Raw genomic sequence first — 71,053 nt, 5'->3', positions numbered from 1 at the left:
GAAAGACTGGATATAAAAAGGCGTCCTGCATGTCGAGGGCGGTGCGACCAGTCTCCGGGATCAAATCCAGCAACTAACCAATCGCAATAATCTCTTATTTCACCCCAGCAACACACACCCATTTAGCTCCAGCCCGATAGCGGGGATGTGTCTTTTTCAACACCCACACCCATGGGTTTCGGTCCTCGAGCAAGGCCCCCCCCAATGGGGCAGTAAACTAAAGTCCGCAGCCGGATGGGACTGGTGAAGTCCAAAAATGCGAATGCACGATCACCGAGGCCTGTTTAACGTTGAAATTTCGCCCCGCGAACGTACGAATTCGCGGGGGCCTTCTGGAAACAGTTTCGTGACTGACGATACGGGCGCGCGTCGACTGGGTTAAGACGCCTTAAAAGGCCCTGGCCCCACAGACCTACTCATCCCAGCGCTGTGTTTGGGTTAAGCATGCTCCAAAATGGCCCTAACCTTTTTGCCCGTTTGTGCGGGCCGCGCCGGGTCAAAAGAGCCCACAACCACCCCCGAGCCTAGGAGAAACCCCCTGTTGGCTGAATTGGGAGCACCAAAGAATATTGGACGAAGGGCGTGTTAAGTCACTTTTAAAATCTGAAAGAAAAGAATGTTGCAGGTTTTAAAAACCCGCCCCAATTAACTCCCTGTGCTTTTCCCTGGCTAAGAATACCCATTTTTTGGAGATAGCTGCCAACATCCCGGCGACCCAACCGACACCTGCACCCGGGGATTTTTTACACCCCAATTCAACTGGCCCTCTTAACAACACATGATTGTATAATAGGGAACCCTCCGGATACCGAACAGCAAAATGCCATTTTCGGGGCCCGAGAAAGGTGAATTGGAAGATGCAGGAACGCCAGCCCTGTCCGGAAAGGCCATGACTTGCCACCACCGAACACCCAGCCTGAAAACAGCTTTTTCCGGCCACACAACAAAAATTCAGAATGCTCCAACCGTGGACCGCCTAGGTAAGGCTTGGGATTCACCTACTTGGAATGGATATGAGCAAGCACTCGAAGAAGAAAAGACGGTTACTCACCTTGTAACTGTTGTTCTTCGAGATGTGTTGCTCATATCCATTCCACACCCTCCCTCCTTCCCCACTGTCGGAGTAGCCGGCAAGAAGGAACTGAGGAGCGGACGGGTCGGCAGGGGTATATAAGTGGTGCCGCAAAGGCGCCACGCCAGGGGGCGCCTGCCGACCCGCCGGGTGTTGCTAGGGGAAAATTCTTCCGACGAACGTGCACGCGGCACACGCACACCTACTTGGAATGGATATGAGCAACACATCTCGAAGAACAACAGTTACAAGGTGAGTAACCGTCTTTTCCTTCCAAAAGTTCACGCTTCATTTCACATCAATGAACCAATACATCTACCAACTTCCTTTCCGAAACCACGTGCAAACTCCGTCAAAGCCACAGTGCACACACTTGATGTGCGCAGGGCCTTATCCTTCTATTTGGACAGAACCAAACCCTTCAGAAACTCTCCTAGACTGTTTGTCTCCATCACGGAGCGCTCCAAAGGCATAGCTATCTCTGTCCAGAGACTTTCAAACTGGATCTCCGATTGCATACAACTCTGCTATCAGATAAAAAACGTTACACCTCCAGCATTGATCAGAACACATTCCACTAGATCTGTATCTACCTCTGTAGCCTTCTTACGTAAAGTACCATTGTCTGACATTTGTAGAGCAGCCACTTGGTCCTCCAAGCACACATTTGTCAAACACTATGCCCTTACTCAGGGCCGTCTCTCTGACACTCAATTAGGCAGGGCAGTATTATCTACAGCATTCCTGCCAGACCCGAAGTCCCTACTTCCTTGAGATACAGTGCTTCGAAGTCACGTAGAGTGGAGCACCCACAGGGACATCTCTCGAAGAAGAAGAGGAGGTTACTCACCTTGTGCAGTAACTGACGTTCTTCGAGATGAGTGTCCTTGTGGGTGCTCCACTACCCACCCTCTTCCCCTCTACTTCAGAGTTGGGGTAGCCTCCATTGTAGAGAAGGAACTGAGGAACTGGACGCGCATGCTCACTAGAGGTATACTCAGAGCAGGGGCCAGGCTCTGAGCATGTGTGGCCACTACGAGGACTGCTGCAGAAATCTCCGATCAAAGGTGCAGGGGCGCACCGACACCTAGAGTGGAGCACCCACAGGGACACTCATCTCAAAGAACGTCAGTTACTGCACAAGGTGAGTAACCTCCTCTTCTTAACCGTGTAAATTGTGTGGCGGGGGAGGGGGCCTATTTAAATTTCAACAAAATCCAACTACAAAGGAGTGCCGCTAATTTTTTTCATAAAGTATTATGCAATAAAAATGCGAGAAGCATGATTTGTATTCAAGTATGGCTCTGTGATTGATACAAAATATCACTTTATGGTATAATCCAGTCCAAATAACCCAGTCATTCTCTGATATAACTCAATCACTGGCAAGTAATTTGACTCAGGTTAATGAAGACTTTCCTTAGCTTGTAAGATGCTTGAGGCAAGGTTCTGTGTTTGTATGGCACCTACCATTATGGGGCCTCGGTCCTGATTGGGGCTCCTATGTGCTACCACAGTGCATATGATGATTTCCCCTTTACAGCTCTGTGCTCCTGGAAATCAGCTCCCCAAACGAACCCAAGGGCTCTGCTGTTCCCCATGCCCTTTGCAAACCAGCTTCCATCTCACATTCTGTAAATGTTGCATTGATACTTTGCCATTGGGATGTTGGAACCTTTAATCTGTGTCTCCCTAAAGCTAGAAATCTTATTTATTTCTCATTCAATGAAAGCCTTGTGTGAGATTTCACTCTTATTTTGCATTGTATGTGTTGAGGACAAAGACTTTGGAAAGCAAGCCCTGCGAAAAGAACATGTCAACCCTCCCGCAGAGGTGAGCACCAGTCTGAAAACCTACCAACACTTTACCTTGGAGAAAGCCTACCTGAGAGAGGACTTCTTCTGGGCATTCACCCCCATGGCAGGAGACTTCATCCGATTCAGATTCTTTAAACCACTCCGCATCGAAAGGTCAGTGTGTTGGGGTGTGCTCAGCGGTGGGGGAGATATACAAAACTAGGGGCTGAGATGTGCTTCCCTTTTTCTGTCCCCATATTACCTTGATTTTTATCCCAAGTGGTGCAGGCTGCTTCTCTGACTCCATTTTACTTTCCTTTACATTTAACTAGTTGCTGCCCCGCCCCTCCTTGCAAAGGCAAGCCTTTGTCATTTCACTCCTTATATTAGATGTCTTGATTTTCCTCTCTGGAGTGTTGTCCCTTGTGCCCAGACAGGTGTCTCATCCTGCTGGCTGCAGAGCAGAAACTTGCACACCCTGATTCTAGACTTGGCTTTGCATACGTCTGACCACTGCCAGGGAAGAGCAGCAGGATAATAAAAACAGCTGTAATAAATACCCTGTTCTGTGTTGCTGGCAGATGACACAGCTCTGTGAATGCATTGTGTCTAAAGGGCGGGGTCTCCTGACTCAGTGCAGTTCCCTTGGGAAGCATGGGGGCCTTTATAGGAAAATAAAATTGGAACTGAACTGGGGAGAGTAGTTTATGGGTCAGATTTCTTGCTGCCTTGATAGTCGGTAGGAGGGGCCTGACCTTTCTGGGAAACAGTCCTGCCTGGGTTTTTCATCTCTAAGCATGCCCCAGAGTAAGGCCTTGCTCATCCCTCCCCTCAACCCCTCGCGACCACCGCAAGTAACCCTTTCAATCTTCCAGTACCCTGGTAGCAGGTGTTGCAGAAACCCTTTCTCTTTTTGAGGACAAGTAGTGGTATCAATGCTGCTCCTTGGCTTTGCCTACAATGTATTTTATACTTCCAAAATGGTATGCAAACGTCCATCCCAGAGCCTCCCCTCCCCCGTGAGGCAGGTGTGCACTGTTGTCGCTCTCCCACCTTTACAGATGAGGGGAAACTGTGCCAGATGGCAGGGGTCTAGAGGGACCTGTTTTTCCAGAGAAAGGAACAACGCCTCATCTTCACCTAGCTCTTGTTCAGGCCCAGGATGTGATGGTGTGTGCAGAGGTCACTTCACCAAGCCTGGCAGTTTTGTCATGATCGGGGATTGAGGCATCTCATCTCTGAGACTCCTTCTTCCGCATGTGTCTGTTAGTTATAATCCCAATACACCTGCAGCAATGGTGACATGCAAAACCCCTCATCCAGAAAGTCCATTTTATGAAGCCTGCCCAGAACTCCTGCAGCCCTCCTTCACCCAGAGCACACTCTGTTACCTCTCAAGGTCATAGACTCATAGACTTTAAGGTCAGAAGGGACCGTTATGATTATCTAGTCTGACCTCCTGCACAATGCAGGCCACAGAACCTCACCCACCCACTCCTGTAACAAACCCCTAACCTATGTCTGAGTTATTGAAGTCCTCAAATCATGGTTTAAAGACCTCCAAGGTGCAGAGAATCCTCCAGCAAGTGACCCACGCCCCACGCTGCAGAGGAAGCTGAGCCTGACCCCAAATATAGCGATTAGTTAAACCCTGAGCATGTGGGCAAGACTTACCAGCCAGCACCCAGGAAAGAATTCTCTGTAGTAACTTAGATCCCATCCCATCAAAGACCATTGGGCATATTTACCTGCTAATAATCAAAAATCAATTAATTGCCAAAATTAGGCTATCCCATCATATCATCCCCTCCATAAACTTATCAAGCTTAGTCTTAAAGCCAGATATGTCTTTTGCCCCCACTACTCCCCTTGGAAGGCTGTTCCAGAACTTCACTCCTCGAATGGTTATAAACCTTCTTCTAATTTCAAGTCTAAACTTCCCAATGTTCAGTTTTATATCCCTTTGTTCTTGTGTCCATGTTGGTACTAAGCTTAAATAATTCCTCTCCCTCCCTGATATTTATCCCTCTGATATATTTAAAAAGAGCAATCGTATCTCCCTTCGGCCTTCTTTTGGTTAGGCTAAACACACCAAGCTCTTTGAGTCTCCTTTCATAAGACAGGTTTTCCATTCCTTGGATCATCCTAGTAGCCCTTCTCTGTACCTGGTCCAGTTTGAATTCATCCTTCTTAAACATGGGAGACCAGAACTGCACACACTATTCCAGATGAGGTCTTACCAATGCCTTGTATAACGGTACTAACACCTCCTTATCTTTACTGGAAATACCTCTCATTGGAATGACAACTGCTCCCATACACGCTGGAACCTCTTCACTTGTAAATGCAATGAAACAATAATCCATAATTCGCTGTTTTTGCATAAAGAGCCATCTCAGTGTCCTCATTGCAATGAAAACGGCTCTCCATGAGCGTAAAGCTGCCTATTTGGTTCAGACATTCGATAAATCACTCCTGGAAGGAGACATGATGGTCCCCGCAAACCTCTAAATCCAGTCAGATTCTTACAGTTTTGGTCTCTGTTATACAGATTCTTCTTCCGCAGTGGCAACATTGAACACCCTGAAGACAAACTCTTCAATACGACTGTGGAGGTTTTGCCCTTCGATGTAAGTTTTTGTGGTATTGGGCTGGAGGTTGGGAGTAGAGAGAAATGGAAGTTTTGCAGGGGGGGATTTAAAATTCTAAGGGAAATGTTTAGTAAATGCATGTGATCTATTGGCTGTGACGTGTTTGCTGGTCCTGCTAGTATCAGACTACTCTGACTCTGTTATTAATAATCGTGCCTTTGGTGCCTACAGTTTGTGTCAGGCATGCCACAAACACAGAGCAGCAGACAGTTTCTGCAGAGCTTACAGTCTAAACAGACGAGACGGACACCGATGGGGGAAATGGTCTAGCATGCAAGCAGAGTGATTGCAGCAAATGTCATGTTTGTCCCGTGACTTTTGCTGGGCATTTGGTTTAGTTCAGAGGGGATCAGCTAAACAGACAGAAAGATGAAGAGAAAGGAGATGCTGAAGGGAAGTGGGGTGAGGGGGACAGGGCAGGGGACAAGAGGGTAAGAAGAGCAGGTTTAGAATGAAGCTGAAGGAGGGGCAGAGAGAAAGTTGGAGTATACAGCCAATCAGCACAGGGTAGAGAAAGCCCCGTCAAAACTGTAGAAAGTTTTCTGAGTGTCCAGTGGTCCCTGCTGTGGCTACTTCTGCAGCTGCTCCTACTCCTGGAGTCTCTGGCTGGCTCTGTTCTGCAGTTTTCCCCCACAAACACATGGGGAGGAGAGGCACTGAGTTCTAGTGCCGGCAGAGAAGGGCAGAGGTCTCCCTTGCATGCTTCTGAGCTGGGGCAAGAGGTGGCCCACTTTATGTTCCTCAGTCTCTGCTTTGGTTGTATCTGCAGCTGCTCCTACCAGCTGAAGACTCTGGCTGGTTTCTTGCTGCAGTGGTCCTCAAAGTCATGTGGCTGCCTGGTGTTGGATATGTAACTTCTGTATAGGTTAAAATTAGATCAGGACCTGCAATCCAAAACCAGTCAAATTACAAGGTGGGTGGGAGGGCAGGTAAATTCAGATTCCCAGTCTGAACCATCCCCCTATGATTTTTGTTCCAATTCAGATCAGAAACCATTGGGTGCATACTTTTCAGTCCAGATGCCAATGGAATCTTGCAGAAGAACACCTGTTCTCTTGTGATTCTAATCCAAGATCTCATTAGGCCCAGAACAGATGATCTTGTCAGATTTCCACCACTTTGGGATAAAATCTTTCAAGAAGAGCATGTAAAACTACTGTGCTGTCTAATCGGAACCCAAAACCTAGTCCTGGCTCATACCCGAAGTCATGGGGTAAACCAGATGCTGCTGCTGCCTGTGTGTAGTTAAGACACAAGCACATGGCAGTAGAGAGACCTCATGGTTTAATACCTCCCCTGTATGTTTTAATATACTATACTTGTGCTTGAAAGGAAAGACCTTACAACAAGTCTGCATGTTGCTACAGTGATTTCCTTTGAAAGTTGCAATGCTGTTAATGCTGTACCCACAGCAGGCTTCCTAAATTCTTGCCACTGGCTTTCTGCAATGACTGTCTGTTTCCTGCACAGAGTCTCCAGTCAGATAAGGAAGCCCTGCAGGAGGGAAGAGGGACAGCGTTCAAGTACCACAGGACATCAGATGGCTACATACAGATAGGTAAATTACTGGTTCGAGGCGAAAGCTGGCCTGCTGTTTGCTGATAATGCACCACATTTGTTAGATCTTCAAATGACCACTAACAACCTTGCTTGGAATTGATTTGCCTGGAAATGAGATCGAAAGTCAGTCATGTAGAGCAAGTTAGGCTTTTTTTCTCTCCATGAGCCAAAACTTGGATGGGTTTTAATCACAATTCTCCTTTCTGCAGGACGCGCTCTCTCTTTCTCTCATGTAACAATATAGCAGGATTAAAGCTGATTCGTAGGGCAGGGAAAGAGGAATTGAACAGACCTGAAGGGAATGAACAAAGTTGGCTTTCAGTTAAGCAAAATACTGTCATGGTGCATTCTTTAGTAACTTCCAGTAAGTTTCCTCTCAGCACCAACAGGAGTAGTGTTCAGAGGCCTTGTGCTAGGATCCTTGCTGCTGCTATGTGGCTTTGTGGATTCCCAAGTGGGGCATTGTTGGAGAGAGCAAAGATTTCACCATGAGGTGAAAATTATAGATATGATTTTTTTTTAAGTCAATTGCACCTTCTTTTTTCTGGTTCTGCCCTGCAGAGCAGACAGTACTGTGGGCTCATGCATACATTGGTGTGGACACATGGATCAAATACAGCCCCTAGGGAGATCCTAGGGCTGGAAAGGTCCCTACAAGAACGATTTCTTCATCACACCTTAAAAAGCAGAAGAAAATCTCTAGAGATGGAGCTCCTTTCTCACAAAGTACAGGCTCCAACTTGTGGTTCAGGGTAGCCAGTGCTGTGTGGGGAATTCCTGTGTTGCTGTTCACATTCTCATGGCTTTTGCCACCATACGGACATGCTCAGGAAAATAAAGGGGCTAAATATTCTCCTTACAGTGTCTTTTTCTTCACGACCCTGTTCAACTTCACAAGGTTTAGGTAGATGAATTAAGTCTGGGGTCAGCAACCTATGGCACACGAGCCGATTTTTAATGGCACGTTGCTGCCTGCTGGAATTCCAGCAGGCAGCAGCATGTCATTAAAAATCCTGTCCAGCCCGGCCTGGGCCACTCTTCTCCCCCCTCCGCTACCCCCCCACATGGGTGCAAGGGGCAGAAGCTTGGTCCTGCCGGCTCCCCTGCCTCTTCCTGTAGCGTGCTGGGTTCCTGCCCTCTTCTGCCTCCCTGTCCCTGCCGATCAGCTGATGGCCCTTGCGAGAGAGGGCGTCAGGAAGGAGCAGAGTCAGTGTGCAGAGGCAGAGAAGAAGCAGGGACAGGGCCTTGGGGAAGGGGGTGTGTTGAATAGGGGCATATCCCCTCCAGCCCCTTACCCTGAACCCCTTCCCAGCCCTGCACACACCCCAGGCCCCTGCCCTGACCCCTGTACCGCCTCATACACACCCAGCCCTCTGCTTGACTCCTTCACACACACCCCATGACCTCAGCCCTGACTCTGGCAACCCCACACATACCCAGCACCCCCCACATCCCTACTCCCACCCTGAGCACCAAATGGGAGCTCCTGCACACACACCCCACATTCCCACCTGCACCCCTCACACCAAGTAGGTGCCCAGGTAAGTGCCCCACACGCAAACCTCCTGCCCCAACCCTGAGCCCCCTCCCTCATTCTAGCTCCTGGCCAGACCCTTCACCCCCAGCCCTGTGCTCGGTCCACTCCCACCCTCAGCTCAGTGCAGGGAGAGGAAGAGAATGGGCCAGAACCAGGGAGAAGGTAGGTACCCATTGTCTGTGGGTAGGGCCGGGATCCCAGCTGCCAGGAGCCAGCGGATAGAACCCTGAGCGGCTCAGCCCACTGCTGATCTGGGGTCCCGGCCGCCGGCCCCACACAGCCTGCTACCAGTCTGGGGTTCTGGCTGCTGGACCTTTGCCGGCCGTGGTCCTGCTCAGCCCGCTGCCAGCCTAGGTGAACAGAACCCCAGACCAGCAGCAGGCTGAGCGGGCTGGTTGAGCACAAAGCTTCTTAAACATTTTGAAAACCTTGTTTATTTTACAATACAACAATAGTTTAATTATATAATATACAGACTTGTAGAGAGAGACCTTCTAAAAACGTTAAAATGTACGACCGGCACGCGAAACCTTAAATTAAAGTGAATCAGTGAAGATTGGGCACAGCACTGCTGAAAGGCTGCCGACCCCTGCGTTAAATGTTAACTTATGAAACATTGCCACCCACTGGCCATGTAGGGCTCTGCATTTCTAGACTTCTGAATCCAGTTTCTTTGGTTGTGAGATACATCACTTTTTTTTAAAAGGTATTGCTATTCTGGGAAGGGCTTATATTTGACCTCACAATGCCCTGAGTCCCATTCATTTGAGAGTGTGCAGTGGATCAGTCAGGTAGTTTGGTGCTCTGTGCAAACTAAAAGCAATGAGCACGTGCAGTTACCCTCTCACAGGTTCAGTGGTAAGCAACACTTAAATGATGCAGCTGCTTAAAGAGTAAGTGTGGTTTGTTTGTACATGGCCATAATCTGTCAAAGGCTCCCAGCCAAGGCTTGGGTTCGTGCTCTGTAACAGCTACTGGAAAACAAGACTGAAAATGAGACTGCTTGATGCTGAGCGAGCCCTCAGGGACTGTGCGCTTAGCAGTCTGTCTAAGTTCAGTTCAGCTGCTCTTGGGAGGATATTCTACCCCAGACCTGTCTGCTTTTCTCCATCAGGCTCCTTTTCTAAGGGTGTTGCAGAAGGAGAAGTGGACCCTTCATTTGGGCCTCTAGAAGCCATCCGTCTGGTCATCCAGACTGATTCTCCAGTGTGGATCATCTTGAGTGAGGTAACCTGTTTTTCCGGCTTAAAAAAAGCAACTTAGATCTGGACAGTGCCTTCCAGCCTGGAACAGACAGAACCCCTCCCCGCCCCCTGAATTCTTCCCACGCAAGCGGAATAGAGATCAGGGTAAAAGGGGTGGGAGAGATTTTGAGTTCTCCTTGAAGGGAGAGGGGAGAAGAATGAAAAGGCCACTCACCCTGTTGAATCCAGAGTCTCTGGTCTTAGAAGCACGATCCTGCTCCCATGAAAGCTAATGGAAAAGCTCACCTGGATGTCCATGGGAAGCAGGATAGGCCCCTAAGTGGCAATGCATTTTGTATAGAACTTTTAATATAAAGCTGAACCTTGGGGTTCTAGTGAGTTGCACAGAGGGACTGTTACTCTAGTTGGGGCGAGTGCTTTCCTGGCAATGTGACTGTTAAAACCAGTCCTTTGGAGAAAGGAATAGGTGCTTACCCCTTACTACTGGCCAGACAGCTGAGAAGGGAGAAAATGGGCTTGTACAACACAAGTATTCTTTTAAACACTAATTAAATTCTTGATAGTGTTCTTTCAAACCCACCACAGTTCTAATAGCCCAGGGATCAACAACCACCGATTTTTTTAATGGCACACTGCTGCCTGCCGGGGTCCTGGCCGCCAGCCCTGCCCAGCCCGCTGCTGAACCCAGGCCAGGAGTGGGCTGGCCAGGGCCGGTGGCCAGGACCCTGACAGGCAGCAGTGTGCCATTAAAAATCTTCCCTGGCCCAGACTGCTCTTCTCCGTCTCCCACCCACCGCTCTCTCCTGCAGGGGCAGGAGGCAGAAGCTTGGTCCTGCCGGCTGCTGCTGCAGGGCAGCCTCCACCAGCTGCCAAGCTCCCTCTTCCCCCACCTCGTCCCCCAGCTTGCTGGGTTCCTGTCCCTCCTTCTCTCCTTCTCTGCGGCAGAACAGCTGATGGCCCTGGAGAGGGAGGGGGAGAAGCGGAGTCGGAGCTGCAGCCGCAGCGTGCTCGCTGCTCCAGAGAAGAGGCGGGGACGGGGCCTTGGGGAAGGAGGGTAGAATCAGGGCATATCCCCTCCAGCTCCCTGCTGTGACCCGCTCAGGGCAGGGGGTTGGGAGCATCCCCATGACTCCATCCCACCCCCTGAACCCCCTACCGTGACCCCTGCCCCCCCACAGCCCTCTGCCCTGACCCCTGCATCCCCCCACACCCCAGCCACTGATTCTGGCACCCACCACAGTCCATTCCCTGACTCCTGCACCCCCCTCACATGCCCCAGCCCTCTGCCCTGACTCTTGCACCTCCACATTCCCCCCCCCCCCCGAGCACCAAACGGAAGCTCCTGCACCCCCCACACCAAATGGGAGCTGCCCAGGTAAGTGCTCCACACTCAAACCTCCTGCCCCAACCCTGAGCCCCATCCCTCATTCTAGCTCCTGGCCAGACCCTACACCCCAACCCCCAGCCCTGTGCTCGGCACTCCCACCCTCTGCTCAGTGCAGAAAGAGAGGAAGGGAATGGGCTAAAACCAGGGCGAAGGTAGGTACCCACTGTATGTGGCCAGGGCTGGGACCCCAGACCAGCAGCAGGCTGAGCGGGGCCAGGACCCTGACTGGCAGGAGCCGGTGGATGGAACCCCCATACCGGCAGCAGGCTGAGCCCCCCACTGCCTCTCAGCCCACTGTCTGGGTTTCTGGCTGTTGGACCCTTGCCAGCCAGGGTACCCGCCACAGGCCTCGCTCAGCCCACTGCCAGCCTAGGTGAATGGAACCCCAGGCTGGCAGCGGACTGAGCCCTCCATTTCCGGTCTGGGGTCCCAGCTGCCAGTCCCTCTCAGCCCACTGCCAGTCTGAGGTTCTGGCTGCCGGACCCTTGCCAGTCGGGATCCCGGCCGCAGGCTCAACTCAGCCCACTGCCAGTCTAGGTGAATGGAACCCCAGGCCAGCAGTGGGCTGAGCGGGCCGGTGGCATAAGCCCAGCATTTTAATTTAATTTTAAATGAAGCTTCTTAAACATCTTTAAAACCTTGTTTACTTTACATGTGACAATAGTTTAGTTATATATTATAGACTTAGAGAGAGAGAGACCTTCCAAAAAACATTAAAATGTATGACTGGCACACGAAAGCTTAAATTAAAGTGAATAAATGAAGACTTGGCACAGCACTGCTGAAAGTTTGCCGACCCCTGTAATAGCCCGAGGGTCAGGGGATTTGGCTTTTTCTGCCCTCTAACATCATTTGTGTCCTGCAAATGGGACTGTCCCCTTGCTTGCTGGTGCCCACACTAGCATCGTTAACTAAGGGGTGTGTGCACTGCCGTTTGAAGACTAGTCGCAGGCTGCAGTCACGTGATCTTCTGGTATCACCTCAAGATGGTGTCTTGTCAGCAACAAGTTAGCAGAAGAAACCCACCCTCATTCTAATGCCTTTCATAGGTGTCTTCACCCTCGTGTCCTCTCTCCCTGCTAGCGTGGGGACTGCCTGGAAGTTTTGTACTTGAGAAGGTGCCCTACCTTGAGGCTTTTTGCTTCCTGTCTCTCTTATTCTCCCCCATTCTATCTTTTCAGATTTTTCTGAAAAAAGCAGAATGAAATTCCCAGGACGAAGGGTGGATGCACAAAGGAGTTGCTCAGTCCCTTTTCCCAATCTTCTGCTCCCTTTTATTCCCTTCCCTCAGTCTGCAAACAGTGTGAGTGTGTTGCATGCAGAGCACTACCACCTGCTGCAAGCCAGGAAGGAAAAAAAATCTGTGGTCAAAATACACAGATCCTGGCAAGCTCTGCAACAAACTCCATGGAGGGGAAACCTTTCCATAGGTGGGTGCTGGCTGGAATTAAACAAGATAACACCAGTGCCCACACTGGCACGTGTTGGCTGCAGCTGACTTTGTGGGGGGGTGGTCATACTGTCCGCTCTTGCTGTATGGAGACCAAGGGGAAATAATCCTAGTTTAAAGGTTTGGTTTGTTCCCCTGGGGAAGGAGCACACTCTCACTCATCCTCTCAGGGATATGGGTCCCTGAATGTAGCAGTTGGGTCACGCTACATCATAGTTTGGCAGGCTTACAGAACAAAGGATCTAACGAGCAGGAAGGCCAGACGTATCTTCAGCCCAGGAAAGGGCAGACCCTAGCTATGGTGGGTGAGTGGGGGGCATGGTAGCCCTATTGCCAGAGCAGTGGAGAGGGACAGTTTTTTGGCTCTGAGCGACTGAATTCCCCTTACCAACTGCAGAGCAGGGTTGAAATGTATTGGGGAAAACAATCACAGCTTGAATCACTTCATTTCGCCTTGCCCCAGCAAAAGGCAGTTCCTCCAGGACTCCAGCTGAGGATTAAGTGAGCAGGAAGATGGAGCTCTCCTCTTGGTCCAGGAAGGGTCATGGTTCTGCCAGAGGGGATTACGTATACCGGAATGGCAGGGAAATACTAAACCACACTGTGCCTGCCAGGGTTGAACACGGCCCCTGAATAAAACTTATGTTGAAGGCCCCAGTGTCTTCACGCCTTGAGATTTTGAGTGCAAAATCCATCTTTTTAATAAATATTTCAGTTACTGGTTGATGTGAATTTTGAAAATAGGTAGCCCAGTTCTAAAATGGTCAGGAGTCATGTAATTTCTCAGAAGTTTTTTCTGAAATCCCAATGTCTCTTCAGCTATACACTGGAATGCATAATACTACTTTAATGTGCTGTATTTTTTATTATTGGATACATTTGATTTTTCAAGTACATCTCTATATAAATATATATTAAAAATAATGTGCACTGTAATAAAGTTTAATTAAATTTAAAATCCTTGCCCTTGTCTTCACTCAGGTTTAACTTTCTAGCAAGAGGCTCTTCATATTTGACTTGCAGATTGTAAAATTGCTTCCCCTTTCCATGGCTACGCAGTGTAACTGTTGAATAGGGTTATAAATTAGCCAAGGTAGTGCTCCTCGTGGCACTGGTGCCAGGTCCAGGGGCCCTGCTTTTACAGGCAGGTTGCTGTAGTTGCATAACTGAACAGACTGTACTGCAACTCTGCATATACTAAGAAAAGGAACCATTGCTAAACACTCACTCATTGTAATATATTACATGTAAAATGTGCCTTTTTTTTTTCCTTACTAGTCTACTATTGACAAGGGCCACCTGATGCTGAAAACATCCTCAGTGGCTCTGTATCCAGGCAGAGGGGTGTAATTCCTCCCTCCTCAGTTCACTTATTAAAACCAATGCAGGTTTCTGTTGGATTAGGAGAGAGCCTGTCTTTGAGTGGCCTTTGCTTTTAACGTGTGGTTATAAAAGAAGAAAATTGCTGAAGTATTGTGTGTTCCTCCCCTTCAAACCAGTGTATCTAAAGCTATACGTTTGGGAAACTATCTCTTCACCTTTTCTGGCTATTTTGTGTCTCCACTCACCAACTGTGTATGCAGTGCACCCCTGGACTGTCCTATGACAAATGCATTGACTCTTATAGCAGAAAACCTGTGTATGTTTCCCATTGCACAGGTAAGTGCAGCAACAAGTAACTACAACAGAGTAAAAATGTTAAATTTTTGAGGCAGCTTATAGTTCAGCAAGGGTCAGCAACATTAAGTGGATGAAAAATTTGACAAGGCCATGCCTGCAGGTGTAAGTTCTGAGCAGTATTAACTGATGCTTGCTTAATCCAACTCACTAGCATAATTAGTCTATCTTCAGAGGACCCAAAAGGAGGGAAGAACTGTCACAGGCTCTTTCCTGAGATATGGTGAGTACTGCTAATTTAGCAGCTTTCTCACTCCATAGGTTGTGCAGAAGGATCCACTATTCTGTCAGACAGTTTAGGTTCTTGCGAACATCAGATCTACCTCAGTTCAGGGCTATCCAATATTAGCAAGATAGACTCTCTAGGTCAGTGCTCACCAGCCCGTCGATTGCGATCGACTGGTCAGTCCTGCAGCCTCTCCCAGTCAGTTGTGATCTTCGGAAGCTGCCAAATGTGGCCCTGGGGTAGGGGTAGCAGGGGTCTCCATGCACTGCCCCTGCCTGCAAGCAGTGCCCCCACAGCTCCTATTGGCCAGGAACAGGGAACTGTGCACGGTGCCTGCAGAGAGGGGTAGCCTGGGGAGCCATGTTGGTCCCTTCCAGGAGTGGCATGGGGTCACGGCTGCCCGAAGTAAGTGCCACTCCCTTCAATGGGCAGGTTCTGAATGCTCTGCAGAATTAAGACCAGGCGTAGTATGAGTACAGCAGGCCCAGCTATGCTGGACCAGCATTTCTCTTCCCCACCCAACCTGCAGCCTCCCAGAGCCAGCCCCAAATACTCCTCCTGCACCCCCAGCCCTGAGCCCCCTCCCAAAGCCAGCATCCCATACCCCCTCCTGCACCCCCAGCCCTGAGTCCCCTACCAGAGCCAGCACCCCATACCCCCTCCCAGAGCCTGTACCCCCTGCACCCCAACATGCTGCCCCAGCCCAGAGCCTCTTCCTACACCCAAACTCCCTCCCAGAGCTTGCACCCCTCACTCCCTCCTGCACCCCAACTCTCCCTGCCGCAGGCTCAGCCCAGAGCCCCCTCCCACACTGTGAACACCCCAGTCCAGAGAAAGTGAGTGGGGGCGGGGGGCGACCGAGGGGATGAAGGGAGTGGGGCAGGGCTTTGGGGAAGGAGCAGGGCAGATCCTGGATTGCCCTTAAATTCAAAAAGTGATCTTGGGCCTGTAAATGCTGGAGACCACTGCTCTAGGCTAAAGACTGTGAAGCTCTTGGTTTGGCCATGGAAATTAAGGCTCATCTTCTTGTTCTTGTTGCGCTTTGAGTGCTCAGTTTGATTGCTCGGCTCTCCTTTGTTGAAGTTCAGGGTGCTCCTAGCAGCTTAGGTGCCCAATGCCACAAGCCATTAGAAAAACATGGGCCTAACAGCGTTTAAAGTATTATATGAACAAATGTCCTAGAAACAGGTGGTCTAGACATTGCCTCCCATGATATTTACTAATACTCTGTTTGAAGTACTGCTACCTGCTGTACAGAAGAAACAGTTGAGAATTACACCATCCTCTCTATATTAGCTTAAGCAACATACAACAGAAGCTGATTCTAGTGGCAAAATCCTTAGTTTCAGCTGGGTGCATGGGATGGGAAGGAAGAAAAGCATGTGCTAATAATCACATCTGTCTTCAGCTTCTCGAGCAAGCCTGTGCTTTTCTTCAGGCATATGCACAACTTTTAGTGGGGGAAGAGAAGGTGTTTTAAAAGCCGAATGAGGGAAATTTATGTACAGTTGCTCTAATCTCCACTTGCGATTAAAGCTGTTTCCTGATAAGTGGCACTTGCTGCATATAACTTGGGGTGAGGAGAGGGAGAGAACCACTTTCTCCCTCTTCCCCTCATTAAAGGAAGAGAATTGATGCAGGGGACAAGTGGCTGAACATAAGTTTGGGAGTATTTTAGGTCTCTTCAGCCACAGAATGCTTGTGCTTTTTAGCTCTATTTTGAACTGCTTAAGTGTGGAGAAAGTGAAGGTTAAATTCTCATCAGCCTGGAGGAGTTATGGGAGATGCTGAGCTAAACCCACAACTCAGCAGTCACAGGGGCTATTTACCACTGGAAGAGCAGTTGCAGTTTGCTTGGAATTTCCATTCTCCCCACAAAAGAATTCAGAGACAGGAAGTGACCCAAGAGCCCAGCTATGGACAAACCAATCAAAATCCACAGAACTTTGGCACTGAAGTACATGGGCCCCAATCTGTGTGAGGAGAGAAAACAGTTAACTTGTGGATGGTCAACCCTGGGCTATTGCTACTGCAGCGTTAATACATTCATTAAAAGAGAACAATGACCCCTTCTGACAGGAATGATTTTTTTATGTAACAGGCTTTGCAAACAGCCACCTTCTGCCCTCAAAAATCCAGAGTGTTTTTAAGCTATTTATTTTCAGTTCTGTGCAGCCTAGCAAGGCGTCTTCGCTGCTGACAAATAGTAAGACCCCCGCTCTTGCATAGCTGGTTGTGACACTGAAGACGCTGCACACTAGAACAGCCAGCTTCACAAGTGCTTGTGGGTGACAGGGTGGGACGCACAACCTCAGTAAGCCATTGAGAGGCTTGGCCAGGCAGTTATTTAACAGGAAACTTTTGTGTTGGCTTTAGCATGCATAAATCCCTTCAGCCAGTACAGAATCCATTTACTTTGTTATAACTTTTTTGTCTCAAACTAGTAACCTTCAGCAGCGGTATGTTTTAACGCCATAAAGCCAGCTGGCGAGAGTTAGTGTTAAGCACCATGGAGTCAGCCTCGAGTGCAGATTGAGTGTTATGGACTGCGAGCATGCCCCAGGAAAGATGTACTCTTCATTTAGAGGAGCTGCACTGCCCGTTGTTACACTCCAGTGCAGAGAACTCCTGCGGTTTGGTTTAGACCCACTTGATGAACTGGTAACACACTCATGGTGCTGTTGCCAGGGGCGGCAGGGAGAAATTAATAGCAGCAGTGGGTTTCTAACAGCAAAGGGGGTAAGGAGACGGGCCCAGAGCCGCTGCCTCAGGTATTTTGGCACCTGACTCCCACTGATTTTAATGTGTAGAAGGCAGGCTCCTTGGGCACTTTCACCCACTCTCTTTCATGCCTGGCTACTTACTCACCTTCCATGGGCAGACAGCCTGTATCCCTGGAAGTACTGGTACCGAGCATACAGGTAGAGTAGCCCACAGACTGCAGCCACACCTAGACATGAAGCCAAGAACCAAAATTATTATCGGGCAGTGCCCCAAATGCTTCACTGCCAGGGTCTGAAGGCAGGGATACAAAGGCCGACAAGTAACTGGCAGAGAACAATTCAGCAAAATCAAAATTACAAATTGACAGTGAGACACCTGCCCACTGCATCCTGTGCTGCCTGGGAGGCAGGGGCCCATTGCCCTCCCACTATTTACTGGCCATAAGGACAAGTGAAAGGGGGCAGGGCCTGTGGGGAGAGGCAGCGTGGGAGTGGGGCCTCAGGGGAAGGGGCAGCTTAGGGCCTGGGGCTTGGAGGGGAAGGAAGGGATGAGGCCGTGGGGGGGAAGGAAACCTGCCACCCCTGCTGGGAGGAGTAATCGTGGCTTTTTCCCCAGGCCACAAGCTGTATTCCCACACCCCTCCCTCTTTAGGAGAAATAAATGAATAGTAGTACAGTGCCTGAGACTTTTAGGAACTACTGCGTGTCAGGGCCAAATATGAGCAAAGTTAGAAGCTTGAGTAGGAGGAAGACTGGACTAGTTCATCTCCAAAAGCTTGAAGCACTAACTATCCAAAGGACAATGCAACTATGTAAATGTCTCCCTTGGGAAAGGCACAAAGATCTCCCTATATTATCAAGCGGTTGGCATGTCACATTTTCAGTATTAAAATGTAGCTGCCCAAACAAATGGAGGTTTATTTAAGTCTGGCCTATTTCTCCCCTTTCCCCTCCCACTTCTCCATGTTGAAACAGCTCATCCTTGAGCTCCAGGATGCTGCTTGCTTCCAGCAATTAGCTAGCCACAGTTTGATGTAAGTGCACCAATGTTATAAACCCAATCCAGTGTCTGGATTTTGGTGGGATTTTTAATTATTTTACCTTGTTGGAAGAAGATTCCAGCCACCCACAGGACAGACACAAAGATTGGAAAGTATTCGGAGCAGTTCGCCCTAAGGAGAACCAGAGAAGATAGTTAAAACTGCATCACTACAAAAAGCAAACTCCCATATAAACCCCCTCCCAGTGCATTTAGCAATTCAGTTTCAAAAATATATTTTGTCGCAAGTGGGCAGGATGAGTTTTTGGCATTGTAGGGCAAATATGCAGCACCGGCTAGGGAAAAGCACCAGTAAACCAATATTTGCAGTGCTTTCAGTCTTCTGAACACTGCCAAAATTACCATTTCCCACCAAGCCTGAGTGGAAGTGGCAAAAGCTCCTCTTCAGAGACTTACACAGGGGTTATGTAATTTGCCCCAAACCACAGGCTTTCTCCATCAGAGCTGGAATTAAGCACGTGTAAGGTATTCCCCCCTTTAAATTATTAACAGGAAATTACCCAATTACCTAAAGCATAAAGTTGTAGGTGTTTAAGAATTGCTCTGTGGCATGCTACTGTGCTGAGTCAAACTTTTGCTCAACCTTAAAAGTCCCCAACATCCAGAAAGGAGCATTCTGGCATTCGTCGCTCAGCAATGGGGAATAAATCTCCAGCTTCATTTTTTTTTTAAATGGCAAAAGGCGCTAAATCTTCTGCAAGCAAGTACATAGAGCCTCTTCCAAATGTGAAAAGTTTTACAATTCCATGGACAACTCATCAAAAATTTGGCCAAAAGAAAGTGTCTCCTCTGGCCCTAGGGGCTATGCTACATTTGAGTCAGAAACAGGAGTGCTGCAAATTTTATAAAACACATGCATTTAAACCCTTAGCTAGAGAGAGAGGCTGCCGGTTTTCAACTATGAAGTAATAAATCTGTGTTTTTAAAAACATCAAAACAGCTCATCCATCAGAATCAATTTCCACAGAAATACCTTTCCCAAGTAATAATTATCACATCACCTCCCCCACACGGGCTGCAATACTGAGTCTCAGTCTCACATCTGCCATGCACAGAATTAAACAAAGAGATTTGTGGGCTGGAACTGGCTGTTGCATTTCACCCTTGGTGGGATTTCTGTGTGTCTTAAATGAACTCAAGGGAACATTTCGGACAGTCCAAACATTTGCTGTTTGAGGAAATACAGCCTATTAGCTGTTCAAAATTTACTGCTGTATTGAAAGTAGCATTCCAATTGTCATCAAAAATTGCAGCCTATTTCTTTTAACGCTCTGTTGAAATAAGAGGCAGAACAGGGCTAACATGAGCAAATTCTTCCTCTCCCCTTTTGACTGGAGAAACAACAGAGTCCCATGTTTGTTAGCAGTGTGACGGACCTGAGCAAGAGCCAAGGCCTTGTGTCTTTCCTCAGGAATCGCACTGATTCAGTGGTCAGGGTGGGTGCACCCACACTGACCGCGTCAAAGTGGAAAGATTGAAAAAGGCTGACAGATACAGTAGTCCCTTACCTTGCACCCCTTCGCTCAACAGAGCAAACGGGAACACAGACTGGGCAGAATTAACTTAATGAGCTGGCTGGCTGGAACAGCTCAAAATAAACGTTTCTGTTATACCTCAAAGGAAACCTGCATGACCCCTTCAAAGATGAGCCTGGGGGCTTCAAATCATAACTTTGCTAGGCAGCAGCGAGGATCTGTGGCTGGATCAGTCTTCCCAGGAGCTCAAGGGAGGTTGGACGTAGCGCCTGGCTCTAGCCTCGGTTTAGATGTAAACACAGCGAGTAAAGGAAAAATCTCTTACTGAGCTCTGAAGACTCTCTCAAATTCTGGTGGGCCTGCTGTATCCGGGGGGGAGACACTGTACTTCCGTCTGGCATAGATCACCTGCAGTGCAAAATAGGCTGGAAGAAACAAGGTAACACTGACAGCTGTACATTCTGTGTTACACTCATTACACTACCCCAGGGGTCAGCAACCCTTTCAGAAGTGGTGTGCCGAGTCTTCATTTATTCACGCTGATTTAAGGTTTTGCGTGCCAGGCATACATTTTAATGTTTTTAGAAGATTTGTCTAGCAGTGTATAATAGCTAACTAAATTATTGTTGTATGTAAAGTAAATAAGGGTTTTAAAATGTTTAAGAAACTTCATTTAAAATTAAAATGCAGAGCCCTGGGGACTGGTGGCCAGGACTCGGGCAGTGTGAGTGCCACTGAAAATCAGCTCGTGTGCCACCTTCGGTACGCATGCCATAGGTTGCCTACCCCTGCACTACCCCATGCATTATCTGGTTTGGAACTAAGGGATTTCTAAAAATAGGCACCATGCTTCTAAATTTTCATTACAAAGTCTATGAAAATCAGACACTATTAATGGCTGGCCTAAATAAATTACCCCACTTACGTCATGTATGTGCATTGTATTGAACAGACTGTATGGCACAGACAAGTTAGACTTTGCTTTGTGCTTTGCATCGCAATCTCACACACAGCCAGCAGCAGTACCGGACACTCTGGTGTATACTGTTTCATAACAAGCTAAAGTTAGCCACAGCTCCAGCTGCACACAGCCTACAACAATGCTGGACTCACAACCCCACAAGTTCAAAAAATCATGAGTCAGAAACCTAAAAAGTACAACAGTAAAAGAGCTCTCATTATTTTTGGGCCAAAATATTAATCATAGTTTTGGCCAGTCTTCTGGTTAACGCCTCTAATGATGCTCACCATGTGTGGGGTGATTATAGCATACAAATGATCATAATAATTACTATCCTAGCTCTTATATAACACTTTTAATCAGCAGCTCTCAAAACGCTTTACAGAGTGAAGTATTGTTGTGGCACCATTTTACAGATGAGGAAACTGAGGCAGAGCCAGAGTCGTTTGCCCAAGGTCAAGCATAGTCCAGTGACAGAGCCAGGAGCATAACTCAGAGCTATAGAGTTCCAGTCCAGTGCTTGTCCACTAGCCCACACGTCTTCTGGCCCCAGGTCTGCTGTGCTCCTGCTTCTCACAACTGGCTTCCCTGAAAGCTGGCCCATCTCCAAGGGCCAGGGCTGCCCTGGGAACGTACCGCCAATAAAACTGCCTGAGGTGAGGCTGCAGTGCAACAGCTGAGCTTTGGGAAAGGAGGGGCGGGGGCAGGAACATACCCATACAGCGCTGCTCCAGCTTTGACCCACTCAGCTTGTAAAGTGGCGCCTGGCTGCTGAAGAAGGAACTGCAGGCACCGCTGGCCAAATTCCTGAGCTGCCTGTGTTTTCTGGCACAACAACATAGTGCCACCCCAATGATAACAGTGGGAGGGTTGGTCACACGGGCAATGGCACTCTGCCCCTCAAGCCCTAAGAAAAAGGAGCTCTTTAGGGTGAAAGCAAAGAACAAAGGGACCTGCTCAAAACCCACTTCCTCCTTTTGTTAAACACAATCAGTGAGGAAGTAGCTGTAGCCAGGGCCAGTGCAAGGCTATTTTGTCCCCTAGACGAAACTTCCACCTTGCCCCCTCCCCCCCTACCCCCACTTTATAAACTTTCAAAAATGAATCCTGAATAATGTGGCCTTGTTCACTAGAATTAACACACATTTGGCTTGAAAATTTATTAATTTCATTATTTGCATATTTAATGAAAATAAATGAATAACCTGACAGGGTGCGGGGCTGGCTGGCTTCAGGCAGAGGGTGCAGTGGGGGCTGGCTGGAGACCAGGTGGGGCTGGCTTTGGGCATGGGGGTGGCCGTGGGGCAGAGCCAGAGCAGCAGGGATCAGCGACGCGCCCCTGGCGGCCAGAGGAGTAATGACATCACTTCCTGGTTTGCCAGTCGGAGCTGATCAAAGCAGCAGCACCCCCTCGCACAGCGGTGGGAAGAGGGTTACACATTTAGCTGGCGCCGGGTGAGCATCCCAGACGTTTTGGGCACCGCTTTTTGGTGCCCTCAAATCTTGGCGCCCTAGGCAGCTGCCTAGTTTAACTAGTGGTTCCACTGGCCCTGTCTGGAGCCTGGGGAATGGACAGCTGACGCATAAGAATGTATCTGAAAGTGTCAGGATCCAGGCACAAGGACTAGGAATACTGAGGCTGCCAGAGCTAGAGCCAAACGCTACCAGCTGGCATCTGTGTAAAGACCAGCAACACGCATCCCGGGAAGGATGATTGTTACAGCTTTCGCTATACGGGGTAGCAGCTTGAATCTTTTTAAACTGAACTTTGCCAAATGCCATTCTGTGTCTTCTAAGAATGGGTGCTGGCTGCTCCTTTGACGCCTGTTCCCGGTTGCTACACTCAGCAGCACATTCACCAGGGTCAGATTCAGCTGTTCTACCGAAATTCAGTGCCTAAAGCAGCAGTCAGGTGCAACGCACGCAGCAGATGCAAAAAAAAATAGTCATTTTGGAAAAGCACAACCTTGTGGGCTTTCAAGTCACTAAATGCCGTTGTTGTAGTGCACACACATGGAAAAGGGGTTAAGAACATACACACACACACACACACACTCTCTCTCTCTCTCTCCTGTCCTTCTTGCCCCAAGCTTGTTTACACAATACACATACTGAAACCTAATTGGGAACCTGGGTGATGTAATTCCCTGTTTTCATAGGACAATTCCAGTAAGCATGGGCTCCTCTCTCTCTCCAATGTCATATTCTGATGGGAATCAATGTGTCAGTAACGATATCTATTATCTTAGAGGTAACCTGCAAAACATTCACTCTTGTGTAGCCATACTGGGTTTTTAGCACCTCTAGGCTGCAGCCACTAAAGGAAGACATTTACTAGTCAACGTTTCTATGGCTTTGGAAAGCTACAACGCGCTTCACAGAACATACAAAGATACAGTCCCAATCCAGAGCCCTTACAAGCTAACACAAACAAGTGACAACCAGGACAATGGTTCAGATAAAGGAAAATACTGAGAGATCAGGACAGATGGGCATAAGGAACAGAAATCAGTTTTAAGGAGGCGAAAGCCATTACAGTCAAGCGGCGCTCATTTCCCGTATAGTAGCGGAGGCTGGTATAGACACACTTGGAGGAAAGAAGAATTATATTAGAGATTTAAATAATCTGATGTTGTAATGCAACTTCAATAAATATTACTTCATACTTAATTATTATTTTAAAAACACACACTTCCTTATCCAATTGTTGATCTGTTCTCCACATTTCTTCCTATTAATCAGCATTCAGCTGTAAATATAGTATTGGGGGGATCTTATAGAAGAGCTAGAACAAGAGCTACAGCAGCACTTTGATTGTGTTATGATAAACGTTACCAATCTACCATTCAGCTACAGAGTTCAGTAAAACCCCCAAGAAAACAGCCAGAAACCAGATAAGTCTGATATGATATGAACCTCACAGTTCAGCACTAGCTACAGGATATGTGGGGAGAGCTTCAGCAGCAAGATCTAACCAAATATTAATTTCTGTCAACGCCTCTGTGCGTCAGTAAAACACAGACCCCTAGTAAATGCTTTTTCGTTTCCCCTTAATTTTGTCATCCCCAAGGCACCTCTCAAAAAAGTGCAGGCTGATGTAAAGTCACTGCATAGACTAGCACTAACAAATCTGTTAGTCTTTAAGATGCCACCAGCCTCCTTATTGTTTTTGTGGATACAGACTAACACAGCTATCCCCTGATGCATAGACTAGTGATCACAATGCTAGATTTTTGGCATAACACTGAGAACATCAGGTGTCACCACATATGCTTAATTCAGTCCTATAAACAGTCAATAATACATGCGATTAGTTTCATTTTTTTATGCATAGTCAATAAACCAAGTTTAAACCTGTTACAAGTTTACTTGCACCTGGGAACAATTGAATAGTAAGTTCCTGTAGGAAACCGCATGTGCTCAACAAGTATTTATATAATTAACCATCACCATCAGAGGGCAATCAGGTCCACTTGAGACCCCTACCCCTGCCATAGGGATCTGAAATATCGGCACAGTGTAAGAATGAAGGATTACACACTACAGATGGCACTTAGAACGCTACATTACAAAAACCCACCTCGAGCTTTGCAATACCCACATTCAAGCTTTTTCCTCAGAGGCAACTCCCAGAGGGAAGCCAGTTGAATCTGGTCAGAGTTTTATGTTTTTTGTCAGTAGAGCCTTTTATGCATCTCTGGACAAACACAATATTACACTGACATAAGGGGGCGGGGGGCAAAAGGGGAAAAGCTTTTCCTGAAAGAAAAAACACAGAAGTCCAGTGTGCTTTCAACACTTTGGTATAAGACATTTGTGTGCATTTACTGAACACTAAGCTTTCACCTTTGTTAAACTGTGATTAAGTGTTTTAATGATTTACTATCAGCCAAGCAACCTGTGATGTTGCATGCTATATGATTTTATGAAAGTACACTGATGCCTGTGAATATAATGTAACTAACTAAAGTATGCTTCATGCAAAGGGTCTCTTGTAATCTACTGAGTATGGTCATCCTATTTGTATAAATGTATCACTCTTGTATCTGAAACTAGAAATATGAAGTATAACTCTGAGGGCCTATTGTAATTATGCAAAGTGTGAGCCATTAATGGTGGTTTTGAGTCTTGATGGCGCCCATTGATCAGGACAATTGACTGTAGATGATGCTGTTTTACTTGCAAGTCTTCCTGTATACCTTTGTGCCAGCAAATGGGTAATGAAGTCTTACAGTGACATGTGATCATGTCATTTGAACTGGAATCCATCTTTAACCTGGTGTTTTTCCACTGAGAAGGAGGAGTGGGAACCCAGAGGGGGACAAAGGCTTCCGGCCTTATGCAAAAGATACATAAGTGGGTGGAACAGACCAAAGGGGGCTGCAATTATGAGAAATCCCCTAGCTACCACCTGAGCTGGAACAAGGGCTGTACCAGGGGAAAGGATTGTGACCAGACTAGGAAGGCATCCAGTCTGTGAAAAAAACTTATTGAAACATCTCTGAGGGTGAGATTTTATCTATATTCCATTTTATTACTGTGTTAGGCTTAGACTTGTGGGTTTGTTTTTTTTATTTTACTTGGCAATTCACTTTGTTCTGTCTGCTATCCTACTTTCTGTATTTAATAAAATCACTTTTTACTTATTAATTAATCCAGAGTATGTATTAATACCTGGGGGGGGGGRAAACAGCTGTGCATATCTCTCTATCAGTGTTATAGAGGGTGAACAATTTATGAGTTTATCCTGTATAAGCTTTATAAAGGGTAAAATGGATTTATTTGGGGTTTGGACCCCACTGGGAGCTGGGTATCTGGGTGTTAAAGACAGGAACACTTCTTAAGTTGCTTTCAGTTAAGTCTGCAGCTTCGGGACACGTGGTTCAGACCCTGGGTCTGTGTTGGAGCAGACTGGCATGTCTGGCTGAACAAGACAGGGTGCCGGAGTCCCAGGCTGGCAGGGAAAGCAGGGGCAGAAGTAGTCTTGGCACATCAGTTGGCAGTTCCCAAGGGGGTTTCTGTGATCCAACCCGTCACACAGCCCTAATTCAGCCTTGTCACATCGTCCTCAGTAATGCTGGGAGAAATCTATCTGTCCACAACATTTTGATCCCTGTTTAAGTCCCCAAATAAATGAATCTTACTTTTAATTGTATAATTCATGCAAAGAACATGCCTTTGTTAGTTCCAGAAAGAGACCATCGCATTTAAGTAGCAAAACAGCACGATGAAGGCAAACATTTTCTGCTATTCAAAAAGGGAGCATGTTCGACAATAATCAGATACATAGCACAAACCTGCTGTATCTAGGCCTGGTCTACATGAGAAAATTAGAGCGGCATAACTACGTTGCTCAACGGTGTGAAAAATCCACCCCCCTGAGTGGTGTACTTATGCTGACCTATGTCCACGTGTAGACAGCACTAGGTCAATGCAAGAATTCTTCTGTCGCCCTAGCTACTGCCTCTTGGGCTGGTGGATTATCTAGATAGCACAGATAGCGTCTACATTGAAGCACAGCAGCAGTAGCATTGTAAGTGTAGACAAACCCATAGACAAACTTCCTAGGCATAAAATGATGCTACTTTGCATGATCAAGGCTGTGGCACAGTACAATATTTGTTAGCAAAGACCTGTAGGTATCAAACCAATGTTCTGTGACTCATTCTCTATATGCCATCTGTAAAGTGCAAGAAGCCTACAGCAGAACACTTCTAAAAGCCCCTGGAAAAATTCCTTGACCCAATAAAATACGTGTGTCCTTACTTGCGACAAAGTTGTCAAAGTGGAAGCTAGGATGTAGGGGCATTCTAGGGGCAGTTGCTCTAAACATACCTAAAAAACCTAAATAATAAGCAATTTACTACAGCCAAACAGTAACAAAAGATTTATAAGCATGTGATCAAAATACTTACAAGTGGGCTAAACCCAGGAGTAGTTAGACGCATTTTGGTTAGTTCCAGAATGATCAGGCAGGTATTCACAATGACCCCCTTTAAGCATTTACTTTTTAATATCCTTAAACAAGCGATGTCACTGCCAATTAATGACTTCAGCACAAAAATTTAAAAAAAAAAGTTAAGGCCTGTTCACCCTTATTTTAGAAGAGCAGCAAATTACTTTTTGTACTGAAACTGTTTTTGAGACCTTAACTACACAGGGATGACCAACATCTTTAGAATGACAAAAATCAGGTGAGATAGTACAAAACCTGAGTCTTCAATTGCAAATTCAGATGAACTGAATGTTCTGAAGGAGGTAGAATTCCTCTGCTCAGCTGCAGAGTATACTCAGAGTAATTGAACAAGCAGACCTGAAAAAGCTAGCTCGTCTCACTGGCAATGGAGGATTACCTCGTTACACTACACTTTCAAATTCCTTGTCCAGTCTAATTTTAAGTGTTGTAGAGCAATGGTGCTTCCACCATTTAATTCTTATGGTCAGGAAACATTTCTTTAATCCCAGACCAAGCCTATGTTAAAATGGAATTAAAGCTGGCTTCTAAGTAAAATACAGTACAAGGATATTTCAATTATTCCCCCCAATCAAGCCTTAAATACCCAAGAAATTTGGAGTTAAGCTTAAATTTAAAAGAAATCCTGACATGGAAACAAACAAGCACCCAAAATGACCTTTTCTCTCTCTCTCTCTCTTTCCCCTATAGTCACAATATGGCTAAAATCATGATAGTGTTTGGGGCCCAAATTAGATTAAAATGATTTCTGAAGACACGGTACTTTAAGGCAGGCCATTCATCTGGTTTTAAACTGAATGGTCCTGTTTTCTCAGGTTTGCCATCCACCCAGCACTGAGGCAAAATCAGTCCTGGTTTTGTCTGGTAACTGACAGAGGACGCCATGTTGAAGAGTGCACTACCCTGCCCCTGTGACTGTGCACATGAGGTCACCTGGGCAGGGCAGCGTGCGCTTCATAATAACTTGCCAGGTAACCTTGCATGCGCACATGCCAGCATGGGCAGGATCATGCAGGCCCATGTCATTCCTAAACATATCAGATTGTCCGGTATTGTGGGGATCTGTGAGTGGCCAACCTAAATTATTTCCACCTCCCCATGGGAAATTAGGACTTGTCATAATTTTTCATAACAAGTTTGTCATATCAGAAGCTGATACATAAAATCTCTTTCAGAGGAACTCATGAACAAGTGCCCTCTTTCAAAACAGCCACCATTTCCCATTGTTTTCAATGAGACTGAGATGACACAATGCTCCTCTGTGAAGATAGTGTCTATCCCTTTCTAAAAATGGCTAATTGAGGGCACTCTGTAGCCTCACTCCCAGTGGGAACAATGGTCACTATAGAAGCCATTTTGAAAGAAGGCAGTTCTTTGTGCAAGTTTCTGTATAGAGAACATTCTTCAGCCTCTACTTGAAGAAACTTTCAGTTAATGAATATGAAAAATGACTATTAATTCCAAAAAGTGTGGCCTATGGCCATGATTTCAGTTGGCTTTAACTGAAAGAAAAGTTTGAAGAGTCTGTATTATTCCATTATTAGGACTTTTAGGGACAAAAAATGGTCTGACAAGGTGCCAGATTCCTTAAAGGACACATTTTAAAATTAATTATAACACCTAAACTAATTAACAGATTTACTTGTAAAGTCTCAGCAAATTAATTCTAAACTTTAAGATGTAATTGTAGTGAGATTGCTATGTATGAAAAATATAGTGTCAAGAGATTGAATCCCTACCTCAAGTAAAAAAAAACAACCTCCCTCCGCCCCCAAAACCCATTCAACTCAACCTTCTCTATATAGCTGCAACAGGCTCCTCCGTGATATTCAACCTGAGGATCTCTTCTCTTAACTCTAATTCCAGTACTCCTTGGACTGGACTAAATAAATTTTCTACCTCTGGTATATACTGTTCAAATACTGGTTGGTATTTGAAATACATGTTGGTCCCAAAACAACCTCTACCCCGTTATAACGCCACCCGTTATAACACGAATTCGGATATAACGTGGTAAAGCAGCGCTCCAGGGGGACAGGGCTGCACACTCCGGTGGATCAAATCAAGTTCAATATAACGTGGTTTCACCTATAACACGGTAAGATGTTTTGGCTCCTGAGGACAGCGTTATATCGGGGTAGACGTGTATTAGAGAGACAAGGTGCGTGAGGTAATATCTGTTACTGGACCAACTTCTCTGGGTGAGAGAGACAAGCTTTCAAGCTATACAGAGCTCTTTTTCAGGTCTGGGAAAGGTACTCCCAATGTCACAGCTAAATGCAAGATGGAACAGATTGTTTAGCATATTCTAATCTGTTCCACCGTGTATTAAGCTATGACACTGAGAGTACCTTTCCCAGAGCTGAAGAGCTCTGTGTGGCTCGAAAGTTGCTCTCACCAACAGAAGTTGGCCCAGTAAAAGATATTACTTCCCCCACCTTGTCTCTAAAATAGGGGTTGAGAGTTATAGGCTGTCATACCGCTCCTCTCTCCTCTGCTGTCATTACTGCTTAATCAAGAGGTACTTCTTAAAAATCTCTTACCTCAAAAATTCACTTTCTCCACCTCTTGATCAGTTTTGTTGCTTTTTTCTGAATTCTTACAGTTTATCAATGCCTAAAATTTAATGCAGGGATCTAGGCACGGGCTCAGAGTCCAAGAGCAGTGGTTCTCTACTGGGGTACATGTACCCCTGGAGTTACGCAGAGGTCTGTCAGGGGGTACCTCAACTCACTAGGTATTTGTCTAGTTTTACAACAGGCTACATAACAAGAACTAGCGAAGTCAGTACAAATTAAAATTTCATGCAGACAAAATGAGAAAGTCAGCAATTTTTCAGCAATAGGTTGCTGTGACACTTTTGTATTTTTCTGTCTGATTTTTCTAAGCAAGTAGTTTTTAACAAGGTGTAACTTGGGGGGGGGGGGTACTCAAGACAAATCAGACTCCTGAAAGGGGCACAGTAGTCTGGAAAGGTTCAGAGCCACTGTCCAGGGAGTGAGACTAATTAATGCCTCCTGCTCTGAAGCTTGTGATGATACAGCCTAGAAAGTCACACTGGCTTTTTTGTTACATTGCATTATCAGCTCTTCTGATTCATCATCTACTATTAACACATTTAATAGATTTAGATAAGCTGTATAGAAAGAGAATACCTACTACAGAGAATGTAGTGTACAGTCTGTTGGCATTGCTTGTGAAGCAACAGGAATAGATCTGTATGTGACAATGTACATCTGTGCCACAGAGATTTTACACCGCTGCGTGTGCGCGCATACTTTGCCATAAAAGTTTCCTCAAAGCACTGAGGAGTATCCCACTGACTTTAATTTGGATATGTTGCCACAGCGCTTTCTTTTATTTGTGCAAAATTACGGCAACTTAAAAAAATATAAATATAAACCGTGGAGCCTATTTAATTGATAACGCCAGTGAGTCGATTGTTAGTTTCCAGTTAACACTTCCTTTTCATTTCTGACATGTTTCAGGGTAGCAGCCCTGTTAGTCTGTATCCGCAAAAAGAACAGGAGTACTTATGGCACCTTAGAGACTAACATTTATTTGAGCATAAGCTTTCGTGGGCTACAGCCCACTTCTTCGGATTCCTTTCTGTAGCACATGATGAGGTTTGAGGGCCGAAAGTCATTTTAGTTCTTTGTAACTCAAATGCCAGCGGTGGCGATAACCGTTTTCATCCCGAGCATCCCCCAAACCATTTGCATCCTTTACTGCCCAGGACAAAAGCAGCCTTTCATCGCGCCCAGCCCGGTAACCCCATCCCCGCCCCCGGCGCTGCACTGACTAGACGACAAGGCGGTAGGCTAATGTGAAAGCAGCCGGGCACCCCACCTTGCTCCAGGACTCCCAGCACGGTCACAGCGGCCAGCAGCGCGATCTGGTCCAGCATCTTGGTTCTGACGTGGGGTGGAGCCAAAGAACCGGTCCCAGCTCCGGCCCCGGAGTGACTGCGGAGTGCGGTCTGCTCCCCCTGCCCCGGAGTGACTGCGGAGTGCCGTCTGCTCCTGCTGCCCCGTGTGCACACCGCTACCTATTGCTGCGCGCTAGCACGTGCTTCCTCCTCGCAGCGCTCGTTAACCCCTGGCGTGCTGCAGAGCTGTTCCTGGACAGCGGCGGGGAAGCCGTAGGACAGCAGGGAGCTGGGGGCTGGCCAGCCCCTGGAGACTGAGGGCAGAAAACCAATGTCTTGCTCTTGAGTGGGCTGCGGTGCCCAGAGCCCTTCACGTGCGGGCCCCCGGATTCCCTGCTGTGCGTGGAGGGGGCGCCCAGTCCCGAGGATGCCGCTTTGCTCCGCGGGGCTCGCCCCGCTCCCCGGCCATCAGTTCGCGCGGGCGGATCCCGGGCTGCGCTTCCCCGCGGGCTCTGCACTCGCGCTGCTCCAGACGTGGGTCGCTGGACTGAGAGAGGCGAGCAGGGGGTGGGACCGGAGCCCGGAGGAAACTAGGGCATGCCTGCCTGGAATGGTACTAAGGCAGAGCGGGGAGAGAGGAGTTGTTCTTCCTTTTCTTGCCTAGCTCAAGGAGCCTCCAACCCGCACCAGCCAGGGAGGTTGTTTTGTTGGTGTTTCCTTAAGCTGCAAACTAAAAGCTGGAAGCTCTCCCTCTGCCTCTTCTTTGGGGCTGTTAGTCTTGGGCAGCTTGAAATACTTAAATCAGTGGTTCTCAACTTTTGTACTGGTGCCTCCTTTCACACAGCAAGCCTCTGAGTGCGACCCCCTTATAAATTAAAATCACTTTTTAGTATATTTAACACTATAATAAACGTTGGAAGCAAAGAGGAGTTTGGGTTGGAGGCTCACAGCTCACAACCCCCATGTAATAACTTCGTGAGCCCCTGAGGTTATCCCAACCCGGACTTAAAGACTGTACCTGAAAGAGTCCAGGTTCTAGCCTGCGCTTGGGCTAGGTATTTTAGGGAGGCAGCAGAGCTGTTTTTCTTCCCCATTACATGTTCCAGCTTTCAGCAGCTTTTTACATCCCACGCAATCCGGTTTTCCCCTGGCCAAATTCTCAGTTCAGGAAGGAACTGTTAGCATAGGCAGAAGGTAGCTGGGGCAGTTGGAACAATATAAAATACAGGGGAAAAGATTAAATATTTTTTTTAAAAAATAGTAGTTTATCAACATTAGAACAGGCACCATTCACTTTTGCTCTTAACTTACACCCTAACATTTTCCTGAAGTAGGCAAAAGTGCAAGAAAGCACTTTTGAAAATATTACCCATAGTTCTTACTGGTTCTAATTTGGAATCCCCCTTAGTTGCTAAAGTGGAGCAACTGTTTCCTTGTTTAAGGGAAAAGATCAGTAAATTGAGTAGAAGATTATGGGACAAATAATTTTAGACTGGCATCAGAATCTTCTAAAACACAAATCTAAGATGTAAAACTTGGGTAAAAAGAGTTCCATAACTCTTTAACTATGCTTCTCCTTGACCCACAAGTGCCTAATTTGCTTTTAGTAAAATGCTAATGACTTCTTGCTCCAAAACATGGGTTGTAAATGGAAATTGATTTTGACTTTTTAACTCCCCTCTAAAAGAAAACAAAATATCTTTCAACATCCACTGATGGTGTTTTCCTTAAATTTTGTAGAAGGAGAGGGAAGATCTTATGCCTGAAAGAGCCTCTTAAAAATTCCATAGACAATAGGAACAGTGGCTTGCCAATGGACTCAGTGCACCAGCCAGAGCAAAATAAACAGGCTGCCATCCCCACTGAGGTAAGACTTCATGATACAAGTGAGAAGCTAGAAATTGTAGTTTAGATTATATGTCACTTATCAAGTTAAAAAAATTCAGTAAATTCAAATGTCCACTACAGATAAGCCCAAATTTTGCAATACTCATCCAACATGACTGTGTCCTATGAACTTATAAACAATTTTCTTCCAATTATATTACATCTTTAGGTGTCCCAACATTTTCATAAAATTTAGATTTTATCCATTCTAGGTCTCTATTATAAATAGTATGGGAAAGGTCACTTAGGGCCTGCTCTCACTCCCATTGACTTCAATACAGTAGAACCTCAGAGTTATAAACCCCATGGTGAGGGAGGGTGTTCGTAGCTGTGAAATGTTTGTAACTCTGCAAAATTATGGTTGTTCTTTCAAAAGTTTACAACTGAACACTGACTTAATACAGTTTTGATCCTTTACTATGAAGAAGAAAAATGCTGCTTTTAACCATCTTAATCAAAATGAAACAAGCACAGAAAGTTTATTTATCTTGTAAAAAAAATTTTTTTTTAAACTTTTCCCTTTAATTTTTTAGTAGTTTATGTTTAACACGGTACTGTACTGTATTTGCTTTTCATTTATTTATTTATTTTGGCCTCTGGTGTTCAGAACTCTGTAGAAGCACAATCAAGGTTTAGAATCTGCTGATAAAACCACACTTATTTTAACTGCAGACAAAAGTCATCAGTTTACAAGCCAAAAGATACAGACAAGTAGCCAAAGTGACTGATAAGCAAGTAGAAAAAGCCGATTTCAGAGCTAAGGTTGATAGCAGTGTGCATTAGCCCCCAGAGTCCTTGGAAACTCACACGCGTGGACCTATGCTGATCATATAGCTGGGCAGCCTAGAAAGAATCAGCATTAGTCAACAGTAAATTACAAAATAATATCTTTAGTGTGAGAATACATTATCATCTGTAATGGAACAGTTCCACTGAGGTTACAGCTGGTGCCTTCTGGACCTGAAGCTTTTATTACTCAGACATGAACTGGAGGTACAGAGTTGCAACCTCCCCCCAACTCCAGCACAAATAAATCAAACAACATAAAAAGGGCAGGAAACAGACAAGAGTTTTGAAGGACACACAGCTGAGGAGCGTTTGCAGGTTGTGAGCAATTAGCTCTGCTGCTAAGTGTAAGTATGTAAGTGTTCAGATAGTACAGTGACTGATGGAGAATCTAGAAGTTTGGAGACCCTCACGTCTAGCACAGATTTCTAGATGTAGGCCAAAGTCACACGCATTGGCTGTCTGCAGCATCCTCTGGCTAATGGCAGCCCTCTGTTGTAAGGGAGGCTGCAGTAAATTAATTCCCAGTGCTTTTCAATAGTTGGGATTAGCTGGCAAATGAAGGAAGAGCAGCAGGAGGGAGCAGGCCTCTTTTTAATCCACCCTCCACTGTTAAAACATCCCTCCTTCCTTCCCTTTTCCTTTGGGTTTGGTGGATGTGGTACATTTGTCACACTACGTGTATCAGGCTCAGGTTGATCATAGCCACTGGTGGGGCATCGACGCATCTGGACATTGAAGTCAGGGGCGGCTCCAGGCCCCAGCATGCCAAGCGTGTGCTTGAGGCGGCAAGCCGCGGCGGGCGCTCTGCCAGTCGCCGTGAGGGCAGCAGGCAGGCTGCCTTTGGCAGGCCTGCAGAGGGTCCGCTGGTCCCACGGCTTCTGGACCTCCCGCAGGCAAACTACCGGAGCGAGCCTGCCTGCCGTGCTTAGGGCGGCAAAATGCCTAGAGGTGCCCCGGCCTGACATAGCCTGTGTATTATTTGACTGGTGCAGGTACATGTTGCAACTGATGTCTTCAATGTACAGGATCACACTTTCAGCAGCTGGTGCTGGTAGATGGTGCTAGTTTTCCCTCACAGGAGCCAAAATTAATGGAGGATGTAATTGATGCACCTAACTCCTCTAATATTGGGCTCATAGGCGTCCTGTTTAAGTGGTCAGGCTTGTGACTAAGGTAAGCCCCCTAATTGTGGGAAATGTTAAAATGCAATGAATTTGCACATCAACAGTGTAAAGGCCCAGAGCAGTTTCAGTGAACAGGGGCCTGAGCTCCCTCACCCCTTCACTACTTCCAGGACAAGGAGCTGTTACGAAACCTTATAGTTAGGACCGTACCAAATTTACAGACAGAAAAAGCTGTGAAAGCTGGTCTTGTGTGCTTTTGCCTTATGAGAGACTGATTTCACAGGGAAGTCTAGTGCTTCTCAAAGTGGGGGTCCGGACCTAAAGAAGAGGTGCAGTGCAATTACTGAGAGGGCTCATGGTACTACCACCCTTACTTCTGCGCTGCCTTCAAAGCTGAGCAAATGGAGAACAGAGGCTACTGAGCAGGCACCTAGCTGTGAAGGCAGCACCCCACCAGCAGCAGCACAGATGTAAGGGTAGTAGTACCATACTATACTTTCTTGCTTCTACTCTGCTGCTGGCAGGGCCTCGGCCTTCAGAATTGGGCTCCTAGCCAGGAACTGCCACTCTCCCACTGCCCAGCCCTGAAGGTAGCACCGGTACCAGGAATGGCAAGGGTAGCAGTACTGCAAACCCCCACCCACCCACGTCCTTTTTGGGTCAGGAACCTTACAATTAAACTGAGAATTTCAGATTTAAATAGTGGAAATCATGAAATTTATGATTTTTTAAAATCCTGTGACTGAAATTGACCAAAATGGACCTTGAAGGTGGTAGGGCCCCATTTTGAGTAAAAGGTATGCTGCGGTAACTTGACCAAAAGCTATCACTCTTATTTCTGGCCCTGAACCATTCACAAAATAATTAAATCCAAACCCCAACTTAACACTTTGAAAATAGATGTAGCTCAACAGCAGGAACTGATACAAGAAAGTACAAGGTATCAAAAACATCTCTTCACAGGAAGTCAGGCTGGATCTTATTTCTACTGAAAGTCCCTAGAATGATGTTACAAAACTCATTATACAGAAAAACTGCAACAAAGCACTTAGTAAATAATCTTTAGATTGATTTAGCCTGAATCTTAATTAGCTGATCTGAGGATGAATACCATCCAAACCCGGTGCCTTGTTTTTCAGCTTCTGCAGTTTTTTTTTTTTTTTTTTTTTTTTAAACACTTCTTCGATTTTTACCTCAGATACGTTTATATCTAGGTCTAATGGTTTGTCATTGTTAAATTCCAGTCGTGTAAACTGGTTCCAGTTGGTTTAGCACTTCTTTGAAGCGTTTCACCGATCTAGTTTCTTGTTCCTCCTCCATTTTCAAATTTTCTCCGCGTTTCCCATTTATTGAGACACTTCTGAATTTTGATCCATATCCTATTAACTGTTTCAGGATCATGTAGATGGTTCTGGTATTGTTTCTTTCCCCTGCTTCAGCTTCACTGAGCTTACTTTCTATCCAATTTTGCTTATCTTTTTTGCATTGATTCTTCACTGCTTTATCTAGGTTCCTATAGGTTTGTTTAATTTCTTCAGTCACATGTTACGGTACTAGAGCTTTTTACTGTCTTCTTTTGTCTATAGTTTTCCACGTTTTGTCTGAGATCCACTGTTCTTTATTGCTTCCTCTTTCTACCTATTAGCTATGTTAGAAGCAGCTGAAAAGATATTTTGAAAAGATCCCAGTATTTTTCCACTTCGTTTTCTTTAAGATGGTAAGAGCCTCAAACCTGTTCTTGCCTTCTATCTGGTGCTCCTTTTATATCCTCCAATCTTGTAGTTTCTCTGTATTGAATAATCTGAGTCTCTGTTTTCTTTTTGAGTGCTTTAAACTTCAATTTGATGTTTGCTTTCAGCAAATAGTGATCGCTCCCTATATCTGATCCTCTGAATACTCGCGTCTAAACACTAATGTTTTCCACCTCTGACTAACACAGATACAGTCAGTCAATCTCATTTTGCGTATAGCCATCAGGTGAAATCCATGTCTTCTTTGTGTATGTTTGTATAGTGGAATAAAGAATTGCAGCTGCTAAGACTGATTTTGGCACAAAATTCAAGAAGTCTTGTGCCACTGTCTGTCGTTCCAGTTGTACGTGGGCCGATGACTGTTTCCCCACCTCTTCTTTAATTTCCAGTCTGGGCATTAAAATCTCCCATAACCAAGACAAGATCATGGTATGGTATTTCTTTTATTACATTGTTCAGTTCCGTATAGAACCTTTTTGTCCTCTTCATCTGCATCGTCTGTTGGAGCATCTGCCTGGACTATGATGCACTTAATGTGCCGAAAGTGGAATCTAGCTGCCAGTAGCTTATCTGATATTTGCTGCCAATTCATAAGTGATTTCTTTGCAGCGCAATTCATGAGGATCCCTATACCCCTTTCATGTTTGGTTTCACATGAATATAACATTGTTTTTTCTCCAGATGCTATCATACCTTGAGCTTTCCATCTAACTTCACAAAATCTTAGTATGTCAATTTTATATCTATCCATTTCTTTGATTACCTGTGCTAATTTTCCTGCACTATTTAAAGTTCATACATTACAAGTAGCTATATATGTACTCTTTTTAGCCAACAGAATTGGACCATTGAGTGGGTGACTTCCAGGATCAAGACAGATGTAAGGCAGGTCCATCCTGTCTGCTTTTTTGTTTATGCTAGTCATAGACTATGGATTAAAACAATGTGACAGGGATACATATGGCCTAAAATGATCTAGGCTATTTGATCTAGACTTTGCTGATGACATTGCTCTTATCAACGAAGATGCCAATGGACGACAAAAATGCACAAACCAATTAAAAGTAATGGAGAAGATAGGTTTGAGATACAATGCAAAGAAATGTAAAGTCATATTGAGAGGGGCACAGGGATAGCTCAGTGGTTTAAGCATTGGCCTGCTAAACCCAGGGTTTTGAGTTCAATCCTTGAGGGGGCCATTTAGGGATCTGGGACAAAAAAGTCTGTCAGCGACAGTACTTGGTCCTGCTGTCTTGATGACCTTTCAAGATCCCTTCCAACTCTATGAGATAAGTATCTCTCTATATAATAAACTGGAGGTGGAGGACAATTTTACATATCTTGGCAGTACCATCAGCCAAGATGGTACCAGTTCCAAAGAAAATAAGAATGGGAAAGGCAAACACTGCATTGGGAAGACTCAAAAAATATTTCCCTCAACCCAAAACCGATCATGTACAAAGCAATCACCACCACATTAACATACAGCAGTGAGACATGGCAATTTACCAAGAAAGATACACAAAATCTGGATGCATTTCATCATACATTTGAGAAGAATATTGGGAACAACAGAGATAGGAAGACAAATAAAGAAGTAGTCAGAAAAAAATCACTAGACATGGCGCACTCTCACAAATCTACAAAAGAAGACATCAGCAGTTGGGACATATACTGAGAATGGAAAAAGAATGCTTACCAAATACTGCCCTTAAATAGAAGCCAGAAAACTCAAGAAGAGAGAGAGGGGGAAGATGGCAAATAACATGAAAATGAATAGCTCTGAACGACATCAAGCACCTCAACATGAAATGGGAAGATTTAGAGAGAAGGGCAGCTGACAGGCAAGGATGGCAAATGTGGGTTCTGCCACGTGCAGCAAAGAACAGGATGAACTAAGGTCTAAGTAAGAGGACTTTGAAAATACTCAAACATGGAAGAGAAGTTTTGGACTAAAATATGGACCCTCTGATGGCACATTTAGCAAGTTTTCTAATCATTGGTGTTAATCTGTGGTCCAAGTATGAGATGACTAAGAGGGAGGTTCAGAACTTGGGAAGGCTAGAGATGACGTTTGTCAGTTATTGTAATCTATGCTGTATCAACTGTTCTGATAAACAGGAAACACTAAAAACAACAACTTTAGGTCTGCCTAGTCCCTTCATATGGTGATATAGCTCACCATCATTTTCCAATGTTTTGCTTGTCATACCATGCACAACCTGCTGTCATAAGATTAGAATTTAAGATCCATGCTTTCTGAGAAAATGGCAGTGGATGCTGGTATCATCTAAGTGGGCATACACTGACCCAAAGATTTTTGGTTCAGAGCTATGAAGCCTTAAGGTCACACACTATTCTAAGCAGAGTAGGCAGCCCCTACCAAAAGAGATGCAACAAGTCATAGCTAGCCCAAAGTAAGAATCTGAAGTAACTCTTTCCCCATTTCCTACCCCATTCTTTCCCACCCACATCAAGCAGCACTGATATGCTTTAAAGGAAGCAGCATTCATTCCTCAGCCAAAGGAAGTCAGAGCATTTAACAGAAGAGAAAGATCAGAGAACTCCACTTCAGCCTTGTGTTTTGATGGACAAGTGCAGGGACTATTGGTAACTACGGTTTTTGCAAAATATATTTCTGTAATGTTTATTTCAGAAAAAAATTCCACGCTTTTTCATATCAGTGTCTTTAGTGCAGATTTTGTCATCAAACAGAAGAGACAACAGTATAAGTGTTACATTGTAAAATGTTTGAGTCAGCAATTAAAAAAACAAAAACCTCACTTTCATACTTAAAGTACTAATAACCTCGAGCCTAAATTTTCAAGAACTGAGTTGCGGACATTTTGGTACCAGTCTGAAATTTTTGATCTCCACTGTTAACAGTATTTCTGTTGTCTTTCAATGGTTTAAAATAGGGAGGTTGCATGAAGAGAAGCATAACTTCATTTTTGCAAGTTTTACTAATTCCACCTTTTGCTTTTTGGAGAATTGGGCACAATTTAAAAGTTCAAGTAGTCAATACCATCCATAGCAACTGTTAGTCTCTCCAAGACAAGTGAAAAAAAAACAAACATTAAAAATCTTTTACGCCTAAAATCTGGAAATAAGAGTAGAGAGGAAAGTTTGAAACCAATTCTCTCCACTCACCACCATAGGATCTAAGAAAGAAATGCCATTTAAAAAAGCAACAACCATCACTAACACATAGGATCCAGCTGAATATTAAACTTAATTTTTCAAATTTAAGTGAAGCCTCTGGTGGTTGGCTGGAGAATATCCTTATCCTTCCTCTCTTCGCTCCCACTGCAGTACAGGTCTCAATTTGGAAAGGACTTGGAAGGAAGGAAAGTTATGTTATGAAGACAGACAGAATATGAGCATTACTAATCAAAGCAATAGGTGTCCACAAATCTTCTGCCACCATCTATCATTAGGCTAAGGACAAACCTCACTAAGAACGACAAGGCAAAAGTCCTTGCTCAGCTCACACAAAGGTATAAGGTCACAGCCATACGTCTTTAATACACTAGCAAAATATTTATTTTTATAACGATGAAACAGAAACGAAGGATTTCTTTTTTGGTGTGCACCAGTAATTGTAGTAAAAGAATAAGGGGATTAATGGGCTCTTCATACATTTCAATGACAAAAACAGAGGTTAAACATCAAATTCAATTATTCTCCATTTACAAGCATAAAACTTAGCATAACCCCCCAAAAACACATATATAAAGAATTATAGTTTTAAAATCTATAAAAAGTAAAAAATATACAGTCAGAAGATCTAACTTATTCAATCTTTAATATAAAACTGTAAACATTTATTTACACAAAGGAAATGTGTATAACAAAAGTCTGAGCACCCTTTTCAATTGAGTTGTGGTTTTTGGAAGGCAGCGGATGTTGCACAGTGACAATTCTGACCCCCTTCCCAACTACCCAAAACCGCAGTTTATAAATAAAGCCATGGGCGGCTGTGGCTAGGTAAAGGCGAACTACATCTTATTGCTCTGAAGCCGCATCAAAATGGAAAACCCAAGTGCATATATAAACAACTACATGTAGAAGAGTTTAAGGACAACGCATAGCCCATCTTCATCCATGCACTTATGTACATCTAGAGCCCATTTTCAATGTCCACTGAACTGTCTTTAAACACTGTTTTAACAGTTTCATCATGTTGTGTAGTCGGGGACAAACAACGTGTGTGTTTAAAAATAAAATAGCAGTCAAGACCAAGTTCAAACAGTTCTAAACTAGGTTTAAACACTGTTTGCACATGACCAAAAGACGATATAAACCAGTTTGCCTACAACCATGTTTGAAAAGTGTTTAAACAGTACCGTGGCTATTGCAGACAAGGCCCTACAGTCAACTCAGGACACTAGCATGAACAAACCCTCAAGTCATGTAGGGCAATATCCATCAGCTTCCACAACAATGGAGGGAACAGTACCTCTGTAGTTTCTTCTGTGTGAGAGTCTATATGTATATAGACACAGTGTCTTTTTTGGTAGCAGGTATGCTAAACAGATCTTCTGTCCCTCAGATTATGGAATAATGATGGATTATATTTTGTTTTAGAACTAACTTCCATGTGTTAAATTCACTGAACAATGTGGAGGATTTCACCACATAATAAACAGGGAAGAAACAGGATTTAAATCCTACCACTGTTATTTCTCAGTGTTTGTTAAGTAGGAAGAAAAGTGACATTACAGGATGCCACTGTTAAGAATGAGGTCCCAAGCACCCCCAACACGAAAGGAAGGCACACTGGTGCAAAATTAACACATTAAAAAAAGTGTACAATGAATGCCCCTTTCCCCTGTCTCTCTCCCCTCCCCCCCCCCCCCCCCCCAAAATAAAAGGTTAATAGGTTCAGAAGACTATTATGAAATTTTTCTTGGCCCAATTTTTTGTTTAATGCAACATTAAAACCAATCTTACTAATGTCCCCTCCCCCCCCGCAATTGTTGATACCAGAGAAGTTAGGATTAGTAAATTTAAACCTCAGCTATTTTACCTAGAAAAATCTTAAAAACAGTGTCACTAATACCAGTGTCACTGGCACTTACTTCTCATTCAATGATCAACTTTCTATCTTACCTTGTTTTAAATAACCTACAAGGGATTTAATTTGCTTCAGTGGAATTTCAATCTATCTATTCAATGGTGAAATCCACTGGTCAACATACAGCTATCAACAGCATCTATATCATCCAAACTCTGTTTAACAGGGCACAATTAACTCACATTAGGTAAATGAGTACGACAAAACTAGGTTCCTGTGTATTTGGACAGGGTTAAATTAAACTTAGTGTTAAAAGCAGTTTGTTTTTTAAAAAGTGCAAGTTGTCTGATAAATGAGCTGCAGAGACAGTAAAATATTTTCCTTCCTAGAATTCACTTTTATTCTTCACTCTCCCCTCATTCCCCCGCCCAAAAATAAAAAAAGCTTAAAATCCCCCATGCTTCTGCAGCGCAGAAAGGCTCCTGAAGACACAAGTCTGTGTTGAAGGAAATCCTTTTAATCATAATGCTGGAAAATTTTAAGGAGCTTTACAAAAATGGAAAAAAGTTGGCCCACTATTTTTTTTAAATGGGGCTTGGAGGGAAAGAAGTATTTGTGCAGCTAAAACAAATAAAGTTTATTTCCATTTTAAATTAAAAGTTAAGGCAAGGTGGTTTGTTGGTGAGGGGAATATTTGGTAGCAAGTAAGGACTTTAGAACATTGACTGCTCTCATTGCTTTTCGTACCCTGTGTGTGAGACTGAGCCTAACACATCTGGGTGAGGGTGAACTGACTGGATGGGCTTCTGCTTCAAGTGAGATTAGAGAAGGCAATCCACCTGTTCACAGAAAGATTAACTAAATACTCCCTCTCTCCCCTACAGTCTGTGAAAGTGGGAGATTTTCACATTGGAGCAACCTTGAAACAAGGTTAATATTTTTCCAGGCTCCCTGTGCTATTACTTGCAGATATTTACATTTTAATAAGGACTTTACACTTCTCAGCTCAGTGTGGCTTTTATGCACTTGATCCTAAAGTGACAAAATCTTGTGCTTATGGCATTTCTGTATTTAGTTTTGGAGAAGACTGATCTCACAAAGTCCACATTAGAAATACACTGCAAAAACAAACAGTAAAACAAGATGAGCTGTGATGGGGCAAAGCCCTCATTTAAACACAGCTATCTTTGGAAATGAGTTGTGATGAAACGTGCAAATTAAATTGGTTTATGTTTAAGTCGATATATCTGAAAAGTTCTCCCATAAGTCCCTCTATAAACTGAGCAAGGTAAAAGCCAGGAACTCTGTGTCCCTCCACAACAGAGTGCAAACTGGAACTTGAGAGTCCACAATTAGAGTGACCAGACAGCAAATGTGAAAAATTGGGACGTACGTACGTACGTGTGTGTAATAGAAGCCTATATAAGAAACCCAAAAATCAGGACATCTGGTCACCCTATCCACAATCCATAAGGAAGTCACTAACCTAGGCCAGCTGGTCGGGTTTTAACACTTTCATCTATAACCAGCATTCAGAAAAATTTGCCGTAAATATTATTGTGAAATACCACTTGCCTGTTGAAAGTACAGGCACACACTTCACTTGTGGGGAAAAAGGACTGACTAAAAATAAAGAATGTTTTGCAAATGTACTGAGGTGCACATCCTCTCCTCTGGCAAAAATGAAGTTAAAAATTTGATAGGGCAATACTGTAGCTAGTAGCATGCCAAGCTGGGAACAATCAACTCAAGTATTAGCTGCAGGAGAATAAGCTCTAAACACAAAATACTTGCAGTTTCATTTGCTTTCTTTCTGCACCCCCATTGTTGTGGGTTTTTGTTTATTTTTAAATAATTAAAAACCTAAGTTTCAAAACACTGCAAGTGAGATTTCTGAAGGGCTGACTTGGATGCACACAAATTTGCCTGACCTGTTCAAATATGCTCCACAGATGCCACAAAAATAAACGCATGGTCATTGCAGACCTGCTTGGTGCACCATTATGTGTCAAAGCCTGTTGGGAAGCAGCTCCAGTCCATTTCCCAACTATTTACCTCTAATGCCTGCAAGTCTCTTCAATGCCACAGGTTTTTGGTCCAAGTGTAGTTTATATTTCATGAAATTAAAAAAAAAAAAAAAAAAAAAAGATGTAGAAAACCCTCAAGCCTCTTTTTAATGATTTCCTAACAGTTCATCCAAGTCATTCATCCATTCCTCTGAAGTCCTGTTTTTCAGCAAAGAGTCTATCAGGTCTGTGTCACCAGTCAAGCTCTGCAGTCCATTATTGCCTGATTGGCCACTGTAGGCAAAAGGCAGCTCCTGACTGGTTGTCCTCACTGAGTAACCTTGAGTACAGTGCAGATTGGCTCTATTGGCCAGTTGCTGATTTGGATTCTGGCCAAAAGCAGTCAGATCTGGAACGGCCTGGCTCATGCTAGGCAAAACTTGTTGTGAGGGTACCTGCTGTTGGGTAGGTGGGTTTGTCCTCTGCTGTGCACCTAAAGATGACAGTAGCTGCCCAGAGACAGCAGAGTTCATGGAGGCCATTGGTCTGCTGGTGCTTAGGCTTACCTGAGGCATCCCTGGAGCAAACTGCTGGTTGGCCATCTTTAGGTGAGTCTGCTGCATGTGGAAAGTGGAGCTAGCAGTAAATGACCCTAAGCCACCATTTCCTTGTGTCTGGTTATTCATATTAGGCATACCTTGGTGTTGCCAAGATGGATTTTGGGCGCCAATAGCTGCTGGCACTCTTGCCATGTGTGGCTTGGCTATGGTTGGATTCAGTGCCCCCTTATTGTGCTGCTGAGAAATGCTTGGGTTTCCCAGGGTGCTCTGCCCATACCCCGCAGGAACAGGAGTGCCCTGACCCAAGCTGGGCTGCCTTTGCATCTGTAGTTGTCCGTTGGCACTTTGATTTGCATGCTGTGAAATCATTTGGGTCATACCAGATGTCATGTTGTACAGCCCCCCTCGCTGAATGTTTTGCATACTACTGTACTGAGTCACACCTCGATCCTGCTGACTGGAGCCTGATTGGAGAGGAGGAACAGAGCTGTGTCCAGATCCAATCTGAATCATGTTCTGGGTCTGAGAAAACATCCGTGGACTGCTGGAGTTGGGCTGTCCTAAGTTACTTACCCCGGTCATGGCTGGAGACGACCCTGTAATACACAGTGATTATTTTCTACGTTAACTATTTCAGTTTATCCAGAGCCTGTCTAGACCTTTAGATGCTATTTCACATATATGTAGTAGACACCTTTAACATACATATACACACAATATAAATGGAAAAGTTCTATATTACATCTTCCCCTGTATGATCAGTCTTGTGGTATATCAGTAAAGAAGTTTCCACCTGCTGCCTCGTAAGTAAGGCTGCGAGTTGGTCATGGATTTCGTGACTTTCTGTGACTTCTGCAGCAGCCAGTGCACCTGGCTCAGGGGCAGCTCAGGCAGCCCCTGCACCAGTCGCACTAGGTGCTGCTGGGGCAGTCTCAGGCCACCATGCCCGCCACCTAGCAGCTGCAGAGTTTGGGTGCGGGAGAAGGCAGGGGGTTGAGGCACGGGATGGGGTGAGCCAGGCTGAGCAGCACTTACCTAGGAGGCTCCCCGGAAGTGGTGACATCCCCCTCACTCAGCTGCTAGGCAGAGGCAGGACCAGGCAGCTCTGCATGCTGCCTCCATCCAGAGCGCTGGCTTTGCAGCTCCCGCTGGCTGGGAACTGTGGCCAATGGCAGCTGCGAGGACAGTGCCTGTAGACGGAGGCAGCCACACCTCTGCCTAGCAGCTGAGCGAGGGGGATGTCACCACTTCCGGGGAGCCCCCCACGTAAGCACTGGCCACAGCCCGCCTCACTCCATCCTGTGCCCCAACCCCCTGCTCTTTCCACACCCAAACTCTGCTGCTGAAGGGGGGTGGAGGGATGCGGAGGCACGGAGCCAGGTAGGGAGTGTGCCAGGCCCCCCCAGCATCAGCTGGGGTCCAGGGCTGCGCTATGCACCCCCCCTCCACCAAAGTTTTAGTCAGGGGTATATAGTAAAAGTCATGGACGGGTCACAGGCCATGAATTTGTGTTTACTGCCAGTGACCTGTCCATGACTTTTACTAAAAATACCTCTGACTAAAATGTAGCCTTACCCATAAATCAGTGCTCACTACTGATCAACATGCACAGGTGAGATAATAACAGATCATCAGCAATTTAAATGTCACTTCTTTTGGAGAATGCAGAAACCAAGATCACAAGGGTCAGATTTTTAAAGGTGTTTAGGCTTCTAAAAATGCAAGACAGGTGCCTAGTTTTTAAAAGCACTTCGGAATCTAACACTTGTTGAAATCAATTGGAGTTACGCAACAAGGCGCGTTTGAAAATCCCACTAGGAGCCTATTTGCATCTTTAGGCTCCTAAAGATCTTTAAAAATCTGACTTCAAATGCCTATTGCAGGGCTAATGAGATAAAGATCTAGATCCTTCACATCAGAGTTCATGTCTGTGAAAGTGCTCTGAACTGGGAAAAGAGGGTCAACATGCTGAAATATAGCATCAGGCTGAGAAGGAGGGCAGACTCTCCAACTTGTTCATCTAGAGTGGATGCAAATAATTTAACTCATTAGGGTATATGCCAAATCATCTCTTTTACTGATAATACATCTGCTTTATCTGTTTCAGTTTGAATGTTAGGACTTTCAAACCAGATAATGCATCTATTTTCAGTTGAGTACCTTTTGGATTTTCATATTGAAGCATTCACTATGCATCAACACACAAGATTGATATAAGCATGATGAATCACAGGAATAAGCAATATGCTCAGTAAATCACCAAGAAGGTGGCTCCTTTTTAACTCTACTTAAAAGCATTTATGCAGAACAGCTCCCTCTCCCCCAGTTAGAGTCCAAATGATATAAAGAGACAAGAGGGACAAATAAGAAAGTGTACAGAAAATAATTCCTAGAAATAGTACCAATGCATTTTCTGCAATGATATATAAAAGGAGTCCCAAGTCCCTCTTTCAAACTTGTTAAACTGAGGCAGCCACTCTCACCAGAAAAGCTGAGGGTGAATGTTTCAAATTCAGGATAAGTGCAAAAATTTGCTGGTTTGAATGGTAAGGCTTTCAAATTATTAAACAAGTTATCAGGGAATATACCATAAAAAAAGAAGTTCAGAAGTGGAGAAAGTCTGTTTTTTGCCATGCTTATAGGCAAAGAGGAGGTACATATGCCTGGATGTAACAGTGATAAAATAACTACAGTTAACATGCCTATAGGACAGAACAATGGTATTTTTAACTATGCGGTAACTCTTACAAATTGTTACACGCTCAGTATTTTTAACTTATCTATCACTGCATTTCTGGTGGTAGTGGTAGGGAGAAATAAGTACTGCAATGCTCAGACTGAGGGACAATACTCACCACCTATCCTACATACCAATCTGTTATAGATGTAAAGCATTTCCTCTCTTATGACTGTATCAACTTACTTCTGTTAAGTATCTTGAGGAATTAATTGCCTGGCCATAGAAGCCACATTTCATATCACTGACACAGGCCTGGTCTACACTACGCGTTTAAATCGATTTAAAGAGCGTTAAATCGATTTAACGCTGTACCCGTCCACACTACAACGCCCTTTATATTGATATAAAGGGCTCTTTAAATCGATTTCTGTACTCCACCCCGACGAGAGGATAGACGCTAATCGATATTAACATATCGGATACGGTAGTGTGGAGGAAATCGACGTTATTCGCCTCCGGGCGGTATCCCACAGTGCACCACTGACCGCTCTGGACAGCGATCTGAACTCGGATGCAGCGGCAGGTAAACCGGAAAGCGCCTGTGACTTTTGAATTACATTTCTGTTTGCCCAGTGCGTGGAGCTCTGATCAGCACGCTGGCGATGCAAGTCTCAAATCCAAAAGAGCTCCAGCATGGACCGTACTGGAGATACTAGATCTGATCGCTGTATGGGGAACAAATTGTTGTATCAAGAGCTCCGTTAACAGAACACGAAATGCAAACGCGTTTGAAGAAAAAAATTCTCAGACACACAGCGCTGCGTGACAAGCGTAACGGGAAGCCAGAGATCAAAATGACACGCAGATGGATGGGGTGTACTGGAGGACTCCAGCTATCCCAACAGTCCAAGCAGTCCTGAAAAGTATTTTGCATTTCTTGGGCTTGTGCTCCCATATGTCTGTAGGTCTCAAAACACAGTGTCTGGCGTGTGTTCAGGAATAGCTCCTCAGTTTCTTCACCCCCCCACCACGGTTGAAAGAAAAGGGAAGAATCATTTTCTTGACTTCTTTCAATGTCCACCCCTATGTTACTGATGCTGCTGGTAGAACCGCAGATGGCGGCAGCCAGTGAAGTACAGTAACCGCTCTCTCCCCTCCCCCTCCCCGGTGTGTAGACAGGTGTTGCAATCAGGACTATGTAACGTCCCTTCATGGAATATCTAAATGTTGACATCGAGGCCAAGCCATTGCCTGCTTAACTTCCTGTGATAGGACAGAACGGTAATAACCAGCTTCAATCATAGGCAACTGGGGGCTTCAGCCCCCTCCCTTTCCTGTAAAGAAAAGATTCTGTACTGCCTGGACTGTCATAGCAGCAGCATGTGGCTCTCTCTCCCCACACCGCTTAAGTGTCCCTGGCATGACTATCATCGTGCAGGAGGCTGCCTCCCCTGATTTATGTCACAAACACCTCAGTGTTGATTATTTCCTGCATTCTTTATTACTTCATGACACAAATGGCAGGACACTGCCACGGTTACCCAGGAAAGTTGGGGAGGAGGGAGCACGGTGGGGTTGTTGCAGGGGCACCCCCTATGAATACTGACACGGAGCAGCTGTGCTCTGATACACTGGTCCTCTCATACACTTGCCCCTTATTCTAGCAGGACTGACTCTATTTTGAAACCATAAGAAGGATTTGACTCAGTTCCAAGTGAGTCAATCCCAATTTTGCTTTGAGTTGCGCCCCGGCCTATTTCAGCCAGGGCCACTCATTGATAGCAGTGGACAGTACAGAGGAGAGAGCACCGTCTCTCTTACCGGTTTTCTCTTGCAGTAGACGGTACAGGAACGACCAGTTAACCATCTCTGCCATCATTGCAAAGCAAGTGATGGCTGGTGTAGCGCTGGAGTACTGGCCTCTCTTGTCCGCGCGGTATTCCAGTACACAACGGTGCGGAAGAAAAAAAAGCTGGAACGGGCGCATGGTTGCCGTGCGTCTTATTGGGCGTTTGCCAGGGCAATCCAGGGAAAAACGGCGCGAAAGGATTGTCAAGCTGATGTTTTCCCAGAGAAGGAATGACTGAAACTTTACCCAACCACCTTCGCAGACAATAAATGATTCAACCGCAGAATTCAAGGGTGGGGAGACTGCGGGAACCATGGATAGCTAAGGAAGAGCTACCCACAATGCAACGCTCAGAAAATCGACGTTAGCTCGGACCATGGACGCACAACGCCGAATTACTGTGCCTAGTGTGGCTGCATGAAATCGAGTTTATAATATCAGTTTTATAAAACCGATTTTAGCTAATTCGATATTATCCCATAGTGTAGACGTGGCCTAAGATGTTGCATGTTACCATCCATCAGCATTATTAATATAATGGTATCTTGTTTATATTTCCACATTAAGAAGTTGCCCTTCGATGGGGATATTGGAGGTGAACGGAGAGCAGAGCAGGAGGAGGAAGGAAATTAGCTATTTTTTGTAAGTTCTTTTACCTTCAGAGAAAGTGAGTGGACCAATACCTGCAGACTTAGTTATACTCAAAGCAGTTTCTTGCCCCAGTGCAGGAGAAGTCTCTTTTTGGTACAAGAAGATGGGTGGTTATTGGCTTCCAATGTTTTCACATCAGTTATGCTATTCCACCTGACTGGTAATTATACCTTCTTGCTACCAGCATTAGTACACTAACAGATGTAGTGAGTTCCACCCCTCAACCCCCACAAATAAATGCAGACCTGCATCTTAAAATGCAGAGGATCAGAGTTAACATTCCTCACTCATATCAACAGGGATAAGAGTGCTGTGGACGCAAAACAGCAAGGCTCTTTAGTGGGGAAAAACGGTTCTTGTGTTTTTCTTATGCGGCCCTGGGATGAATATAGGGAGTGATGCCGTTCAGCTTCAGAAAGAGCTGTAACCTTCACGTATTGGAGGCAAGGTAACTATAATTTGGGGTCTCCGCAGGAAGAGGAAGGAGGAGAAAGTCACTAGATCTCCAAGGGCCCTTGGGGAAATGTAAAGACATTTAAAAATTTTCATGCCATCCCTTATCCAAGCATTACTGACTTATTCCTAAAGATGTATTAAAGAGTTGGATACTTAAGTTGTCATAAAAACATTCAATTAATGTATGTGGGATAGACAGTTTTGTTAAATAGCAACTGAAGTCAGAGTATATATAAAAAAAATTTAAAGAGTACCAAAGAAGGTAACAAAAAAATATTAACGAGTTATGAAGTCCAGGGACTTTGCTCCTTGGGAATAAACGTAAGGTGTCTTCAATCTCTTTTCACCATTATTAATTCAAATCTCATGTTTGTTTACCTGTGAACTGTCCGACCTGCTGCTGGTAAGGGTTCTGTGTCTGATCTTGGTATTGAGGGGGTGGTCGGGTCAGGTGCCGCTGGAGATGCTGCTCTTGTTGGTGCCGCTTTTCCTACAAAAGGTTCAATACAAGAGTTAGGAAAAAAAAAAAGAATCAATACTTAATTTCAAGTGTGACTTCAAAGCTATCTATGCTTTGTTCAGAGATCTGATAACTATGGGGGCTTTAACAGTGTTATATAGCCAACCCAGAAGAATACTCTCTTTTTACAGGCGTCAAGTGCAGTAATTTTTATTTAAAAGAGAGGAAAGAACAAGAGGGCAGATTAGTGAACAGCGGTTGACAGACTTCTGATATGCTCAGGAAAAAAAAAGCACCAACTGAAAGCCAAGATGACAGAAACATGCATCAGAGGTTGATGCAATGCACATCTAAATGCTCTCAGATGCTAGGAAAACTGGAATGTCAGTCTTTCACACACATTCCTATTCAGTAAATAGGCCTGAAGAGCTTTGTGTAAACTCAACCCCCCACCCCCACCTACAAAAGTTGGTCCAATAAAAGATATTACCTCACCCACTCTCCCTCTCTAATATTCAGTAAACAGCTATTTTCAGTAACATTTCTGAAAACACTACAGGGAAAAAATGCACTTTTACACTACGTCCCCCACTATCAATACATCTCATTTTAAAGGGGCCCCGCAAAACAGAAATGTGGATTTTCTTATTTTTATTATGCATCAAGAAGACTGAAAGGTTGTTTTAAAAGATTTCTCCCGCCTCTGCCTATCCCAGTTTTCCTAAAAGACCATGAAACATACTAGTTCTCTAGCTATGATAGAGAACCCATACCAGTGATGTTAACTCAGCTGGAAGAAAGCTCTCCATTAAAGAGTCAACAATCCTGCCTCTTCAATTTGGTGGAGAAAGCTCCCAAGCCATCTAACAAATCCACCAGCAAAAGCAGGGAACCAAGAGTTGGCATTCAGGGGAAGTTGGTGGGAGGGAGGAATGAAAGGTATTAAAAAAGTCCTTTCAGGCTCTCTTTGAAGATCATAAACCCAAAGGGGCACTGACACAGTCAGAGGCACATTTGAGAGTAAGCACCGCTGGTCCTTCTTCTAGGGATTGGTCTTGAATGGCCAGGGAATTCTGGGAGCCAGTCTCTAGGAGAGAATGATATAAATTGTAGTCCCAGATCCTGCAACTGCCAGGCTATACTAAAAAGCTACCCCTGGCTCCGAAGCTGAGAGCCGGAGTGAGGCAGAGGAGAGGCCTATAGGAAAGGAAGAAAAAGGACTCACATCGAGAAGCAAGCATTTGAAGGAAAGGCTTTCAGAGCAATACAGCAAGGGTATAGGGCTGAGGCCTGTATAAGTAGGAGCATTGTCAGCAGATGGAGGGACGTGATCATTCCCCTCTATTCGGCATTGGTGAGGCCTCATCTGGAGTACTGTGCCCAGTCGTGTGTCCCATACTACAAGAAGGATGTGGAAAAATTAGAAGGAGTCCAGCGGAGGACAACAAAAGTGATTAGAGGGCTGGAGCACATGACTTATGAGGAGAGGCTGAGGGAACCGGGATTATTTAGTCTGCAGAAGAGAAGAATGAGGGGGGGGTTTGATAGCTGCTTTCAACTACCTGAAAGGGGGTTCCAAAGAGGATGGATCTAGACTGTGCTCAGTGGTACCAGATGACAGAACAAGGAGCAATGGTCTCAAGTTACAGTGGGTGAGGCTTAAGTTGGATATTAGGAAAAACTTTTTCCCTAGGAGGGTGGTGAAGCACTGGAATAGGTTACCTAAGGAGGTGGTGGAATCTCCTTCCTTAGAGGTTTTTAAAGTCAGGCTTGACAAAGCCCTGGCTGGGATGATTTAGTTGGGGGATTGGTCCTGCTTTGAGCAGGGGGCTGGACTAGATGACCTCCTGAGGTTCCTTCCAACCCTGATATTCTATGATTCTGTATATGCTTATTTAGGAGCCAGACTGCCTTGAGGGAGAAAAACTCTTCAAGCTGTGTGCCAATGTGGGAATACAGCACCAATATTAAGGGCAGTAGAGAGTTCACAGCTGCTCTAAGCTGATGGGAGAGAGCTCTACCGTTGGCTTAACTACTTCCATATTAGGAGGGATGAAAAAGACTAGGACTTTTCAGCTTGGAAAAGAGATGACTAAGAGGGGATATGATATAGGTCTATAAAATTCTGAATGGTATGGAGAAAGTGAATATGGAAGTGTTATTTACCCCTTCACACAACACCAGAACCAGAGGTCACCCAAAGAAATTAATAGGCAGCAGGTTAACATAAAAGAACTACTTCATACAACGCAGTCAACCTGGGGACCTCATTCCAGGCGATGTTGTGAGCATAAACTACAACTGCTCTCAAAAAAGAATTAAATAAGTTCATAGAGAATAACTATCAATGCCTATTAGCCAAGATGATCAAGGACGCAATTTCATACTCTGGGTGTCCTATGCCTACACTGGCCAAGGCTGGGAGTGGACAACAGGGGACAGGTAACTTAATAATTACGCTGTTCTTTTCATTCCCTTTGAAACATCTGCCATTAGCCACTGTCAGAAGACAGGATACTGGGCTAGACGGACCATTGGTCTGCCCCACTGTGGCAGTTCTTACCTGTTCTGCTAGGAGTTGTTGCTGCCTCTGCCCTATTAGGAACTGCTGCTTCTGTTGCTCCATCAGTAAATGCTTTTGTTGCTGCTTCTGCTGGTCCAGTAACATCTGGTGTTGCTTCATTACCACTGCTTGCTGCTGATTGCTGAGATAGGCTGCGTTGTTATGGTTACCTGCCATGGAAACACTGGAAGGCTGAGCACTGACACCAGGGCCTGGGACAGAAACAGGAACACGAGGAACACTGGGAGAAGGGTTTTGATCCTGCAGAATATAAATAACATCAGTTATAGGAGTGACTTGGGTACTAATGAATCTACAAGTGCTATATGAACATATTCAGGTCAGCAAGATCATCATTCATGACAAATGATTACATAACTAGAGAACGGCAAAGTATTTTTTTTACTTTTTCTCTTACAGGACACATCATATAAAAATATCGCTAAGAAAAACAGACACCTGGCAAGCCATATCCATTTTTGTGTTTTCACACAGTCAATTAATAAAATTCAGTGTAAAAATTGAGTGTAACACAAATCTAGCAAAATATTTTTAATTCTCAATAAAGAAAGCTTCAGATTAACTCATGACAATGCCAGATTAACTGCCTGGGAAACAAAAAGAAACACAAGGTGGCCAAGGAAAAATGTGTATCAAGGGCCATATATGAATAAAGTGAATAGAGGACTATATGGAGCTACACAACATTCATGGAAGGAGACTGCAGTGTCAATTTTATTTACAACACTTCCCCCATGCCTCACACACACGAATGGCCCTATGTATGCTTCTACATAGCTAGGAGCACGCTGCCAGGTATTAACAGGAAGGTTTGGGGGAGAAAAAAAATCCACAAATCACCCCTCTGACATCCTGCTACCATCCAGGTAGCGGACTAACTATTAATCTTCATTCAATCCTCCAGAACTTCAGTGCTGTTTTCAAAAGCATGTTGTAAACCATTAAGTACAATACGCATCTGTGCTCTCAAAACCCTTTTTTGAAATGAAGAAACATTTTGAATTGTAGCCCCATTAAGGTTATTTGGGAAATTTATTATAGGCAGAGATTAATTCAATTTAATAAACTACCAGGAACTATAGCATGTGATTAAGCAATACAAGATACCAATTCTGCAAGAATTTATACATTATTAGTTCCACAGAATTCTACAGCACTATTCATGTAAGTATTTGCATTCTCCACTAAGCCCCTGATCCTGCAGATAGCCTTTCAAGTATAATCCTCTCTCTCCCACAGGCTTTTGCTTCCTTGAATAGGCTTCATACATCTTATTCATTCAACATTAATTACTCACAGCATACCACAACTAGTGTGAAGTACACAAACTTTTTACATTTACTTGGGTGGCAGCATTTCAAATGAAGACTGCATAAAGCAAATTTGAGATACATTCTGTTTGAATGTGAAATTATACCTAGCAGATACCACACAAATATCACAGCAATCCTGCTTCTTTCAATTTATGATTGTACAGGCGAGTCTCATCTTACACACTTAACATGCGCGAATTCAGCTTTGCACGGTCAGCAAAAACAAAAATGAGAAAAACAACAATTTTAATACTGTACCTGCAGTGCAGGTGATTCCGCCCATTACACTCAACGTAATTTTGACTATATGCGATTTTCACTTTACACGCTGACAGCGGAACGTAACCCCAGCATAACACTCACCTGTATAACTGAATTATTGTTAACCAGATAAAACTATCTGTTAAATAAGGAGTTGAGGGTATTTGGGGTGGGGGTGGGGGTTAAAAACCAAAACGTATAGTCCAAAAGCATGATTTTTAATGCCCTGAACCATTAGACGATCTCTAGAAGAGCTGACAAAAAAAAATTAAAAACAAACAAACAACAAAAAACAGACTAACAATACAGAGAGAAGTTTGGGTCTTTAGTTTAGCATCCAATATTTACTGTTTGATATTCTTGTATTTTCTCCACATAGCTGAAAACTGCAGTGTGAAACTCTGCTCTTTTAGGAGTAAGAGACTTGAATGAACATAAGTGCTACCTATAAAATAGCAACATATCAGAGAAGACAAATACTAAGTCTGCTTTGACAGTTTTACAGGTAACCACATCAAAAGTCTTATTTGCAATTCCTATGGTTACCTTCAGACATCTTGCAACCCCAGCTTTAATCTTGATCATATTTTTCACACTTTTTTTTTTAATTAAAGTGTCAGATACTGGGGTGTGGGGCCAGCTCCTCTACTCCCAAGTTAATCAGATACTGTGAACCAAAAGTAATTGATATTGCACTGTATAAGGGCTGGTCTACACAAACTTGCAGCAAATTAACTAGATCTGTTTTAATTAACATCTTTTGTTATTTCAATGCACATTGATGTGTGGAACTGCCTTGAGTCAGCAAACATGAAAAAAAACAGCTGTTGAGGTGTTACTTCCCCCCATTTTAGCAGTGCTGTGTTGAAAGTGATTTCCAAAGGAAAAAAACTGGAATGATGCCTTCTTTGCTTTTTATGGAGCACAAAGTAGCTCTAATTTACAAAAAAAAAAATTCTACTTGGTCTTTACCTTAGAATAGGGGTGTGCAAACTTTTTGGCCTGAGGGCCACATCTGGGCATAGAAATTGTGTAGTGAGCCATGAATACTCATGAAATTGGGATGTGGGACGGGGTGAGGGCTCTGGCTGGGGGTGCAGGCTTCAGGGTGGGGCCAGAAATTAGGAGTTCAGGGTGTGGGAGGGGGCTCCGGGCTGGGACCGAAGGGTTCAGAGGATGGGATCAAGGCTGGGGCAAGGGGTTGAGGTGGGGGGTGGCAGCGGCTCAGGGCAGCACTTACCTCAAGTGGCTCCTGAAAGCAGTGGCATGTCCCTTCTCCAGCTCCTACGTGGAGCGCAGCCAGGCGGCTCTGCTGTGCACTGCCCCATCCGCAGGCACTGCCCTCGCAGCTCCCAGCATAGGAGCCGGAGGGGGGAAAATACTGCTGCCTCCGGGAGCTGTGCGGAGCCCAGACCCCGCTCCCTAGCAGGAATTCGAGGGCCGGATCCAAACAGCAAGCTGGTCAAATCTGGCCTGCAAACTGTAGTTTGCCCATCCCTGCCTTAGAAGCATCAAATCATTCTTTCCTGTTTTTTTGATTGAGGTAATCTTGAAGAACCATATTACTGGAATAAAAGCTCTAACAGCCTTTAGCTGGAGGTACAGGCTTACATTTTTTAAAAAGATCTTTTCTCTCAACTGTTCCAGAAGCATGTGTGTTCCAGGTACTAAACACTACAATTTTAAATATTCTGACAAGTCATCCTCAATTGCACAGATTTATATTTGTGATACCATTTGTGTATTTGCATCCTATTAGTTCTACAGTCTTCCAGGATTAACAGGATAGACAAGACATGAGTTTTTAACATAAAACAAGCACTACAAGCCTTTTGGGGAAAAAAGCATTAGTACACCATAAAGCAAAAGAGGACAGCAACTAATTTTTTTTTCCTTTGCAGGTCACCTTTTATTCTGCATATTGTACTCCTGGGGGAATTCTGCACCAAAAAATTAAAAATTCTGTGCACAGTATTTTAAAATTCTGCATGTTTTATTTGTCAAAACACTATATAATCATGGCAGTTTCAGTTATTTTGGTAACTTATTTCAAAATATCTGTCAGCAATTATGTCTGTAACAACATAGACACACACAAAAATTCCCCCAGGATTAGAGAGTTAAAGAAACTCCCTAAAACAAACCAGTTCCTGGTTGTTCCCCATCCCTCAGTCAGACACCGTCAAACACCTGCACCCCCTCCCTTCCCCAGAGCCCAGCCATTGGGCACTCTCCCACATGAGACACTCATACCCTTTCACACCACAGCCCAGGGATTTAGAGGGAGAAACAGCATGATGCTGGGTCCCAGGCTTGTATGGAGTTTCCTGAATGGTGCTGCCTTCCTGCAGCTGCTAGAAATCCTCCAGCTCCTCCTCCCGCAGCAACATCAGCTATTTGAGAGCTGGGTGCTCTGCTGGGTCCAGGAACCCCTAGTGGCAACCAGCAGCTCTGCAGCCCATATTTGCAAGGGAAAAAGGAAATTCTGTGCACAACATTAATTCGGTGAAATTCTGCATTGCACATTGGCACGGAATTCTCCCAAGAGTAAAACTGCCTCATGTAGACAAATGTTACCACTGTCAATTTCCACCGGGGACTGGGGGGAAATAAATCTCAGCTGTTGGAGAGGTTTGTAAGATAAACAACCCTTAGATTTCACTTAAAACACAGTCCATTTGTTCTCCCAATGGCCCCCAACTGCTCATATGAGCCACAACACCCTCAGAAGTCAAGAATATCCAGAAAGAAACAAACCTAAGGTCTTCAAACAAGTCACCCAAGAAGAGGAGATATTGATTGAAAAGAAAAGTAAGGTTTCTTTGAAAATTATTTTTAAGTTTTAAACAAGAAATTTTAGATAAATGTTTACAAAGTTTTCAAGTATCTTTACAGATAGTGACTTTTATATTAAGGAATTTAGTTCCCACATGGTGTATTAAGTTGCAAATATATCTTACCAGCCTAGCTATTAGTATTAATTATTAGACACTATACTCAATGAAAATTTGGTTATTTCTAGATGGTTTTTCCTTGGTCATGTCTTGGTTTTGCTTGCTTTAGAATGGAAAATTAGGATATTCAGTAAACTGTATTTCCAAATAATTGCAACTAATAATTGGATTTAGTCCTACCCACCCAGCACTCCAAGATCTGTTACTTCACAATGGTAACAGTCCTGAACATTTACCTGGCTGTGTGGTACTAGAGGTCTGTAGGCAATATTTCCAGACTTCTGCTTCATCAGGAACATCCCATTTTGTTCTTCACTCATATGAGGCAGTTGCGGTTGCTGGCGCTGCTGAAGATACGCCAACATAGGTGTCTTGTTCTGGCCAGGTACTGTAACTCCTTGCTCACACTCTGCTTTGTAATGGGAAAGGGGTTTTGTGTTGCCATAATCTAGCATGGAGCCTTGGCTATTTACAGGGTTCTGGTTCAGGCTGTTTGACTGATGACTCAACATATTCACATGGTAATTGCCTCCGTTCCTGGGAGAACTCTTATTTGTCATACTAGGAATTATGAGTTTCTGGTTATTGAAGTCCTGTTGGTAAACTGAAGGGCTGGTGGGATTGTCCATTGTGTAGGGGACACCCAGTGGACTATGAGAAGGTCCAGACTGCTGCCAGCTGGACATCTGACTGGTCTGGTGGACTTGTGAAGCCTGCTGCTGGTTCTGCAACATCTGGTCTCTCTTCTGCTTAGCAGCCATCTGTTGAAGTTGGTGAGCAGAGGACATTTCTTTGGCATTTCCTGTGCCCTGTCCAGATAATAATACATTGGATAGAGGCCTCTGCACATTTTGAGACTGGTTTGATGCCTGCATCATAGACTGGTTAGGATTTTCAGTCACTGGCTGACTGGAAGACTGGAACATAGTCTGAGAGCCCCCAACTGCTGGAGAAGTAGCACTAACAGGTACAGAGGAGGCTCCAATGAACGTTGGACCTGAAGAAGTGGATCTGACTTGTGGAGACCCCATCTGCTGTTCCTGTTCAAAGGCTGCTGGGGAAAATTCAGTCTTTATGTTAATGTCTTGTGGCAATGGAGTTTGTGCAGCTGAATTTGAAGAATCTGCATCCTTCTTCTCCTCAAAGTCTTCATTAAATAGATCCTTCATGTCTTCATCGGGCACTGATCTATTAAGTTCATCAATGAGCTCCTTCCATTCCTGCTCATTAAGATTAAGATCAGGCATCAAGTTGTTCTGAGATATAGAACTGCCTGCTCCAGCAATCATACAAGGAAGGTCATCCACAGGCTCTTGCTTGAGCTCTTTGTTCAAACCCAAAGGAAATGAGTCATCAGCATCACTACGCCCATTCAGCTGAAGGTTAGAATCTGGAAGACACTTTTTACTGATGCTGTCCAGTCCTACTGAATGTTTTCCATTGAGCTGTAAGGTATCTCCACCAGAAGATTTCTTGTCAAGTTGATGAAGTGTGGATAAAGGAGGTACGCCATTGGAGGATCCACTTACTCCACCAAGACCATCCTCAAGACGTAATTTCTTGGACACAGAAAACATATCCCCATACCCATTCTGTTGATCTCCATTCTGAGGGGAAGCAGCACTATCAAGTTTCCTTTTCACCGTCTCATGGAGCTGCTGGGAAAAAAAAAGCCATTTTAAATGTTTTAGTTTTATATGTTTCACTACAATATGATCACCATCTCCTATCATATCAACAGCTAGTCCAGCTCTTTCTTATCCTCAAACATCCAAAGGCTAAAGTTTCTACTATAATGGCACACTTCATAATAAGTGAATGTTTCTGAATCAACGGATTTTACTCAGCACTTCAGGATATGCTGAACCAAACAACTCTTGAACACAAGAGCAGCTTACAAAAATGGAAGACAGGTCTTTCCTCTGCCATGAGCAAGCTCTTTTGCAAGCCATCTTCCTACGGAAATCTTCTGCTCAAGAAAGATTAGGCCTTTAAAATTGTCTTAAATCATAACTTCCTGCTTTGAACGGAAGCAAAAAAAGCTAAAGAATCTAAAACCTACAGACAATAGAGGAAAAAAAGTGTACAGAAATTATTAAACTTTTCCCTCTTCAGAAATCTAACATATTGACGCAAGGTTTTTTGCAGTTTTTTTTGGATGACATGTTATATAAATAACTTTAAGAGATACGTATTTGGGGTGAGAGAAGGTCTCGCTATGCTATAAGCCATTTATATAGTGGTCTCATTTATATGCTAAGGTAAATAGCTCATCAATGTAAATTCTTTGTGCACAAATCATTGTTTTGTGCAAACATTAACCCCTCTATAAATATTTTGATGATTCACGCTTATCTAAAAGTGATTCAAAGCACACTGATCGGTGTTCCTACATCACATTGGGATGAATTTGAGTGACATTTTCTTCCCAAAGTATTTAATTGCCTAGCATACATACTACCACCATGGATAAACCAAACAGCTTATTCCTAACTCTAGACAGTTAGCTTGCCTCACTAGACTGTTCATGCAGGTTCTCTGATTTCATAGTGCCATCTAGAAGCAGTAGAGGGAACAGCATCAGATCTAGTCAGTCTTGTCATTACAAAAGCTTGGGATCCTCCATTCTTCTTATCTATAACTTGCTACCAGTGACGCTAAACAAGGCTTCAAGCGTGAACAGGAATCTTTCCCAGCAAATGTCAGAAACAAAGCTTAATTTAAAAAGATAAATGCCATCTACATTGGGATATTATATGCAAACTCCTAGTGTAAACACACTGCAACAGCAGAGTACTGTGTGTTTAGAGCAGAGCGGCTTCTGCTATCACCTCCTCATCTGGGATGCTGAGGACCCCTACACACTGCCTTAAGTAAGGATGGCTGCCGAATCCTCACAAGATACATCAGCCATACAACAGCTCTCTGATATGGTAGAAAAAAGCCTGTCTTTTTTTTTTTTTTTTTTAAATACACTAAATGGAACCTCTCTACCCAATCCTCTCTTCCATGTTCTTGAGTGGGATAAGCCCAGATTAAGAGGAGGGAAACCTGAGTCTCGCACCACTCAAGCAGAGTCAGTAAAAATGGATTAGGGGGGTGGGGGGAGGAACATATACACTGATTTAGGGATAGCAGCTTTAGTTAATATATCAAAATGGTAGCAAAGTATCAATTGATTTTAGGAGGGAACATTGATTATTTTGATGTCTGCATGGGTAGGGTGCGCTATATTTTAATTTGAAGCACAGAATTCAACTAGCAGGAGACCAGGATCTTCCAGCCCTAGCCTGGGAATGGTTGGAAAAGGTATCTGACCACTGGGAGACTAGACACAAATGAGTAAGGCTGGAGGATGAACACGAGATACTGGTGTATTTTGGCTTGAAGAGTAGGCTTACAGCTTAGGCTAGGAAGTGTTGGGTAAATTTTTCAAGCCTTGGCTATAAAGAAAAAACAACAACATACATTTGATAAAAATCTGGGTTTGTTTTAAGAAAATGTTGCTGGCTCTGCATTAATTTTGTTTTTTGTAATTAATTGACCAAGCAGCACAGTACAGATGCAAAGTTCGCCTTTCAGCATGTTTCCTATTCTTTAGTCAGTTTCTCAACTGGGATAATTGAAGCACAAGGTGGTTGAGTAAGTTGCCCACAGTTACATAGTGAGTCAATGGCTCAAATTAAAAATAGGATCCTCCTTTGCTTTAAACCATTAGACAACATTCCCTCAATACTCACATGCAGGTAGCTCCAGAAAGAGCTGAAACCCAAAAGTGGTGATTGAACTTTTAATACTGAACATATTCTTCTCACAGTTGGAGCAAATTCTTATGTTAAGAACATATACCTTACATCTTTCTTAGTATCTCCTCAAACGTTAGAAACTTCCCATTCATTTGAAAGTGCACTGGTGTTAAAATGATTTTGTTAGTGCTCAGATATCTGACCACAAAAAGTAACAGTTTCATCATGGAGACAGTCCAAAAAAAAAAAAAAAAAAAAACCACCACTATCACCTCAAGCTGTACTTGCATCTTCGCTCCAAAGTGGAGTGAATTCAAAAACAAAAACTTACCTTTCATAAAATTACTAAGAGTGTGTATGTGAGATAAGTTGATTTTTAAGAATTGATTAAGATACACCCTGCTTAGCCTCATCGAAGTCAGAGGACATTCTAAAGACATCTGGGCCTGTATGCAGCATCCTGTACAGATGCTGCAGAAAAAATTGCCTACATATTTGTTATTGTTGACATCAATGCACAAAGTTTAAGCTTAAGAGAGATCTGTTAGCAAGACACTGGGTTTGGGCTTCTATACAAGCTATTAACTGACTTCACCTTCTTGCTGGTTTATTTTTTACTTCTAAAAAAACCACGAGTGCACTTAGATATGTGGATTTCCCCAATGGCAAGACATAGCTACAAAAGTTTCCAACAGCCAAAATCCTTTTTTCCTGTATGTCAATATTTGTGCTTTTGAAGATTAAAAGTAGTAATGGAACTCAAAGTCCTCCCAATTCGTAAAGTTGGGTAGTTGCCTTGCAGATTACTCACCTTTATTTTGTGGGGTATCCCTTTCCGAAGGGAAGACTAAACAAAATTTTCCACATATCAGTTCTTGGCTTCTGCCGAATAGAAAAATGATATGTTTGCCAAATCAAAGTACAGTGACAAGACCTATAGTTCTTGGGTGCAGTTCCAAGTACAGCCAGTTCACAAAATCCTGGCAGCTGTGAGTTATGAGTCAGTTAACAAATTCCATGAACAATCAGCAGCCCAATCAAAGAGATCTTGAAGCAAGAAAATCCTGTTCTATTATGATGAAAGACCAAAAGGAAGAGAAACACTGTTTGCTGGTGTGTAAGGAAAGCTGTTTAGACTGTTTAGGTATGTTGGCCATTGTCATCATGCTAAATGCAGTGGCCTTTTGGCATGCTGCTCTTGCTAGTTGTTCATAGCACAAATCAATTCATTTAATCCAGTGATTGCCAAACTGAGCACACCTCCCTATGGAGGAACAGAGGAATATATTTTGGGGGACGGGGGAGAAGACAGGCAGCAGGGCCTGGCCAGCCCCCACAGGGAGTGGGGAGGGAGTGGCACCCAGCTCTGGCCCCAGCCACAGTTCCACTCCAAAGCCAGTTCTGCCCTCATTCTTTCTCCTCCCCGAGCTCCACCTTCAGCTCAAGTGCCTCTGTTGGGCCAACTGTGTTGTAACAGAGGGGGTGTATGGATGGATTCCATTACTGGTAAGTCGGGGGATGGGGGGAAACACACAACAGGAAAAGTTTGGGCACCACTGATTTAATCAATAAAACAATTTGAGCCAGTGTTTTCCCATTCACATGAGATCAGCACTGGATTTCCAAGTCTGATTTCTCTCCCTCTCAAAGCTGGAAGCATTGAAGCAGCATCATATTCAGGGCCTTAGGGAAAGAAGAATCAAAATACTGTGCTGCAGACCTTTAAATTGACTTAGGCCTTACCTACAATGGCATTTTTGTACCACTGCAAGCAAGTCACTTTACACACTAGTGTGCTGCATCTATATTAGGAGTTTGCACCAATGCAGCAACCTCACTGCCAAAAGGAAAGTATGGACAAGACTTTAACCCATCAGGTTAGCTTCAATGAAGCAAAGCTCATCAAGCCCTCCTTATAAGGAAAGTAGATTACCAGGATATAATGCCTTCGGGGGAATAGTGATCATAAACTAATGGAGAAATCTAATAAGGAGAACTAGGAGGGCCTCAGGAGTCCAGAAGTGGAAAGAGTTGGAAACCCAGCCATTACACATCCATCTGCAGAGATCAAATCTTTAAAACAGCATTACTTATGGCAAGCAGAAAAAAAGATTCTCTTCTGGCTTTAAACTATTTCACATACTGTTGTTGGAAGTATCACATCAGGTTATTTAGCAAAAAGATTTAAGAAAAATACTCCTCTTCAGTTTACCTTGCACATTTGATAGTATTTTCCATATATACTCAGTTTCCTGTTTGTCCACGTCTCTTACAGCAACAGGGAAAAAGCATTTTTCAAAATAGAAAAATATGTTATTGCAAAAGTCACAAAAATTAGCAGAGACCCAGTGAAGTACCTGACTTAGTCGTTATTTGAAACTGTTTAGATTTCAAATTGGCATCCCTTATGTAGATCAGCTTTACATCAACATTACTAAGCTGGAGACTAGAAATAAAGTGTGGCTCTCACATTTAACAGTAATTTCAAAATAGTTGTGACAGTCTCCTTATGTAACTATAATAGATATTAAAGGGACAGTCAAATCCTATTTTTGAAAATTCTGTACTTTGTTATACTATCCTGAGCATTATAACTTGAAGGTTAACACAAATTTGGTTTTTTGATGTTTATTTTGTGTATCTGCTATGCATATAGTCAGCAATCCTAAAGTTGAACTGATCTAGGAAATATAATACAATGTACTTTTCTCCAAAATCAAAGTTAGTAATAAACACTGATTTCTTAGAGCATGCTTATCTCCCTGTGCCAAACCATGATTATGAGCAACTGATGACAAATATTTTTAGAAGTATTACTATTTTAGTACTGCCTACAATCTCCAGCTGAGATCAGTCTCACTGTGCTAGGCCCTGCACAAACATAGAAGACAGTCCCTGTCTGCCTGGACAATGGCTGAATCTCACTCAAGAGCTAACCTCGTGAGGTGGAAATAGATGCATTATCTGAGGTCATGGTCTGGGAGTAAATACAGAGTATTTTAAATGATTTTCTTATTAATACTATACATTAGGAATTTCTCTACTCACTTTGATGGCTGAAATATAAATAGCTTTCATAACTATGTTCTGCTTCTTTCAAGAAAAGCATTTTATTACCAAATCCGTTCCCATAGCCTGGTGAGCATTCTAGGGTGTCAGAGAACCACAACAATGGACTAATTTTAATTTGACTTCTACTTTCATTTAAAAAAATGTGTGTTTGGGAGGCAGCTGACAGAAACAGCTACAGATGTGCACGTATAAAAATGTAAGCACCTGTATTATTCACAATAGGCAACTTCTGCTACAGGAACTGTTCTGCTGAATCAAAACTGCTATGCTTTAAGTAGCAATCTTAGGTTCTCCACTTAAGCTGAACTTCAGCAGCACTGATCACTCCTAGTTCTTTACAGTTTAGGAAACACCACTGCAGGCCTTAGCAATCCAATAAAAAAAATGTTTTAAGCACGCTGCAATAACTTGCGCCAAGAAAAAGCAGACAAAAAACCTGCTTGAGTTGTTTGGCAACAAACTATCAGACTTGTCAGCAGATGATGGCAATGGTGTAATTATGGTGAGATGGCACTACACTTATGAATAATTTTGCAATACTCTACTATATTTTGCTATTTTGGGGCCGAAAAGTAGTTAAAAAACCATTTCTGACATCCACACACAGCTAATGCCTCCTCCTCCTCCCGTCGTCCCCTGCAGCCCCCACCCTTCCCCCCAAAAAGGTTTCAAATAAGTTAAATAGCAACATTAGGAACCCTTGCAAGTCCAATCCAAGCAATTACTTCATGTATTTTCTGCTACTACTCTAGATCTTAAAGTCAGGACACAGGTAGAGTTTTCCCCCACTTTCTTTTACTTTGTGTCAATCTTATTTTTGCTTAAAATGCTTCATCTTTTACTTCCTGGACAACCCACTGCCATAGGAGCAGGTAAAATGTACTTTGTTGTGGGCAGAAAAACAACCCCAAAAAACAGACTGTGGTTATTTGCAGGGAAACAATCGCTTGGTTTGTCATAAATAGAATTTCAACAATGTAAAGCAAGTTTTTCTTTTTTTTAAAATAAAGGTTTTAATATTTAAATTTAAGCAAGGATAAAAAGATTTGATGTTCATTATAACAGGAGTTAAAGGGTTTTTTTGTTTTTTTTTTTAACACGTTTAAGCAAGATTTATTTCATTCCTTTGTGGTAAAAACTGTCTGAATTCTGTTTATTTGTATATACACATTATATTAACTGACTGTTCTGGGGCTTGTTGTTTGTAGTAGTATGGGGGAATCTATCCCTCTTGAAGAACGTAAGGCTTTTGCAGGTGAGAGTGGGATAAAAATGCAAGAAACAATGCAGGAGTGGGTATTGCAAGGCAGGACTAGAGTGGGATTAAAAGAATTATTGCACACAGGCTCTAATCTAGGACACCTTTATTTCACTGGGGTTAAACAGAGCAGAGAGGTAATTTTCAGTGTAACAACATCTCTTCACATCAGACCCAACTAACTGCTCAGCTGCTAAAGACTAGTATTGTGTGCTCTTAAGATTGAAGAAGAATCTTTCCCCATTACAGACAATCAAACTGAGCTTTCCTGGCCACTGTAGAAATACCATTCTAGGTTTTGAGGCAAGACTAGAAAAAGTGAATCACCTATACAACAGCTGTTCACTGATGAAAGCAAGTCTGTTTAGTGCTGGTTGGTCTCCTGACTAGGAGAGCACAACATGAAATAAGCAGTGGAGATGAAAATCCAAATCTTTGAATTCTTCCAAATCCTATATCAGAAAGAGTTTCCTAATACTGAGCTTTTGAGTCTATGTTAAAGTCTTTCTAGGGAAATGGAAGGACCCCCGCACACACACTATGGGCATTTACAAGGAAGTTTACCTTAAAGCACTGGAAGAAACTGAAAGCAGCAGTTCTAGGCTGGAAATTAGGAAAAGAAGAGGTGTGCTATATGACCTATAAGTCTTTCTTTTCTAATGTCAATGTTTCTGAAACACAAGATTAACATGACGGATACCCAGTTATCCAAATACTAACACTTGCCTTCATAAGGCAGAAAATAGTTAAGACTGAAATGGAAATCTGACATTTCTACATAAAGGACATTTTAAAACCTTAAAAATAGCCTCACATTAAGGAAGAGAGGAAACTAAGCATTGTTTCCCTTTTTTTTTTTTTAAACTGGAGGACAAGCTTAGGTAGCACACACCCTCAACTAGAAGTATTTCTGGGTCACAGCATATTCATCCTGGCAAACACACAAAGGATTAAAGTGACCCACACTTCTGTTTATGCCCCGAGATTGTCTGGTTTCAGGGTCTAAAACAAAGAAATAACTATCAGACAAAGCACTTATTTCTAACATCCCATGTAGGGATCACCACCACATAAAATGCCAAAAAAGAAATGAAGGTGCTCCCCTTGCACTATTCTGAACTGCTATCGAGTACACACAGCACCTTGGAATTCACAAGCAACTAAATACAGTTGTTTAGCATCTGATGACCTATAATGAAAGGACATTTCTGTACAGCTTGGCAGCTCACCTGCATTTTTATTACAAGTGGCTTAAAAAAAAAAAAAAAAGATCAACATCAGTGTTCCATTAGCTTTAAATGAAAGTAGCACTATACAGAGCAAAGCCTTTTAGAAAATGTTTTATATGGATCTCTTTCAAAAAAGTTCCATGTAACTCAGCAGCAGCATTGGCTGGTGTACTACCTGGTTGATGGCTTAACTAACGTTATTTTGAAAGGAACATGCCAAGATATTTTAAAATAAAATAATTTTGTTGTGAAAATACAGGTTTAGTGAACATTTCAGACAATACTCCACCCCCTCCCACCATAGCATGCTCAGTTTTGATATTTGTTACCTGACTGTTGGTGGTGAAACATCAGGATCTGGGTTAAAGTAGTACAGACTACACCAAAGAACTGAAATAAGCAACATACAAAGAGGGATTTTTTTTAGTTGAATTACTAAGTGATCCAGCTTTATAACCGAGTAACAAGATGAAGCAGCAGCAGCAATTTATCTTAGTCATGAATACTAGGAAAGAAGCAACAGGGCAGCACAAGGAAGAGTCATTCATACACTAAAGGCCTCCTCTGTTGTGTAAATCAACAGTTGGAGGCAGCTTCCTGTACAAGGGCTTCCCTAGATGCGCAGTGCACTTCAAAACCACACTGTTCTTGGGGAATTTAGATTCCTCATTATAATGCAAGCTAATAAGATGAAATCCACATACAGAGCAACTGAAAATAAATGCCAGCAGTGATTCAAGACATTCTTTCAGAGCTTCAGTATGAAGAAGTGTGCTTACAGTCTAAGCAAGTGGATTCAGCGTGTTAATCTATATTACCTAATGAACTGAACAAGCCACAAGTGTGAATCCCTAAAGTCCAGATGCAAAGCAAGCAGAAGCCTTAATTTTATGATCAACAAAACAGGCATTTAAATGCTGGGTTCCACCACAAAGCTTCATTCAAAATCCAGCCTACTAAGCAAAGTCTTCCTGAAGTGATATAGACACTCTCATTAGGAAAGTACAAATTGTTCCTTCTTTCAAGGATTTTTCTCCTCTTCTATTGTGTGAAGTTTTTGATTCAATCATAAGGATTTTTTTCTTCAGAAGGGAACAAGAATCCAAAGGAATCATCAGAAAGACATGTGTCCCACCACTTAAGAGATAAGAAATGATTCACTCAAGTGATACTTGTCGTTCACATTACAACCATGAAAAATGCAAGTTTGTAATCCTAGTCATATTACAGGCTAATTCATTGTGACTGATTCTTCTTGTCTTCTGTAGTCATATATTCCCGTACATAGTGAACATAAAATGCTACCATTGGTGCAACTAGACATTTCTGATTTAATAGTATTTTACATCCTTTTATCACTTGGATAAGTTATTATACACCGTGTAAAAAAGTGGCGAATCATGCCCTCCTTTTCTATCTAGATTTGATCAGTGCTCAGGAAACCAAACTACACTGCATTCCACAACTTCAGTGTGGGCTGCATAACACAAAAGGAAAGTAGTTAGTTTGTTTTAAATAAATAAATAAATAAAAGCATTAAGCATCTCACTAATACGTCCAACATGCCAGATTTTACCCTTGGAGAATTCACTTCCAAATCCCAAAGGCAAGTTAAAGACAAATTTGCGACTACTACTTTTGGCTGTAACTTGAATCAAATATCTATAAATGGATCCTAGTGAATATTCCTCCAAGACAGTTATCTTACATAAAAATGTGACATTAAATATGCATATAGCTGGAAAGGTGCTCGATTAATGCCAAGAGGCATCTTGAAAGGAGTTCAGGATAATAGTTTTATGATGGACTTTGGGATACAGTTTAGAAACTTTACTTTTCTATGAAGACAGTGGGGTCACTTTTTAAAATGTGTTCTGCAACACTGCATTTCCCTGTTCCTTAGCCATTTCATATAGACCACTTTAAAGAGCCGAGAACAAATTAAACACCTATACTGATGCACATAAAACATTATTTACAGGACATATTCACAACCAGTAGTGCTAGTGTGAAGAAAAGTTATCCTTTTGAAAATCAAACATTTTTAAATGGGTGGAGAGTGATCAGTGTATTGGTCAATTAGTTCACATCCAGCAGAAAAAGTGGCAAATCATCAGCTGCCTTTCTAGTACCATTTCACTTAGTTCTTTGCACTGTGATGTAGTATTAATGGATGTTACTATTCTGAAAAGCAGAAAACTTCTAGTTAGTAAGAACTGTCTTTACCAACCAACTAGAACCACTGACTAATGCCTGACAGCTTCGATCTCCCGTCTTTGTTCATTTCCAAACAAACAGAACTATGAAAACAGTCACAGAACAAGTACTACCCGGTTGCTCCTGCAGAGACAACTGAGAGTCAGTTTGTCAGAACATAAATAGCCAGGCTACACGGAGCACAATTCTAAGCTGCTAAAACATCTGTGATTGTTCTAAATGGAAGTCACCCCTGTCCCTTCCATATCCGTTGCTGGGCGCTTCTGCATGTGTAATCAATGCAGGAGGATGGCAGTCGCTCAGTTTTAGTACGGACTGCACAGGGACCTAACAATGTAACACTCCCTCCTGCCAGTATGGGCCATGATTCCAACTCTAGAAGGGTTTGGAGAGCTCCTCTCCTACACCGGCCTGGACGGAGAAGTAGCTGTGCCAGCTGGGCACTATCTCACCCACCACGACCTCAGGGCCCACTCAGGAACAAGCTGCTCCTTACCGCTATCAGGGTACTGCTGCGGCCGTGCTGCTCGCTACTCGCGGCGTCAGTGTCGAGGCCGTTGGCTCCAGTCCTGTCGGCGTTGCCCGCAACCACAGCAGGAGGGGCAGGCGGCGGCGGCGCCGGGGGAGGCTGGCGGTGTTTCCCGGCCCGCTTGGCCTTGGCCTGCAGGCAGCGCTGGTGCAAAGCGAAGGTTTGTTGGCGCTCCAGCTCCAGGCGCTCTGGGGACACGGCCTGGTAGCGGGACTCGCAGGCGCTGTGGTGCCGCCGGCACAGCTCTATGCGCCGGCGGAGCCGCTCCATCACCGCGCTGTGCCGCGGCACCACGAACTCCGCCATGGGGCAGGGGGGCAGCACCATGGGCCGGGGACCGAGGGGGCCGCCGCCGTTCACCGGCTCCTCACGCCGACCCCACCATGGCCAGGACACCGACAAGGGAGAGACCGGGGTTCCCCTCGGACCCTACGCAGGCAGCCCTCAGGCCTCGCCCCCTCCCACCCGGGTTCCCTCAGGCCTCGCCCACCCCCCACTTCCTTCTCTCTCGGGTCCGGCCCGACTCCGTTCCCCGCACCCTACTTCCTCCTTCGGCCCGCTACCGCTCCCTCCGCCCCAGTGCTGCCCGGCTGGAGCCCGCTCCGCTTCCCCTCAGGCGCGGCGGCTGCTGCCTCGCTCAGGCCCAAACCCCCGACTCCCCATTGTTAGCTGCACAGCCGCCATCTTGAAATTGCTTTTCCCCTTAAGAGCTGAGTTCAGAATAAATAGGCGGAGCTTCCTGGGTGGTGTCGACGTCACGTATACGTAAGTGCGTCGCGGGAGACGGACAATTTCTCAAGCTCAGCGGATTGGTGGAGCGGGGAGAAATGGGTGTGGCCTAATGACGATGCTGTAGGCGGTGACCCTAACCACATTTAAAAGGCATCGAGGAGGAAGAGGCGGGGGTGGTTTGGAAGCGGCAAATGAGAATTGCAGGTAGGGGTTAGGTGTGATTGACAACTTAGATCATCCTTCTCCAGCCAGTAGAGGGCGAGGGAAGCCAGCAGGGCGCGTTATCCCCGCCCCCGCACCGCTAGAGGTCTGATGAATGAAGAATTAAAGAACAGAAGTAGTAGAAAGCAGCAATGAGGCCTCGGGCACCTTACAGACTAAGGGCAGTATTGGAGCATAAGCTTTCAGGCGCAAATACCCCCACATGCCTCTGATGAAGTGGGTATTCACCTCCCACCCCCAAAAGCTTATGCTCCAATACTTCCAGTACTTTATAAAATGCCCCAGGACCAGTTGTTGCTTTTTACAGATCTAGACTAACTTGGTGACCCCTCTGATACTTGACACGATGCAAGGCCCCAGAATTAGGAGGTTTGCAGAAAAGAGCCTGTCACCATAACAAGGGCTTTTGAGACTATACATTGTACAGGGACAGGCCCAAGTTTTGGGTCTTCTTCTTATATAGTTATCACCCATCCTGATTTTTCACACTTGCTGTCTACTCACCCTAGCTAGAGGAAAGGTAAGAGGGGTATTGCAATATACTCAGACTTTTATAAAGCATTTGTCTTGGTATTAAAGCATTTTTTTTAAAAACAAACTAGAATATAAAATTAACCTGATATGCATTATGTAGATTAAAAACTGGCTCCGTAATAGGTGTCACTACATAACTGTAAACAGAAACTCAGGCCTGAGCACGTGTAGTTTTGAGTAGGACCCTATAGGGCCTACTTCTTGGCCCTCTGCTATTAATCAGGGCTCTAGAACAAAACAAAAACATTGGTAAAGTTGGCCCATGAAAAGTGTTAAGGAGTAGTAAGAAAGGAAGAGAACATAGCACTGATAGACTAATCTGGATCACTTGATAAAGTAGGTGCAAACAGAACCACATTTTCATACAGCTAAATGTAAAGAGATATCTTGGTATAAAGAATACAGGCCATATTCATAGGATAGGGAATTCTATCCTAGGAAGCACTGACTGAAATAGGTGAGGGGAAAGGGTGGGTGGAGAACGAGCATATGATGATGGATAATCCAGTGAACATGAACAGCCCCTTTGGCCACTATGTTGCAGGGGCAA

At 44.1% G+C, this 71,053-nt stretch overlaps 3 protein-coding genes across 8 annotated transcripts in view; 1 reads left to right on the top strand and 2 right to left on the bottom strand.

Annotated features, from left to right (window-relative positions):
- Positions 1-13,572, top strand: part of MGAT4B (alpha-1,3-mannosyl-glycoprotein 4-beta-N-acetylglucosaminyltransferase B) — a 122,788-nt gene extending 109,216 nt beyond the window's left edge. Inside the window, exons 10-14 of one of the 3 annotated variants that reach the window (XM_032772261.2) lie at positions 2,849-3,042; positions 5,420-5,498; positions 6,990-7,077; positions 9,731-9,843; positions 12,390-13,572. In XM_032772261.2, the coding sequence (XP_032628152.1) occupies positions 2,849-3,042; positions 5,420-5,498; positions 6,990-7,077; positions 9,731-9,843; positions 12,390-12,413 (498 nt within the window). In that variant the 3' untranslated portion in view covers positions 12,414-13,572. The remainder of the gene's footprint in view (positions 1-2,848; positions 3,043-5,419; positions 5,499-6,989; positions 7,078-9,730; positions 9,844-12,389) is intronic. The other 2 variants (XM_032772259.2, XM_032772258.2) reach the window with 2 other exon arrangements.
- Positions 7,297-31,158, bottom strand: LTC4S (leukotriene C4 synthase). Of its 3 annotated transcripts, none has more exons than XM_032772264.2 (5): positions 30,604-31,158; positions 20,145-20,244; positions 18,386-18,456; positions 17,430-17,511; positions 7,297-7,371 (listed from the first exon to the last, which is right to left on the bottom strand). In XM_032772264.2, the coding sequence occupies exons 1-5, from the start codon at positions 30,659-30,661 to the stop codon at positions 7,329-7,331; spliced, it is 354 nt and encodes a 117-aa protein (XP_032628155.1). In that variant the 5' UTR covers positions 30,662-31,158; the 3' UTR covers positions 7,297-7,328. The 3 variants fall into 3 exon arrangements, with proteins under 3 accessions (XP_032628155.1, XP_032628156.1, XP_032628154.1); XM_032772265.2 differs by lacking the exon at positions 7,297-7,371 and adding an exon at positions 14,501-14,619; XM_032772263.2 differs by lacking the exon at positions 7,297-7,371 and adding an exon at positions 15,832-16,534.
- Positions 31,159-39,693: 8,535 nt separating this feature from the next.
- On the bottom strand, positions 39,694-69,720 carry MAML1 (mastermind like transcriptional coactivator 1). 2 transcript variants are annotated; one of them, XM_032772266.2, is made up of 5 exons: positions 68,983-69,720; positions 57,201-58,622; positions 52,416-52,676; positions 49,771-49,882; positions 39,694-44,352 (listed from the first exon to the last, which is right to left on the bottom strand). In XM_032772266.2, the coding sequence occupies exons 1-5, from the start codon at positions 69,340-69,342 to the stop codon at positions 43,364-43,366; spliced, it is 3,144 nt and encodes a 1,047-aa protein (XP_032628157.1). In that variant the 5' UTR covers positions 69,343-69,720; the 3' UTR covers positions 39,694-43,363. The 2 variants fall into 2 exon arrangements, with proteins under 2 accessions (XP_032628157.1, XP_032628158.1); XM_032772267.2 differs by having other exon boundaries at positions 57,201-58,619.
- Between the last annotated feature and the right edge of the window lie 1,333 nt (positions 69,721-71,053).

This window comes from Chelonoidis abingdonii, chromosome 7 (genome assembly GCF_003597395.2).
Source record: "Chelonoidis abingdonii isolate Lonesome George chromosome 7, CheloAbing_2.0, whole genome shotgun sequence".
Taxonomy (NCBI): domain Eukaryota; kingdom Metazoa; phylum Chordata; order Testudines; family Testudinidae; genus Chelonoidis; species Chelonoidis abingdonii.
Note: the sequence above shows the minus strand (reverse complement) of the source record. Positions and strands in the feature narration are given on the sequence as shown.

Coding starts and splice junctions, on each gene's coding strand:
- MAML1 (XM_032772266.2), bottom strand. CDS start 69,342: ATGGTGCTGCCCCCCTGCCCCATGGCGGAGTTCGTGGTGCCGCGGCAC. Junction 49,883..52,415: donor AACAACTCCTAGCAGAACAG/GTAAGAACTGCC, acceptor AACCTTTTGTAG/GAAAAGCGGCACCAACAAGA. Junction 44,353..49,770: donor GCAGGTCGGACAGTTCACAG/GTAAACAAACAT, acceptor TGTGTATTACAG/GGTCGTCTCCAGCCATGACC.
- LTC4S (XM_032772263.2), bottom strand. CDS start 30,661: ATGCTGGACCAGATCGCGCTGCTGGCCGCTGTGACCGTGCTGGGAGTC. Junction 20,245..30,603: donor GCTGGGAGTCCTGGAGCAAG/GTGGGGTGCCCG, acceptor TGTTTCTTCCAG/CCTATTTTGCACTGCAGGTG. Junction 17,512..18,385: donor TGGAATCTTCTTCCAACAAG/GTAAAATAATTA, acceptor CTTCATGTCTAG/GTGTGGCTGCAGTCTGTGGG.